This window comes from Cryptomeria japonica, chromosome 2, assembly GCF_030272615.1.
Source record: "Cryptomeria japonica chromosome 2, Sugi_1.0, whole genome shotgun sequence".
Taxonomy (NCBI): Eukaryota; Viridiplantae; Streptophyta; class Pinopsida; order Cupressales; family Cupressaceae; genus Cryptomeria; species Cryptomeria japonica.
The window spans coordinates 652,454,065-652,526,153 of NC_081406.1; the positions used below are offsets into that span (position 1 = coordinate 652,454,065).

At 36.8% G+C, this 72,089-nt stretch overlaps 1 protein-coding gene across 1 annotated transcript; it reads right to left on the bottom strand.

Annotated features, from left to right (window-relative positions):
• Positions 1-19,253: 19,253 nt before the first annotated feature.
• Positions 19,254-20,244, bottom strand: LOC131038397 (uncharacterized). Its single transcript, XM_057970822.2, has one exon. The coding sequence runs from the start codon at positions 19,851-19,853 to the stop codon at positions 19,449-19,451; it is 405 nt and encodes a 134-aa protein (XP_057826805.1). The 5' UTR covers positions 19,854-20,244; the 3' UTR covers positions 19,254-19,448.
• Between the last annotated feature and the right edge of the window lie 51,845 nt (positions 20,245-72,089).

The window sequence follows — 72,089 nt, forward strand, 5'->3', positions numbered from 1 at the left end:
ATTCAAATTTATATGACAATTTCAACCATTTTTTGTTAGACTTTAATACTACCTATTTTTAATAACAAAATAATATAAAATATAATCCATAACTTATCTTTATTAAGATGCTTTAAAAAAAAACAAAGAAAGATATATTTAAAAAGATTACTTGACTTTTATTTGTTACAAAGGTTTCTTTTACTTTACAAGTACAACACTTTTTTATATAAAAGGTCTAACAGAAATCTAACCTCCATGTCTGCTCTGTGTGTGCTAGATGTCTCAAAATGTGGAATTTTGAGTGCATGGCATTTGTATTTTCAGTGTTAGAGGTATGATACGTGGGTTTATCTCAATGGCATACTCCAATGTTTTACTCCAATGTTTTGACATGTGGTTTTTTTATTTTACAAGGACCTTAGTCTACAGACCTAAAAGCTTACCTAAAGCTTTGGCAATCCATAATGTGAAGAATTATAGCATGCCTAACGGAAATAATGGAGTCTATACCTTCTGCCTTGTATAGTCGGGGCGTTCTTAAACTAGAGGTCACGGGCCTGAATTTCCGCAGTCCTCCTAATCCTTTGATCTACCTTGCACTACCATATCAAAAAGATCTCTGAACCAGGAAGAGTGGGCTATGAAATGTAGAGCTAAGTGTTGCCTTTTTAAAATTTATTGTGACAATTTAAACAATTTGTAAATGCCTTAAAGCCGAGTTAATGAGATATTTGATGAAAGTTAGGAAATTCAGTATGTCATAATGTTGATCATTGATTTTCCATGATACACATACCTCAATTCATTTTCTAATAGCAATGTACCAGATAATTTGGGACATTTCAAGAAATTCATTTCTGTCACAAATCCTTTAAACAATGTTGTTAATATAAAACAAACCTAACAAAGAATGAATAAGACACAACCTTTAAAGTTTAAACCATTTGCCTATTTTGTGTTGTACACTGTATGCATTTATCTAAACTTTAATGATAACTCATGCATTTTTAACTTGACTCTCACCGCAAATACAAAAGAATCATTACAACAAGATTTCAGGTATGCAGATTCGTCATTGCCTAACAAACACCAATGGAAAATGTACAAGGTTGCAGTAAAAATCCAAACAAAGTGAGTTTTAACAATCTAGAATATTATCTTCCCAACAACGTCAAGTCTGCTATAAATTTGTCCAAAATCATGCCTACTGAGTTTGCTAGCATTGGATATTTTTTCTTCCAGTTTAAACGGAATCAATAGAGCCTTAAGGTTGTTACAACTTTATTTTAAAGATTGTCCACTAGGTTTCAACATTTAGGTATTCTCATATTCAAGATGTAAATTGAATATTGTACAGCCTTAAAATTGTTATGGTTTTATTCAAAAGAATGGTTGCTGGATTTTAAGCGTAGGGTATCTTCTAAATTGCATGTACACCCAACAACACAATAACACCGAAACTGCTTGAACAACCCTTCAGCAGGGTATACCATATTATAGAACCACTAAACTACTCATAAACTTTATATGAGTAAACTAGTAACCAACCAATCCAACCATTAAAACATAGTAGCTACAAGATCATATTGCAAGAAAAGAACAACATGAAAAAGCGCTTTAGGGCATCTCTGAAACTGCCAATCATTTTCATCTCTGAAGCAGGTGGAGCTGTCAACCAATGATCATAGGCCCTATTATATACTCCAAGCAAATGCCAACACAAGGCAGACATGCCAAATAAGATAAATTTGCCAACAAGGATGATGAAAGTGATTGAGAACCAAGAGAAGAATATTAGTAAAAGTTGAGCATGTTGCAGAGGAGGAGATGTGATTTATAGTACTAAAAGAATGGTAGAGAATCCAACCCATTAAGATTAAAGCACACAAGACAGTCAAGATAACCAACAACAAAAACAATGAAAATTCATTATAGATGTGCCTCTTCCAGATAAAGTAAGTTTATGAGATGCTACTAGCTTAAAACCACTTTCAAAGCGTACCTCTTTTCTGTCTATTTGTGCAGAACTCCACTTCAAACAATAAATAGGCTCTTCAATAAGTCTGCCAAAATAAGAGTATTGTTTTACCACACCAAAGAAATATGAATCGAACACACAAACTAAGAGATCAATAAGAACTGGTTTCAAAAAGCTTGTCAGTAGAAACAATATGTCTCTATCTACTTCAAAACTCCACTAAGACAAAAATGCTCTTCAAGTCCAAAAAAAAAAGGGTTACAGGTTTACAAGAAAGTCGTTTTACCAAAATATGCAACCAGACTGCAAACTGTGTTCCACGCCTCTTGCAACTTCTAGTCAATCCTCTCTCACATGACAAGAGAATAAGAACTATCTGCAACACTGCTAAAATACATTCGTCACAATAGATAAATACATATGAACATTCTAGACTGGGGAAATTAATACCGCCAACCACTGGACAGAAATGAATATGCATGCATTACTAAAAATAATAATATTCATTTTGTCCTTTCTAATAATGGGACCTACACTTTAATAGAAGACACTAGTGCGAGAGGCTATTTTCTGTATAATGTCCCGTATTAATAGTAAAATGCATTCAACAAATACAGAAATGTCAATAATCAAAATGAATATGAGAGTTGTATGTGGACATTCTCTGTACATTGTCCTCTATAAACAATTCAATGCATTGAAGAAATACATAAATGTCAAAAACAAAAATAAATATGCATTGAATGAAATAAGATTTTTCAGGGATACATATCTTATGCCATAATACTTTATTCAGATTTAAGAATAATTTATTTAGATTTTGGTACATTTCACTGAAGAATATAAGATTTTCTTAGATTCTTATCATTTAATGTGATTTTGGATTGTTCTAAATGAATTAAATATTTGATCATTTAACAAAAATAAAAACACATTTTTCCCAATGACTGTTTGCAAAATAGACCAATAAGAAAAAAGATAAATAGTGTTTTCCAGATTTCAATAAAATGTACCTAAAACAAAACTATACAAATAAATATAAATGTTTCAAAATACTACAATATGATTGGCTAGCCTCAGGGAACTAATGCATTAGTAATCCTGCCTACCGGCATGAACTAATAATCCCATATATTTATTGCCTTTTTCAAATCTAATTTATATTTTTCCATAAAAAGTCCACTAACCAGATTTCACAAACATCAGACCAAATTCGATTTGACGTTTACAAATTCATATACACCACGAGACAGGTACTGCTTAATACATTACAAAAAAATTCCTTCCACACAACATTACACCAGCCTTAGATATGCCTAAAAAGCTATCCGTTTTAATTGTAAGTTAAAAGATTTAATTATAATAATATTAACATATGATACATTAATATATATTGTTAATTCAATATTAAATTAAAGAATAAATAAATATGTTATATATATATATATATATATATATATATATGTATTGTTAATTTTTCAATGATTGTCAATGGAAATGTGTGTGGCTTCTTTGGAGCCACTAATAGCCTGCCTGAGGGAGACCCTTTATCTCCTGCCTTTTTTGTGGTAATGGCTGAAGTTCTTGGGAAATTGATTCAAAAAAGACATGCAGACAACAAATGGAAAGGGATGAAGTGCACAACCAATTCCGATGCTATTACTCATTCCCAATTTGTTGATGACACAATAATCTTTGGGGAGGCCTCGTTGGTCGAAGCTAAGAACATTATGAGCACATTGAATTTATACTCTGAAGAATTCGGGTAGGTGATGAATAAAGGCAAGTCGCAACTATTCTTCTTCAACACCAACATGTAGGTTCAACAAAGGATCTCAAACCTTTTGGGAATAAAAGTTTCTGAACTTCCAATCAAATATTTGGGGGTTCAAATTGAGAAAAGATGTAGGCAGTCTCAGATTTGGGAAGATGTTTTGAAATATTGTTTGGCCAAAACAAAGCTTTGGAAGAATAGATGGCTAACACAAGCTGGCAGATTGATAATGGTCAAGTCTGTCCTATTGGCCATTCCTATTTACTGTATGTCATGCTTCAAGATACCCTTTGCTACTGGTAAGAATATTGATAACGTGCTCAGGAAATTTGTTTGGGAGGGTGCAAAAGACACAAAAAAGATACCGCTCATTAATTGGGATACCATGTGTTTACTGAAAGAGGATGGCGGAGCCGGGCTAAGGAAAATGGAACTACAGAATATTGTGTTGGGAGCCAAGTTATCTTGGAAGATGTACACAGAACCGCATAAATTATAGTGCAAAATATTCAGGAAGAAATATTTGGACTCCGAGAACCCTTGCCAAATTCTCACTGTGGAAAACGCAGAGTGGGGATCTGCCACTTGAAAATTTCTTTGGGATTGCAGATTCATTATAACTGATCACATTTCATGGCACATTGGTAATGGCAAATCTGCAAAATTTTGGAGGGACTCATGGGATGGTGCACCTGCACTATCATATATTTTTAATCAGAACTGGATTGATCTTGTTGAGTCTACTTATGGTGTGTTTGTTGAGGATTACTTCGAGCAGAATATGGAACAGGATGGGAAGAGGGTATGGAAATAGATATCCATTGGCAATCTAATTCTATGCGAATCTCTGAAAGATGTACTGAAAAGTAGATGTATCCTGATGTCTAATGATGAGCATAGGATATTCTAGTGTGTTTCCAAATCAGGAGAATACATTGTCAAATTGGGGTATGAGGTACAAAGATAAAGGGGTACGTTCACGGATTGGTCACATAAGCTATGTTGGAGTAATAAGATTCTCCCTAAAGAGTGGGCATTTCTTTGGTTGACCCTTTATAATATAATCCTCACTGGGGACAGACTAAAGTCAATTGGTATCTCCAGACCCAACATGTGTGTTATGTGCAGAGCAGATGAAGAATCTGCCAATCATTTACTCTTCAATTGTCCCATAGCGGAGGCTTGCTGGAATTGGTTCTTTGAAAATATCAATCTTAAAATCGTCAGATGTGAGTTACTCAAGGACTTCCTCATTTCATGGCCGAGGATCTATAATTCAAGATGGAGCGACCTTTGGCTGGTGGGACCTTCATTAATTATTTGGCACATTTGGAAAGAAAGAAACAAGAGGATCTTCAAAGAAACCACGCTCCCGGTTAATAAAGTCATTGAAAACATCAAAAGTTTTGTAGAGGAAATGATAAATGGGAAATCAGTCACGAGGAGAATCAGAACCTATAACCATTGGGACCGTAGAATGGAAAAGATCTGGCTCTTCAAACACCCTTTAATCATAAACACCAAAAACAGAGTTAACAGGATGGACATCAGATGGATGGCCCCATCGAAGGATTGGATGAAATTAAATTTTGATGGAGATAGCAAGGGTAACCTGAGAGATGCTGGATTTGGTGCCATAATTAGGAACAATGCCAGTAAGATAGTACAAGGGGTATATGGTGGACTGGGCATGGCTACTAACAACGAGGCTGAAATCAGAGCATTAGAGGCTAGATTAAATCTTTGCGTACAAAAGGGTATCTCCAAGGTGCTCATTGAGGGAGATTCTCAAATAATTATAAATGGCATTATCAAATCGAATTTCCAATGTTGGAAGTTAAGAAAATGGCTCCCCCGTATAAACCATCTATTGGAATTGATCGACACTTTTGAGATTAAGCATGTGTACTGTGAAGGGAACCGTATGGCCGATTACCTTGCAAACTTGGGAGTGGTATGTAATGACAACAAGATTAGCTTTGATCAGCACTATGCAAGTAATGACATAATTAATCACATCAAATTGTATTCTTCACGCGATGAAATTGACTGAGATCTGTACGCTCGATGGATGACTATCTGAGCCCTGGATAGAGGTGGCACTAGATAAGATTCTGGCTCAATCCCATTGTACAGTGGCAGGATTTTACTGCCTTCCATACCCCAAAAAGCTGATACTAGTATGATTTTTATGCAATAGTGGCGACACAATCACATTATTATCTCTAAGCAAATCTGGTAACATTATCAAAACACTATTTTTTGGGGAATTTGGAATGGAAACTTCCAGAGGCATCCAGCTCTATAAAGATTAATGCTTCATAAAATGATGTTGCCTGTATTAACAAGCTATGATAATGGCACACTTTGGGGACATTAGCTGTGTCAACTGTGAAAAGCATGTGAGCGCTCAAATTCGAAATCTATTTGAAACATAGGAGTAGGTGTATGAGGCAATTCAGGGGTTGATGGGGATTACTCTGAATTTCAAGATGCATTGGTGTGATGCCCTCATTTATGAAGCAGTTGTTCTTCCCTTAGTTGACATCATTGACTCAAGGGAGCGATCTGTCGAATTGATGTGCGACTTTGTGAAGCCATCCGTTGGTAATATTGTTGCCAATGATATTCTCGACCTAGATGAAAATTTAAAGGTTAGCATCTTAAAAACTATTTCTAGCCCGAGTACTATTTGCCCTCTGATTCCAGTGAGGATGCAAACAATTCCGAGGAGGAAGATAGCTCGGACTCTGAGAACAGGGATAAGCGCAGTGCCAAGAGAAGAAGAATGGAGAAGACTGGGGAAAGGGAGCGAATAAAGACTTTTGTGGAAAATGCTTGGGAGATATTCATGTGCACGGTTTTGAATGGAAACATAGACCCCTTTAGCCATGTTAGTAATTCAGATGAATGGTGGTTCCCAGTTGCTTCCACTGCAAATGTCATTAGTCTTGGTGAGTATGTTGCTCTTATTCTCCAAGCTCTTTGGGGAGATGAATAACTGCCCTGCACTTGGTCACTGCTCTAATCACATAGGGAATCGATTGGTCTATGACACTTCGATATACTTGTGTCGACTGTACTGTCCTTTGTCTTTGTTTGGTCTTTTTGTGTTGTTACTAGTTGTAATATTGGATCATAGGGATGTTTGGATGATTCGACTCACCCACTTTTTGTCATATGTGGGTGGCGTAACTGTTTGTATTTCTTCATAAATTTAATAGAGGGCGCTATCCCCATACTAGATAGCACTTACCTTAAAAAACAAATGTTATATGTACAATATTTACTTAATTAAAATTTTAATTATTAAATATTAAAACAGTGGAACAGATCCAGATGTTGACTCAGCCGCATGAGGGAAGGAAGACAGTCTGGATGGAAGGCCCTTTGGGGTGGACAACTTGGATGGAGCCCTGTCAGGATTGTCTTCGCGAGTGTTGAGATGTTGTTTGGTTCTTTTTGTTCGAACATGAACATTATCTATGTGTACTCTTTTTGCTTGGACACATCATAGAATAGGTTATGTATAGGATTATGTTGTTTATAATGTACATGCAAAACTGTTAGTAGTCATTGATCGGATCTATGTAAGTCAGGATTGTTGGTTTTGAGGCATGATCTCACGTTACTGCTGAAGATATGCTTTTTTGTAAGTTTACTCTCTATATTTAATATAATTTATTTTTATTAAATATTAAATATTGTTGTAGAAAACATTTGTTCTTTTATAATATTCACTTAGTTTTAATTTGATATATTAAATATATATAGATATTAAATACATATAAATATTATATAATAAATATATAATTAAATTTATTAATTTTGTCTAAAATATAATAAATCTTACATGTATATTAATATGTCATATTAAATGTAAATATGTATTAATATATATTATATATAAAATATTATTTTGGCAAATACCTTTCATCTAGTCTATCCCTCATTACAACAAAGTGAACACATTATAATCTTCAACAAGAATTATAGAGACTTGTTAAATTAAGGTTGTTTATATGTAAGTCAAGGGTAGAAGATTGTTGGACACCCATAAAATTTTTGACCATACGAAAAAAAGAAGAATGCAATCACATCTCACGGAGTACGCTTATTATTGAAGTGTACATGCCATATATGGAGTCACTATTTCTAAGACTCGTGATAAGTACTAGTGAAATTGATTAATTAAAAATATATAAAATTTGAAAAGCTAATTTATCTTTTTTTATTTTTTAAAGAAAATATTTATAGAAAATGTTAAATTTTTTTTCAAAAATTCTTATTAAAATTTTCATTAGTGTGAGATTTTTTATTTAAAATCATATAATAAAACAAATTATATCCCTCTCTTCATCTCTCCCTTCTCCCCCTCTCTTTCCCATTATATCTCTTTTTATAGCTCCCTCTTTGTTAGAGTTATCTTGTATTAGCTAATAATTATTTATTTAATTATTAGTCTATTATACTCTACGCTTAAGCTAAACTTAGACATTTAATAATATTGTAAGTATTTAATAATTATTCTAATTATTAAATACTCTTTATCCCTTTAGGGTTTTTTTAGGGTTGCACATCTTTAGGGTTTCTATTCTCTTGTCATAAGGATTGCATTGTAACTTTTCTTTTTCAATTCCCTCTCTGAAATGATAAACTTTTCTTCAAAACCTTTTTTGTGTTTTGTCTTCAATCTTCTCTTGTGACATGTATTTTGCTTGCAGATGCTCTTGGGATCTCAAAAGTTGTACTTTCTCAACTTCTTCATGGTATCAGAGCCATCATCTACTGCTGCTTGTTCCTAATTTCTTTTCAGAAGATTTTCTTTGGAGGCAAGGGTTTCAATTCTTTTTAAGAGTTTTTAGTTTGGATCTGGGGTGTCTTTTTTGTTTCTGGACATTTTGAGCTCAAAAGGACATCACCATTGAGCGCAAAACACCCAAAAACCCTCATTTTCATATAAAATTTGTTCAGTTTGGACAACTTTAGCTCTGAGAATTTTTTTTTGAGTTTGGCCCTTACAGGTATGTTTTTCGAGATTTTTTTATTTTTTACCCTCTTTATGCCCTACAAGAGGGTTTTTTCTTTCTTTTTGCCATAACTTGGGCAAACGGAGTTGGATTTTCGAAAACGAATAGGCGTCGGAAAGCTCTTTTCGAGCCCTACTCAGATTTGGTGGTGAGATTTGCTGATTTTTTCATTTGGTACCTATTTTTTGTCGTCCAAGTCAGCACTCTTTTCTGCACTCCGGGAGCCATAAATTGGGCAAACGGACTCCGTTTTCGAAAAACGAATAGGAGTCGGAAAGGTCTTGGAGAGTTCTTCTCAGATTTGGAGTTTTTTTGTTTTTTTTTTCCAGAAAAATTACCAGGTACACAAGATAGTGTCTGTCGCATTTTCTTTGCTCTTGTCTTCTTTTCTGGCTATCAGATTGTACTGGGTTTTTTTTAACATATTGTGGGGGGGTGTTATTTTTTACTATTTTCTGTAATTTACTTCAGAAAATCAGAACACCTAAACTCAAAACAAACAAACAAAAAACCCCTTCTGCATCTTTTGTCTAGTCTAAAAGATCACTTAATTAAAAAAACCAAGAGAAGGTTTAGGTGCCCATGGTAGATTCTTCAGTTGAGCTTCTTACATCCCAGAACTATCACCTCTGGAAAGATCATATGACGAGGCTTCTCAGATCAAGTGGGTTGTGGTTCTGTTTGGATGCGGATCAGCCGCTGTTGTAGCGTCTTTTTGAGATTCTTCAGCATCAGAATAAGATGGATGAGGCTATGGGTGTCATCTCCTTACATGTTTCAGACAACTTGCTTTTTCACCTTGATGGTTTTCTCACTCCTTAGGCTATGTGGTCCAAATTTGAAACTCTCTTTGGTATTGTCAATGAGTTCAGAGCATTACAGATTGAGGCCGATCTCTCTTCCTTGTTACCTGAGTCTTTTCCTCACATTGAGGACTTTCTGAACAAGTTCAAAACCACCAGATCTATCTTACACAGCTGTGGTAAGAATAAGATAGACCCAGAGTGTATCTACCTAACTCTCTCTAAGCTTCGAGGTCCCTATCAGATATTTGCTTCCACATTTTATTTTACGATGGATGTGTTGGGTACACGCTTCACCATGCCTACTTTTGATGTATTCTGTGATCGCTTGACTCGTGAGCAGGCTCACTTATCTCAATTGGACACTCTCATAGGATCACAGCCAAAAGCATTGGCTGCTCAGACATCTAAAGAGAACAAGAAGCAGAAGTCGAAGCCTAAGAAGGATACAATTGGCAGTGAGTGTTCCTCCAAGCCACCACCTAAGTCTGATTACAAACCGAAGTCCTATCCCAAACAAGAGCACTCTTCTAAGTCTGGCAAGTCTTCCTCCAAGACTAAGAAGAAGTCTGATGAACTTTGTAGTTTATGTGGCAAAGAAGGTCATTCAGTTTCTCGTTGTTGGAAATGATTAGAGGCTTTGGAGGCAGCCATGTAGTAGCATCATATTTCTACTCCTCAACCTCCATCTTCCTCTTCTACTGGGAAAGGACATGCTCTTTTTGCACGAGCCATTCCTTTTGCCTCCACTTGGATTATTGATTTTGGGGCTTCTCACCACATGACACACTCACCGCAGCTTGTTACCTCACTTGCTCTCAGTAATACTTTATAGATTGCAGTTGGTGACTCAACACAACTTTCAGTTTCAGGTTCAGGTTTTGTTTCGTTGACAGGTGGTTATTTTCAGGATGTTCTTTTGGTTCTTGACATTTCTATGAACCTCCTCTCTGTTTATCAGATTTGTCATTCTGGCTCTGGTAAGACGGTTGATTTCTCACCACATGATGTGCTTATTCGAGAGCTCCATGATCTTGATTTGGTTGTGGCTACTGGCAGTGTTGAACTTGATTCTCGGTTATATCGGTTTGATGGCTTTGAGAGTCCAGATGGTTCAGGTGTTTCTCTTGTAGCACATGCAAATTCCGTGAGCAGACTATAGCATGAGCATTTTGGCCATGTCAACTATAGATACTTACAACAGATGAGCACACAGTCACTTATTATTGGGCTCCCTCAAATATCCTGTACTAATGGTGTATGTTGAGGTTGTGCACTTGGCAGACATCACCGTGATCCTTTTCCTACAGGCAGAGTCACCCGTGCTAAGGCACCCTTGGATTTGATCCACAGTGATCTTATGTCATTTCTGACTCCCTCCTTTTCAGGGTCCAAGTATGTGCTCACTTTCATTGATGACTTTTCCTGATGCACATGGGTGTACTTTCTTAAGTACAAGTCTGATGTCTTTGATTCATTTCGAGTCTTTAAGACATTTGTAGAGAAGTAGTCTAGTATTTCTATAAAGAGGATACACACAAATAATGGGAGAGAATATGCGAATCAGGCTTTTACATATGCCTGCACAGAGCATGGTTTGCAGCATCAGTTATCTGTTCCTCACACCCCTTAGTAGAATGATGTTGCTGAGAGAAAGAATAGAACACTAAGGGAGATGGCCATTTGTATGCTTCAGTCATGTTTTATGCAGCCTGCCTTTTGGGTTGAGGCAGTTAATTGTACCACTTATATTCAGAATCCGATGCCTCATAAGGCATTGCACTAGTTGACTCCTGATGAGGCTTGGTCCCATGTCAAGCCTGATGTTCCTTCATTCCAAGTTTTTGGTAGTGAGGCTTGGGCATTTATTCTAGATGCTTAGAGGAAAGCCATGGAGAGGAAGAGCCGACCACTCATTTTTGTTGGCAACTGTGAGGATGTTAAGGCGTACGAGTTGTTTGATCCTGATTCCCGAGAGGTCTTGTTTAGGTAGGATGTCCAGTTTGATGAGCGCCTTCCTCAAATGGATTCTCCGTCAGCAGCTTCTCCCTCACCGCCTCCTCCTCCCTCTTCATCTTTTGAGGATTCCTTCTTCCTTGAGGATGATGCAGATGGTGGTCCACCTTCACCACCACTTGCTGCTCAGCCTTTGCCCAAGTAGGCCTGTTTTACAGTTGATGTTGTTGGTTCTCTGGCAGGTGATCCTACTGACACTCATTGTACTCGTGCACAAACATCTGGTTCTAGTCTTCTGAGTCATGCCATTTTGGATGATCCTCAAAAATTTTCAGAGGCGACAGGTCACCCAGAGTGGGATACGACCATGGATGAGGAGTATTCTTCTTTGATGAAGAATCATACTTGGGATATTTGTTCTCTTCCGAAGGGCAGGAAGTTGGTTCGGTGCAAGTGGGTGTATCATACCAAGCATACTGCAGATGGTTCTATTAATAAGTATAAGACTCATCTTGTTGCGAAGGGGTTTTCTTAGGTGGAGGGTATTGATTACTCTGAGACCTTTGCTCATGTCGCCAAGATGAATTCTATTCGCTTTGTACTTTCTCTGGAAGCTTCACAAGGATGGACCATTTTTTCAGATGGATGTGAAGAGTGCTTTCTTGCATGGAGACCTTCGTGAGAAGATCTATATGGAGCAGCCTTAGGGATTTGTGCAGGATTCCTCTTTGGTTTGCAGACTTTGATGTTCATTGTATGGTCTCAAACAGGCTCCTCAGGCTTGGTATGAGAAGATGGACTCTTTCTTGCTTTCCACAATCTTTACACATTGTCATTTTGATCCTACAATTTACATTCAACGTCAGGGGGTTGATATAGTTATTCTTGTGCTCTATGTTGATGATCTTATCATTATCAGTAGCTCGTCCTCCTTGATTCAGGATATTCAGCGAGCCTTGATGGAGCAGTTTGAGATGACAGATCTTGGCCTTCTGCACTATTTTTTGGGTCTCTAGGTTATTCAGTCTTCCGATGGAATTTCCATACTTCAGCAGAAGTATGCTCTTGATATGCTTCACAGATTTGACATGCTTACTTGAAAGCCTGCACCCACACCATTTCAGTCAGGTGTTTTTTTGTCTCCCACTTGTTCTACACCTTCCGTGGATTCTACCTTATATCGACAGTTGGTTGACAGTTTGTTGTACTTGACACATACGTGCCCAGATCTTTCTTTTGCGGTTGGTCTTATCTCTCAGTTCTCCCATGATCCTCATGAGAGCCATTGGCAAGGAGCCAAACGTATTTTGCGGTACATTCAGGGCACCACTCAGTTTGGCATTCACTATACTTCAGGATCCCCTCACATTGTTGGCTTCACTGACTTAGATTGGGGTGGTGATGCTCAAGATCGAAAGTCTACTTCTGGCTTTTCTTTTTGCCTTTGTTCTGGTCCTATCACATGGTCTTGCAAGAAGTAGTCTACTATTGCATTATCATCTACAGAGGCTAAGTACCGAGCAGTGGTGTTAGCTAGTCAGGAGGTTTTATGGCTTCAACGGTTGATGACTGAGTTTGGGTTCCCTCCTGATAGTCCCACTATTATTTGGTGTGACAATTAGAGTGCCATTCACCTTTCTCGCAACCTAGTGGAGCACCAGAGGTCTAAACACATTGAGATTCACATGCACTTCATCAGACAGTTGATTCAGGACGACTTTCTCATCTTGGAGTACATTCCTACATAGGAGCAGGTTGCTGACATCTTCACTAAACCTTTTGCATCTCCGTGCTATCTTTAGTTGCGCTTTATGCCTGGGGTGAAGGAAGTTGTCCTTGGGGGGTCTCATTGAGGCCTTCCTTCCTTCATGTTCTTTTTTGTATGCTTTTCCCATCTCTTTTTGGAGTAGAGTTTTTTCCCATGTGGTTTTCTCTATTTCTCCATTTCATAGAGATTTGGTTGTGATTAGGTACCTCATCAAGCCTTATTGCCGGGACCCAAATTTGCCATCTTGTAGTTGCATTTTTCTTTCCTGCATTTAGTGTTTTTAGCTACTCCCTAAGTTCATCTTAAGGGGGGGTGTTAGAGTTATCTTGTATTAGCTAATAGTGATTTATTTAATTATTAGTCTATTATACTCTACGCTTAAGCTAAACTTAGGCATTTAATAATATTGTAGGTATTTAATAAATACTCTTTATCCCTTTAGGGTTTCTTTAGGGTTGCACATCTTTAGGGTTTCTATTCTCCTGTCATAAGGATTGTATTGTAACTTTTCTTTTTCAATTCCCTCTGTGAAATGATAATCTTTTCTTCAGAGCCTTTTTTGTGTTCTGTCTCCAATCTTCTCTTGTGATAGGTATTTTGCTTGCAAATGCTCTTGGGATCTCAGAAGTTGTACTTTCTCAACTTCTTCACTCTTTCTATCTTGATCTTTCACTCTCTCTTTATGACTCCATATTTATATATCTTTGTACTTTTCCTACTCTCTCTCTGTGACTCCCTCTTTCTATATCTTTGCACTTTTCCTACTCTCTCTCTCTCTCTCAATATCTCCTTATATCTATCTTTTTATCACTCGGTCTTAGCATTTAAATCTTTCTCCATTTCTCCTTCTCCCTCTTCCTTTATATCTATCTCTACATCTTCCTCTCTATCTCCCTATTTCTTCTTGTCTATATTTCGCCCCCTACCTCTCTCTATCTCTCTATTTATTTATCTCAATCTTCCTCTCTTGTTATATCTTCATCTCTACCTTTATCTTCCTCTCCCCCCTCTATCTCTAGACATGTCCCCCCCTCTCTGACCATCCATCTCTTTCCATCTCCATCTCCCTAGACCTCTATATCTATATCTCTTTGTCTTTTTATCTCTATCCCTCCATTCCCCCCCCCCATCTCTCTCTCTCTCTCTCTCTCTCTCTCTCTCTCTCTCTCTCTCTCTCTCTCTCTCCCTATTACAAACATAATATGAGAGTGTTGATAATGGACGCTAATTATCTTCCTAATTCAAAGGTTTTTCTCTCATATTTAGAACCCTATAAATGGATGCATAATTATTTTCAAGCTATCACTTCTTCATTGAGACATTTTTTGAACAAACAAAATCATTTGCTAGATGGGCTACAAATTGATCCCATGAATTATAATTATACAAAAAAAAAATAATTACTTCTTTTTATTCTACTAGACAACCAATGATGGAGTTTCTAAACTATAGATAAAGAAATAATATAGACTATTTATATTAATATAACTCTTGCATACATGTTTATACATGTATTTTTATTTTTAAGGTTTACTCATTATTATATTATAGTATATAATTGATAATAAATATCATTAAAAATTTATTTAATATTACATCATAATTTATAGATTTATTTAATATTATTATTATTTTGCTCGGTAGATTAATTTAATATTATTATGTAAGTAGAGAAATAATCTTTATTTTAGTTAGAGTGATCCAATTACGTGGGAACAAATTGTTTAGTAGAATTTCCTATAGACATCTTGTCATGGCTTTCTATGATCGTAAAATATGCACAAAATATATATGCAATTGTCCTTGGAAATTGTCAAGCTAATGAAAAATTAACATGTAGATAGAGTCGGTACTAGAAAACATTGCACAATTCTCTCTCTGAGCTTGTTAGTAATGGAGCCTGATTATCTTCCTCATTCAGAGGTTTTGCTTTAATTGTATTTCAATCCCTATAAGAGGATGCATAGTTGATTTGAAGCTATCACTTCTCCATCGATACCTTTTTCACAAAAAACATCATTTGCTAAATGGCCTACCAATTGATATCATGTATTGCATAAATGTATCCAAGAAATGGAACCTTTTTTTTTTAATTGACCCATTGCACAGTGAAGTGCAATTGCTAGTTACATCTACAATAATTCATTTATCTATCCACAATCTGACAAAAGATCATTTTTTAAATTTAAATCCTATATATAAACCCTATCATTCCAATCCTAACTTTTAAAATCTATGCCACTTGCTAATTGTTTAATTTATTTGGTAAAAAGCCTAATGTTTAAGTGGTTATTTTTTGTTACAATAATGAAAAATGTATGTCGGCACACATTCCATGAAGAAATAGGATAAGAGCAGTTGACTAGTTAAAGGTGAAATTGATTGCAGCAAGATAAGGGCATCGTTTCGATTCTCCTCCATTATTGCTTCAATTAAATATTATGCATGTGCCCCAATCTGAGGCACAGAATTAGAATCACCTGCTTCATCTGTCAGCAACATATCCACTACCAAACTTTCTTCTCTATAAAATAATTTTTTTTTGAATGAACAAAGATTTTCATTCTTCACTTTGTGACAGCGGCTCAGTCAAGTGCTGGGTCTAATCTATATATAGAGTGTACCTTAAACTATATATAGCTACTACTGAAAATCAATCTGAGATTTTTAGAGTCTTATTGTACAGAATTTATTTGTATTAACGTTTCCGATCACATTTGATCGGAAAATTTATTTACTTTGTTCCACGTCTAAATTCTGAATTATAAATTTATGAGAGGTAATAGGATCATGCAATGCCTGATTGTTTGCAGTGATTGCAGTTTGAATTGTGTTTCTCCTACATTTTATTATTGTATTTGCAGATTTAACCATTTTATTGTTGGATTTGGATTTGCAGATTTATCCAGAGGCATATTTACCCTGCATTTTTATTATTTGAATTAGCAGATTTATCCATTCCCCTTCCCCTGCATTTTTATTATTTGAATTAGCAAATTTATCCAGAGGCATGATTGTTTGCAGTGATTGCAGTTTGAATTGTGTTTCTCCTACATTTTATTATTATATTTGCAGATTTAACCATTTTATTGTTGGATTTGGATTTGCAGATTTATCCAGAGGCATATTTACCCTGCATTTTTATAATTTGAATTAGCAGATTTATCCATTCCCCTGCATTTTTATTATTTGAATTAGCAGATTTATCCAGAGGCGTGTTTCCCCTGCATTTTTATTATTTGAATTTGCAGATTTATCTAGAGGCGTGTCATCATTGCAATTTATTATTGGATTTGCGGATTTATCTGGACGCATCTTTCCTCTCCATTTAATTATCATATTTGCAGATTTATGCAAGTTTCCCCTGCATTTTATTAGTGAATTTGTAGATTTATCCAGAGGCAAGTTTCCCCTGCATTTTATTATTGGATTTGCAGATTTATCGAGAGGCCTGTTTCACCTGCATTTTACTATTATATTTGCAGATTTATCCAGAGGTCCTATTTCGCCTGCATTTTATAATCGGATTTGCAGATTTATCCGGAGGTACGTTTCCTCTCCAATTTATTATTGGATTTGAAGGTATATCCAGAGGCCGGTATCCCCCTGCATTTTACTATTGGATTTGCAGATTTATCCAAAAACATGTTGCAGCACCCTCGCTGCAATTTAAATTTTTGTTTGATGAAACAAGGTTTACCCCAGGGGAAATTTTTCTGAAACAGCATGGATGGAAACAGAGAAATCTTGAGCAGATTACATTTGCGAAAGATCTTGAGCAGAATATATTTGCGAAAGATCTTGAGCAGATTATACTTGCGAAAAATCTTAAATAAATATATAACATTCCACTCCTTGTCCTTCGCAAGTGGTCAGGGAAATGAATGCCGAGGAAACTTAAGCTAGATTTGCTTCTTTTGGAAGAACATAAAAAGGTTTGAATGCTTGAAAGAAAATTAAGGGCAGAAATAAGTAAAACTAATAAAAAATTTGTTAACAACCTTTAGCAAGTGGATAGCCTAGCTAACTTCACTGAACTATCCATGCAGAAATTGTTAAGAGAGGAAAATTTTGTCAAGGAAGCCTGTTAAAACGCTTTAAAAACAAGTGTGTTCTGGAGTATCGATGCAAATAAAAATGTGAAGCCTTAATTCCAAAAGCACACTAATGAAACCTATTGATTGATCACTAGAAAGCTGATACTAAGAGAATCGATCCTTCTTAATCAAATCCACGCCTGCACCATCTTGAACAGGGAAGGTCGGCAAAGAATAGACTTTTGCCTAATTATCATGAAAGTTTCAGAAGGAAATTTTGACAAAAGATGTGGATAACAAAAGCACAAAGAATGAAATGGCAATATTTACTTCAGCTCACAAATCTAAGCTGATCTAAATTCTTACAATTATAATTTGCTATATCAATTTGCATGCTCTGCCGTGCGCTGTCGAAGAATACATCATATGTAAAATCTCTACAGTATCAATATTGTTTAAAAATTACTCATCATGCACCTAAAAAACAGGTTTTATCTATTCAATTTGCTAGCAGAAGTTACTCATCCGGGGTAGCAAGGTCTGGGAAAGCATGTTTCATGAATCATGATTTATAGTTGCAAAATCCTAGCAACAAATAAACCTGCTAAGATAATATTCATTGCATTACTAAAAGGATTAAGAAATAAGAGCCCACAGAAATGAAGAAGCTCGACGCAATATACAGGGATTATATGAAATCAAAATGATATTATAAAGATCAGTTCTTCTTTCTAATCAACAGATTTCAACTGATGAACTGGAAGCTATCAGATATAGATCATTTCACCTTTATAATAAAAAGAACAGGGGCCTCCCATTTGGATTCTTCCACCATGACTCAAGGAAAGAGAATACAATAAAATGCTGTGAAACTCTTACCATAAAATCAATTAAAATTTACCACAAACATTTCAATGAGTGAACATGGTATGTCCCATTTTTGCACAAGTAGGTGTAGACATCAATCTGAGATCCGGATGGCTAATTCCCCCTCTTCATTCATGGAAGAACCTGAATGTAAATATACCATAAAACCTGAAAGAAAAACTCCCTCTGGAAAACACAGAAATTAGAGACAATCGACAACTCATCCATGGACGAACCTGAATGTACATAAACCATAAAACCTGAAGAAGAAAAAAAATTCCTTTGGAAAACAAAAGATTAGAGACAATCGACAATTCATCCATGCACATATGAAAATAAAGCTAGCATACGCAATACTACACAAACATAACTTATAATCGCACTTCAAATCAAACAGAAGCTCTTAAATTGACAAGCTACAATTCATTTCTTACACGTCTAAACATGCAAATTGGTTTACTTCAGCAATTTCCATCTACATTCATAATATATAGCCTATGCATCCAATAATTTCTACATATAAGCTCCACCATATCAAATGGGATCCAAATCTATTAAAAATACCAGCTACATCAACCTCCTCTGCACACCTATATCAATTTCCTCTGAGCTTTTCAAATATAAGAACTGACATAATATATAAACACTTTTATCAGTTTCCTCTGGGTTCTTCCTAGATATAAACAAGCACATCTAATATACAGTCCATAGTATAATGAAAAGTTACAAACACCAAGTATAATCGGAATTATTCAACACCCAATCAGATCCACAGTTAGCCCATAAGACATTCACCAAGGCCATGATATCAATTCTGCATTTTCCAAAAGAAAATTGTCAAAACCGTCTAAACCCGCACATCAATTGCCAGAACCACACTGAACAGAACCCTCCATGGAAACCAAAAAAGAAAAAGCAACCCACACAAACAATGAAAAACTGAAACATAAGCTCACAAGCCTTGCATCTGTTTATTCAGATTAAGGACAGCAAAAACCCAACAGGCCATTGATATTTCCAAAACAGGCAGATAAAATTCAAAAGGATTAAAACAAGTGTTCAGTGAATGAAACTGATTATTTAACATCCATTCAAATTTACAAGAACAGTTTCAACTACGCTTCCAGTGTTTCGTTCCCCCCCTGGAAACTCCGAAATAACTATATATATTACTGCGGAGTTGATCTGCAAAAGAGAATAAGTATCAAGCAGATGACTTTCTTTATTTCCCTGGCAATGAATTCCCAACTTGATCATCTAGCCAATGTGGAGAAGCAGCTGTTAGAACGCGCAATACCCTTGCGGGCAACATCCTCATTAACACGAGGGCTACTCGGAGTGGATCGCAGGGCTCTGGGCGAGTCAAGACTTTTTCTCAACAGCCGCCGCATGGTACCCACAAGATGCACAGCCGGGTTAGCATTAACATCCGATCGAACCTGCTTACAAAATTTCATATGAGCCTGCAGAGCTTCTTCCATCCCAATAATCGCATTAGCCCTGCAAAGCTCATCCTTCACAGCCTCAGAACACAGCCCACAGACCCACCGCCCATAGAACCGCTCACGCACCCGAGCAATGTAAGCAGGCGTGCATTCCTCCTTCAGTCCGCAGCACTCACAGACCGCAAATTCAACCTCCAACACAGCCGTCGCCATGAAACCCCCAAAATCCTTCTCGAAGCCCTAAATAAAATCCCCAAATCAGCAGCAACTCGAAGCAGAACTACAAATTATATCTATCTTTCCTTCTCCCCCGTCGCATAGCTACCAGCAGATTCAAAATACCGTGCCACAGCCGAACACCGAATTTGTCCTGGCATTTCAAGGCGGCTTGTGACTGTATTTCCTTCTCTTTAACTCAGGCTTCCGCCCGGGATCGAACCCCTGGCCTGACAATTCTGCTTTACTACCGAGAACAATCCCAATCCCGCTAAGCCTGGTGTTGTATCGATTCTGGGGCTTCCCCTCCCCCAATTTGTAGCCCCCCTGCACTTGTCCTCCAAATTATTGAAACCCCTAATTGCGGCTCTTCCCACATGTCAAATGATGACACTCTACGCTAGCATTTTATGTTAACGTGAACTAAAATGTGGGGATCCTGCCAGCTGGAACGCCATGACTGGTCCACCGTTTGCATCTGAACCGCCGTGAGCTCAACGTGTTGTTTCGTGCCCTTGTACGCTTCTCCAATACGTCCACTCATCATGACACGTCATGCATACTCATGGGAATTTACACCCATATCATTGTCCACAATTTTTTTTTGGTTTCTGGTGTCTCTGTTTTTGTTAAGCTGCCATCTGACTGGGTCCCAGCTGGCAATCCTGGTTTGTAGGGCAAGTGTTATCTTCCATACAAAATGGTACCAGATCAGCATAATACAATTGTTTTTCATCTCATTTTTTACATTTTTACAGTATTGAAAAGATAGATTAGGAGGATTAAGAGGATTAAATCAATTGTTTTTTATCGGATTTTTAACATTTTTACAGCATTGAAAAGATAGATCTGTTGTGATTTGTAGATTTTGTGTTTTTGATAGGTACTGTTTTGTATGAAGAATAGACAAACTCAATTTGTAGCCACAGGTTTAAATTTTGCATGCCGTGTTAGATTTGGGCAAATCAAAATCATAATGTAGGAGTTTTTTTATCAGGAATAGACAACTGGATTTGTAGCTACTGATTTTACTATTAAGTTGGGCGAATCAAATTCAAAATGTAAGAATTTTTTATCAATACTATTTTGTATGGAGTATAGACAACTGAATTTGTAGCCACTGATTTTACTATTGCCCAACAGCTAAAATTTTGATTTGGACAAATCAAATTCATAATGGATGAGTTGTTGCAGGTTAGTGGGAATTGTTATTTTTGTCACATTTTTAGCGGGCAAAAGATAAAGATTACACGTTGATATTGTGCGAATCTATGGCTGGAATAAGCCTGGCTTAAAATAGGATGGGGACCTTCATTGCCTGCCACGTCATTACAGGTCAGCTTAATATAGAGCTAGTTGCGGGGTCAACATGTTGTACGCGTGGCATCAATGAGGTGGTTTGTGTAGTTAATATATTTTGTTTTGTCATTCTTATTATTGGGTATCTACAATGCTCCATACACAAGTTATACCTTTGCATGTCACATTAGTCAAAATCATATAATGGTGGTTGAACTAGAATGCAATGAACGTAAGGTCTCAACAATGATTGAGCATAGAGGTTTAAAAAATAAAAAATTAAAAATTTAAAAATTCTTAGTTTGTCCTTTCCTGAATTAATTTATTTATCTTCATTGTGGAATGACTTTAATTTGTTTTTAATGGAATGATTGTTCACATACATATAATTTCCACGGTCTATGAATTATTTTTTAATTTGTGTCGACGTTTCAAATCAAACTTCATGATATGAGTTGTGGAGTTTTCTATATCATGAAGTTTGATCTTAAACGTGGATGAAAAATCTTAGACAATCAAATCAAGAAATAATTCGTACTAAGCACGTTTGGTGTTAAGGTAAAGTGTGTTAAGTAAAGGGTTGTATGTAATTATTAATAATAGAGGTTAAATTCAATGTGTATATGACATGAAAGGGGTTTTTTGTATATATCGTAAAAGAAATTATAAGATTATTTTGGAGTGTGTGTATATTAGTATTTGAAAGGTAAGCTTGAATGGATAAGTATCATGAAAAATGTGTTTGACAATTAGGTGTCCATTATGAAATTTAGGGGGTTTGATTGGGAGGAGATGACCTACACCATGTGCTTTTGTTTAAGAATGCACAATTTGTTTTAGTTAGGTATAGGTATAGGTATAGTAAATTTAATAAGAAATTTCGATAATTTAGAAGACAACTCCATGCATCCCAACATTCCTAACAATTTAACTATGGATAAAATTTTAGTACTTTATATATTTATTTAGAATTATATTAATCAAGTGTTATATGACTTTTATTTGCTCGTTCTTCTAGGGAAGAACCCAAAGTTTTATTCATGTTTTTTAGCTTCTTACATGAGGATTTATTGTTCTTGTTTATAATTTTGGACTCATACAAATATCTTGGTAGTATCTCCCTTGTATTATTTTTTGTGGTAGGGTTACTATATGCCTTTCTTTTGCTCCTCTTTTCTTACTTCATTTTCCCTATATATATATTTTTCTCACATATTATATTCTAGTAGTCATGTCACATTTCTTTGTACCTATTATATTGAAGTTCATTTTGGCCTTTCTAGCTCACTCTCTTTTGCTTGGTCTTGTGTGTTGGGCTTCACAAATTTGGCATCATGGGAACTCCTAATGCAAATAACATAAAACAAGTATTACTACCTATTATTTATTTCTATCATTGCCACTAATATTAAAATTCTTATTTGACCTATTCTATAATGATCACTTTGATGGGTACCTAGTAAATTTAATAAGAGATTTTTTAATAAAATTGAAGGCGACTTCATGTATCCCAACATTCCTAACAATTTAAGTATGGATAAAAAATTAGTTATTTATATATTTATCTAGAATTCTATTAATTAAGTACTATATAACTTTTTATTTGCTCGATCTTTTAGGGAATGAGACATAGTTATATTTTCACATTTTTTAGTTTCTTACAAGAGGATTTGTTGTTCTTGTTTATAATTTTTGGCCTATACTAATAACTTGCTAATATCTCCCTTGTATTATTTTTTGTGGTTGGGTTATTTTACGCCTTTCTTTTGCTCCTCTTTCTTACTTCATTTTCCCCTATATATATATATATATATATATTCTCACATGTTGAATTATAGTAATCACATGTCTCACATTCCTTTGTACCTCTTCTATTGAACTTCATTTTGGGCTTTTTAGCTCACTCTCTTTTATCTTGGTCTTGTGTGTAGGGCTTCACAATTTTGGCATCATTCGAACTCCTAATGCAAATAACATAAAATGAGTGCTACTACTTATTATTTACTTCTATCCTTGCCAAAATATTAGAATTCTAATTTAAACTATTCTATAATGATCATTTTGATATGTAGAGTGGATTCTAAAATTTAGGTGGGTTGATTGGAAGGAGATGACATACACTACGTGCTTCTATTTAAGAATGTACAATTTGTTTTAATTAGGTACTTAGAGCAACTTTAATAAGATATTTCAATAAATTAGAAGACAACCTTATACATCCCAACATTCCTAACGATTTAGGTGTGGAGAAAGTATAATTATCTATAAATTTATTTAGAATTCTATTAATTAAGTATTGTATCTTTTATTTTCTCATTCTTTTTAGGGAAGAATCCATAGTTTTATTTTCATGTTTTTAAGTCTTTTACATGAGGATTTGTTGCTCTTGTTTATAATTTATGGCCTCATACAAATAACTTGGTAGTATTCCCTTGTATCTTTTTTTTTTAATGATCGGTAGTTATTTGATACCTTTCTTTTGCTCTTCTCTTTCTTACTTCCTTTTCCCCTATATACGTTTTTTCTCATGTGTTGTCATAGTAGTCATATTGCATTCTTTTGTACATCTTCTATTGAACTTTATTTTGGGCTTTCTAGCTCACTCTCTTTTGTCTTGTTCTTGTATGTAGGGCTTAACAAATTTGGCGTCATGGTACTATTAGGTCCAACAATGAAAGCTAATGAATTGAGAGGGGAGGGGTGAATCAGTACTTCAAAACTTTTCTTTAAAAACAATCTCACTCATAAACATAAACTGTATATAGTTGATCTCATAATATATAAAGCCAAAACACAATCATAGTAATTACATCCATACACATTTCACTCCATAACACAAAGATTTTGGTTACGCAGAAACTCTTGGTTAGAGAGAAAAACTGCGATGGGGATGGCACCCACAACTTCACTACTGCAATAATAAAGGTTGCTTGGTTAGAGCTATATGTTTAGCTATTTCTAATAGCTTACCTTGTTAGGAGTATCAAGATATTTAGATCTACCTTGCTAAAGGATTTTACAAACACTTTTACAAAATATTGTACCTGGTTAAAGGCTTTACATTTCATAGACCTTGTTAGAGTCTTTTACCCTGTTAAAGGTTTCTAACACAACTCAAAATAATTCAATTAGAATCTTTTACAAAATATCTGCAACTTTACATCTGAAATGTTATAGCAGGTTCTATGTGCTCAATATGAAATTACCATGCTCATAGCATACCTTGGTAATTGATAGATCAACTCGGTGACCTCTTCTGTATTCTCTGTCCTTAAACTGTTTCCTAAAAATCTTCTCGGTGACCTCTGAATACCTCTGTTCAATCATCACATCTTATCTTTTCACAAGATTTTTATCTTCAACTCACCATCTTTTTCTCTTTTTCTTTAGATACTCAAATCACTCTGTATATAGATCTCTAAGGTGGTGGTCTTGTTCATACATCAATTATACAAACATGTTTTATCGAGTGAATAAACATAGAAATTATTTCATTGGATAAACTTCCTCAAAATCATGCAAAATCCATAAGTGCAATTCCCTATGAAATAACGGTTCCCTGTTCTCGAATCTTGTAACACGTTTCCACATATGTGTCCAGGTTCATTGAATTTGGTAACACGTTTCCACTCGGTTCAGATTAACTCGGTGTACCTTCTTTGCTACTCGGTGGACATAGAAAATTTACTCGGTAGATAGCTCGGTATATATCATCTCGATGACTAGCCTTTCTTCTGTAACCGACACCCTTAGAGCTTACTGACTGAATATTTCTGTAGTATTAATCGACTAGGGTATATAGGATGACTTTGAACATAAAACTAATGACAACTTAGTAAATAGTAACAATCTCCCCTTTTGACATTAGTTTGGTATGTTTGACAAAATTCCTTTCAAAGTCATAACACAAAATCTATATACTTACAAAATGTGACTGAAATGACAGTATATACATTCGTTCAAATACATACTTCGAATACATACTCCCCTTATCAATATGCTGAACAAAACTTGATTTGCATGCCCCTGATGTTCCATGCTCCCCTTGACAATTTCATCTGTACACTCGGATACTCTGTATATACTTGGTACACTCCCCCTTTTTGACAAACATCAAAACTAGTTACCATTCGGTGGGGGCAACTGATCAAAAATAGATTTATACTTAGTACGAGCATCGTTGAGAGCGTTGGTAAGTGCACCCTTGACACTTTCCATTAAAGAATTCCGAGCATTAATATCAGCTAACAATGAAATCGAACCATCTAAAGTACTTCCCTCTGCTTGTGTGGACAGTTGGGTAGCTTGGTTGATCTGCTCTTGTATTGATGATAGATGGGGAAAAAATAAAGTTTGAAGAGTCATAATATCCATCCTTATTTTGTGCTCTTCATTCCTAAGTTCTAACTGCCGAGCCATAAAAGTTTGTAGCTTGGTATAAAAATTCTGAGTAGAATTTGGCTCGGTAGTCAGTGTATTTGAGAGATCAGTAATCTCTTTTTCAATGACTTCAGTCTTCTGCTTGATATCTTTAATAAAGAATGAAAATGTACATAATTTCTGGAATAAATAAATAATGTGCTTGAGTTGAGGGGACAACTCGACAATGAATCCAACAAGCTTGATTTTACCTATAGCAATGGTTTTCTGCACTTCTTCAATCATCTTGGCAGTTAGCTCTTTTTCTTTTAATTTGCTAAGGTATTCTGATGCCTCTACTCCCGATGTTTCCAATTGAGTGAGTAGTTCATCCAATTGCATATGGATGGTAGCATCTTTACTTACGGTAGCTTTAGGTAGCATGTCTGTCAATAATGCTTTAACCTTCTGAAGTACTCGGTTCTTCTTTTGAATAGCTATCTGTTTTTCTTGTTCTGCTCTTGCTTTGCACAGCTCACCAAATTCAATAAGTGCTTGCCCTTTTAATTTGGAAATGTCAACATTCGGCAACACAATAGGCTTTGACAGATCTATCTTGAAACTATGCTTCTTTGCTTTCTTCTCCTTTGATGATGATGCCTTCACCGGTTGAATGAGTACAATGGCTTTGGAGGCTCGATCTTCCTCGGTATGTTGCTCGATGGGAGAAACACTTTTGTTAGTTTCTATAGCCTCTGTTGTAGCCTTTGGTGATTCCTTGCTTGGGGTCTCAGTGGTAGCAGTTTCAGTGCTTGCAAGAGCTTGAGAAGTTTGCTCACCTGTGGCCTGAGAGGTAGATTCACCTTGTGTAGCCTTATGATCCTCTTTGCCTTGTTCTATGTCTTGAGGTATCTCAGTTGTCACTTGTTGAGCTATAGGAGGATAGGACTTAACCTATTCCAAGACTGATTCATTGGATACCAGTTTGGCATAGGCATTTCCTTCTATCATTTCTTCTTCCTGTGCCTTAGTGTCCATGACATCCTCATCTTGTTGAATCGTTGAAGCAGAATCTTGCTCAGTAATGTCAACTATTTCTACTTCACCTTGAGGTTCTTCAGTCTGAATTCTGAAGATTTCTTGCCATTTTTCTTTGGTTTCCTTTTCGACTTCAAGATAAAGTCCATTCATCATTTTCAAGGCTCTATGCTTCACTTGAAAATTTGTTTGGTATTTTTTCAAATGATTTTTAATATCATCTACCGACATGTCTGGAAAGAGATGTACTAAAACTCTTTCTCTTATTTGCTTCTCCGAGTCTATAGCATATTTCCATCTGTTGTCAATATGAGAGTATAATGCTTTTGGAAGAAAGTTAGTTACTTCCAATGGAACTACTCGGAATTTGAGAAGTGTACATACTACTGACTCTTCTATTTGTCTCTTTTCTTCTTCTGTCTGGAAGTCATATTTAACATATCTGAATGACCCAAATCCTCCATATTGTTTCAATTTGGCACAAAAGTTGTCAACACTGTGTAATTCAAAATGAGTCTCCTAGTCGACTTTCTATAAGTCTTTGTAACTTTAGGTAATTCAACATTTTTCTGCCTCTTACCGGGTGACATTGCAGACGATCTAGTGTTAGGTCGTTTCACTGGTGGAGCCGGTGATACCTTAGGTGTATCTTGTTTCTTCCTTTTCAATATTTTTCCCTTTGGCAACTTGGTGCTCAGAGTGATGGCTGCTTCCTGAGCTTCAGATCTTCCTCAATTGAAAGTTGATCATCTTTCCTACCTATTGGCTTAGTAGGTGTGGAGGTAGAACCTTCTCCAAATTTCTCAGTTAAGTCTTTTATCATTTTAGTGGCTTTTCTGGTAGCCTTTGGTACAACTATGCTCATTTTTACCTTCTCTTTTACCTCTTCATAGGTACCATATCTGATCTCGGTCGAGTGCCTTGGAAGTGTCAGAAAGACATCTATCTACTATTGACTAATCTCAAAATAAATCTCATAACCCATAGGAGGTAAAGATTGGGTTTTGGGTTCTACTGCATTGACATAACAGTAGTCGGTGTCCACTTCAAAACATATAGTATCCTTATATTTCTCCACTAGTTGAGGTGGGATCATGTACCTGTTATGCATCTTTTCCTAAAATTTATTGAAGTAGGCATCCATTATCTCATTGAAATTATCACCTAGCTGATTGATAAAATCATTTATCTGATGGGTGATCGGTCGGTGTAATTCCCAAACAATGTTACCGACTGATGGAAAGAACTTCTGAAAATAGAAGAACATGCACACTAAGAGAGACCCAAACTTTAGTGTGTTAGCAAAGTTATTCTTCTTAGGTTTCCTTATTGTGTTGAGATTCTCAAAAATATTCTTCAACAATACTTCACATAGATTAATTTTCATACCCTTTTTCACAATTTTATAGGCCAAATCCACAGTTGCACATGGTACACTGTTCTCTCTCGCCGACTAAAAGAAACAATAACCGATGACTCTAATTGCAAACTTTAGTTCTGCATCTATTACATTATTCATCTTAAGACCTCTACAATCAGACTCAAATCCGGTTAAGGTTATCAGTTCCTTATGTGAAATCATCTTCTGTGCTCGAGCATGGTTGTATATAGGGTATTTGGTGATTATGTGAATAATCTCCTTGGTGATCTTGAATGGCTGGTCTTCTAACCACATAAATTCATCATGCACTCTGCTCAAAACAAATTTGACCCATTGGGGTTTGAAAACTCGAGGATAGGTTACGGCCTTGGTCAATCCCTTAACCTTGATATGCTCATACTTACTATCCAGGATTTCATCGATGCAAAGTTCATCATACATGTCCTTAATTTCGGTATGACCTAGCTCTTCTACACGACACTTAGTATAAAATCTAACATCTTCAACCAAAAGAACCCTATTTGGAATAAGAGAAAATACAGTTTTCTCATCGGGTTCAGATGCCACTTTGGGAGGTAAGAAATACTTAAGTGAGGGCTTCTCAATAGTCTCAACTACAACTGGTTTCTGCATCTTGGGAGCCATTTCAAACTTTGGATTTCTACTAATAAAATAGCTTAGGGTTTCAACTAACCAGAAAACATTTTTGACTTAGTAAATATAATGCAAATATTCACAACTGATATTGATCGGTTAACTTGCTTGAAAATGCGTTTAAGATTATGTGAAAATACCTTGAATTCGCTCTGAAATGTTTGATCACCTTTGATTCGCTTAGCTCTGCTCTTTGAAAACTAGTTAGTGTAAAATGACAGCACAAAGAACTTTAAATACACCCTTTACCTTATCGGGCTTTGTGCAGTTAGGTAAGATAAGCATTAAATGCACTTGATTACACTTTGCCAACTAACTTCCTTATATGCTTTTACTGACTAAACAGGTTTACTGTATTTACCGACTTCATTGGTAAATCGTAAGACTAGATACAATTTCAGAAATGTTAATACATCTTAGCTATGTAGATTTTGGAGTTATTTCCATGATTAAAATAGGAACTGTTAAGATCTAACCTTGTGAAGATGCAGTCCCTTCATACCTTTATTGATTAATTGGAAGTAGATGCACCTAACTCGGTAGGTAAGGTGGTTTCTTCATTATTTGATCCATTTTCCTTCTTTTTCCAGATTTTCTTTAATTTGATTCTTATCTCTTCAGTATCTCCTCTGGGTTGATCTCTGTAATCTTTAGCCAAGTGTCCAACTTTATGACAATGAAAGCATGCCATTCTAGGATTTCTCCATGATCTCCAATTGTTCATTCCAAACCTTATCATACAGTTTGCACTTATATGTCCATACCTTCCACAACATTCACACCATATTCTTGTATTGTAATCCCATGGTACTGCAGTATATTGTCGATTGAGATTTGTGTGAGTTTGATAGCTTCTATCATTTGCTCGGTGTGGAGACCACATGTAGTTTTTCTTCTTAAACCAACACTTCTCGGTATTGTGTCCATATCTATTACAGTTTTTGCAAAATCCCTTGAATTTTGCCTTCTGATAATTGCTAACAGACTTTGTCCTACATTGTTTAGATGTGTGACCATACTTATTGCAATTGTAATAATAACTATCAGACCTAGTGACATTTGGTAGCTTACCTTTTCTGATTCGGCACATGTTGGTAGTATGTCCTTGTTTTCCACAGTAGTTGCAAATAGGCTTGTTATATTTCAACTTATCTTTGTTTCCAGCCTTCCTTGATGATTCTCCTTTCTCGGTGGTGTTGATTCCTTTGTTGGTAGAGTTGTTTCTTTTGTAACTGAGTCCGATAGATTTGTTGGGTGATCTTGTGTTTAGTTGCTCATCCAACATTCTTGACGCTTCATAACTTTTCTTCAGTGTTTCTTTTGACTTCTTTTTTGCTTCAAGTTCATCAGTCAATCTTGATAATTCAAGTTTCAATGCTTGGTTCTCATTTTCTTTTAGAGTTCCTTCATGATGTGCATGACCCAATTAATCAGACAGATTATGTTGAATTCCAGTCATCCTTGTGATTTCATCATTCTTTTCAGATACCAATGCTTCCAGCTGTTGTTTTTCTCTTTCTATACCTTTTATGGTATCTTCAGCTGTTCTCAATGCATCAAGATTTTCAGTCATCTGTGTGCTAAAATACTCATGTTCCCTTCTCATTGCTTTAAGTTGATCATTTAGTGCTTTGTTCTTTTCTTTCAATTCTATAATCATTTCTTCAGACTCTTATGATATGCTGTTCTCAGATGATGTCTCAATTTGTTCCACCAACTCTTGTGAGTCCTGTAAATCATCAGACAATCTTCTTCTTACTTTCAGTGATTTTTGCATTTGTCTCTGCATGTCTGCAATCACTTGATTAGCATGATCCAATTCTTCTTGGAGATTCACAATTCTGCGTGATTGTTTATAGCCTTCCATTGATGGGATCTTTCTCTTTAGGCTGCAAAACCTTTTTCCAAGAGTATAGCTCTGATACCAATTGTTAGGTCCAACAATGAAAGCTAATTTACTGAGAGGGGAGGGGTGAATCAGTACTTCAAAACTTTTCTTTAAAAACAATCTCACTGATAAACATAAACTGTATATAGTTGATCTCATAATATATAAAGCCAAAACACAATCATAGTAATTACATCCATACACATTTCACTCCATAACACAAAGATTTTGGTTGCGCAGAAACTCTTGGTTGGAGAGAAACTGCGGTGGGGATGGCACCCACAACTTCACTACTGCAATAATAAAGGTTGCTTAGTTAGAGCTACATGTTTAGCTATTTTTGATAGCTTACCCTGTTAGGAGTATCAAGATCTTTAGATCTACCTTGCTAAAGGATTTTACAAAAACTTTTACAAAATGTTGTACCTGGTTAAAGGCTTTACAATTTATAGATCTTGTTAGAGTCTTTTACCCTGTTAAAGGTTTCTAACACAACTCAAAATAATTCAATCAAAATCTTTTACAAAATATCTGCAACTTTACATTTGAAATATTATAGCAGACTCTATGTCCCCAATATGAAATTACCATGCTCATAGCATACCTTGGTAATTGATAGATCAACTCGGTGACCTCTTCTGTATTCTCTGTCCCTTAAACCGTTTCCTGAAAATCTTCTCGGTGACCTCTGAATACCTCTGTTCAATCATCACATCTTATCTTTTCACAAGATTTTTATCTTCAACTCACCATATTTTTCTCTTTTTCTTTAGATACTCAAATCACTTTGTATATAGAGGGCGGTGATCTTGTTCATACATTAATTATACAAACATGTTTTATCGAATGAATAAACATAGAAATTGTAGCGTCCTAAAATTGCGACACTTGCAATTTCGACTGCATTTGGGTCTTCACGATGGCGATGCAACACGGAACCTGAATGGAGACCCCGAAACTTGTTCATGACATCAAAAATTGCATTTTTCAGCACCCTGGCCTGATCCTCCTTGCACCCTGCTGCCCCTGGAGGTGGGACCATGGCGCCCAGTGCCCTGATCCTTCAAAACTAGGGCGCCCAGCGCCTTGGTCCCCCAGGACCATGGCGCCCAGCACCCTAGTCCCTGGCCCTATTTTGGGCCCGGTCTCTTGTGGGCATCGGGTCTTTAAGTTTGCAAATTGGAAAATAATGTTTCCTGGTCGGCCTAAGGTCGGGAAAATCAGTCTATCAACCCTAATTGGCAAGTATATAAACTACATTTCCTCTCCCATTTTGGTAGATAGAAAAAGGCGGAAACAATATTCAAACATTCAAGCATTCAAGCATTCAAGCATTCCTTCAAGCAATTGAGCATTCTAAGTCTCCATTCAAGGCTAAGTGTTGCATTCAAGACAAGGATTCAACCATTGAAGAGGAGATCACATACAACATACAACATACTACATACATTACACCTTCGCATGTAAGAATATAAACATTCTTACAACAAGGTATCAGTACTTGTTTACATTACAAACATTTACATTTACAGCATTCTCATTTCTTGGTTAATTCCAAAACCGGGGTTTGACCTAAAGGCAAACCCCTCATCCCTAACCCCCCAATCGTCCTCTCTTTTCTGTATGTAGGTTGCAAGTACGCGGCTGTAATTGAAGATCTGGAATCCTTGTGCAGAGACGAACAGATCCCCCTTCATTTCGCGGATTTTTCGGAGGACCGTGTGCACGCCGGGCGCCATCGTCCCGTCAACTTTCGCTCAAATTTGCAGAACAGCACCATCTCGACATTTTACTGCTAATTCCAGGTCCGCAGCTTCATACCATATCCCTATCTCTGTTTATAAGCGAATCTTTCCTACTTTACATGTATTCCTAGTTCAATCTTTCTATCTACATTCTTTACAAAAGAGGGTATCCTTGATGTCTTAACCCTTGAAACTCATATAGAATCCAATCTTGCATTGCGTGGGATTGGATCTTGTGGGTTTCAACCCCTCTTTTGAATTTAAAGTCCCTCCTAAGTGAAAACCATCAACCCTAGTGACTCTCCCTTCTCTCTCCTTGGAGTTGGGGAGGGGAGAACAACTAGGGTTCGATTTTTCCGCTTTACAGAAATTATTTCATTGGATAAACTTCCTCAAAATCATACAAAATCCATAAGTGCAATTCCCTATGAAATAACGGTTCCCTATTCTTGAATCTTGTAACACGTTTCCACATATGTGTCCAGGTTCATTGAATCTGGTAACATGTTTCCACTCGGTTCAGATTAACTCGGTGTACCTTCTTTGCTACTCGGTGGACATAGGAAATTTACTCAGTAAACAGCTCGGTATATATCATCTTGGTGACTAGCCTTTCTTCTGTAACCGACACCCTTAGAGCTTACCGACTGAATATTTAGTATTAACCGACTAGGGTATATAGGATGACTTTGAACATAAAACTAATGACAACTTAGTAAATAGTAACAGGTACTCCTAATGCAAATAACATAAACAAGTAGTTTTGCCTATTATATACTTCTATCCTTTCCACCAATGTTAGCAATCTATTTTGAGCTATTGTATAATAATCAGAGTTAATCTCTTCCTTTCAAAGCATGGTCCTCACAACAGTTTCTAGATTTATAAAACAAGCCTACCAAAAATTTTGAACAATTTAAACATGGAAATTTGTTGAGGTTAAATACACATTTATTGTGAATTATTCTCCTATTTTTTTAAAAGTCTAAACATATTGGCTATTTTTTTTTTGGAAAACTTCACAATTCACAAGAAATGCAACTAGATGTGGTGATGACAATTAGACCATTGATCAAATGTCAAGTGAAGACTATAAATGGGTAATGGAATTGATTGGAAATGTGCAAAATGACTGGATATGGAAGGTTATGCAAATAGAAGGATACTTGCACTTTGGTTATGCTAAACAATGTGAAGAGCAATCCTATTTTGATATAGAAAGAGGATATTATGCACTAAGGTATAAGGAACTAGGATGACTTTTGTATCCATTGCATTGAATATGACTACAAATAAAAATGCTATACTTGATCATATTAAACACCACAAAGCCTTGTCAAAATATGTGAGGAAGATAGACTTAGAGCATGATAGTCCTAGTACACATAAGGTATTGAATGACCTAGTACATAAAGGATGAGTTTCCATGCTAGAAGCTATTCCAACACACACAAGGTAAGCAGTAGCTAGGTCGTGTTACAAGAACATCCCATAATCATGACATACAAAAGAAATGACAATGCCCCATACATGATTCATTAAACATGCCAAGATATGTAAGATCTAGGCGGTCTTGAGTAAGCATAAGAAATGGAATAAAAAGATCAAAAGATAAAGGATAATTCAACAAGAAAAAGACCAAATGACAAGCAAGTCAATAGCCACCATATCTCTTGCCAAAAGATAAGCTCAATGTAGATAGATAGTGCCTAATATATGAAAGATATATCTATCAAGGAAAATATACTTTGGATAAAGATATATACAAGATAGATTAAGCGATAAGGTATGTAGGCAGTCAACTTAGTTTGGAATCAATCTCTTGCTCGTGAATTTTGTAAGAGCTCAATGCCTTACAGTGTAATGTGACATTTGATTTTATTTGAGTGTCAATTTTATGTTCTTGATATTTATTTTCTCAAGATAGTGACAATCAAAGATTCAACCTAAAAAATAGGTCAGAAAAGTGCCTGCGTGTAGTTACAAGATCATTTATTATAGAATGGGAAGTATGGATACTAGATTTTATTATGATAGGTGAACCATAGATACTGATAATCAAGTTGATGCTCTGCAAAAAGGATTAAAAAATTTGTTTGATGGCAACACACATAAGAACACAAGAAGCAAAACGTTAGTGTTAACAACCAAAGATTATTCTAAACAGGCATATCAAGAGAGATATCGAGCATGAAATAAAAAGCATACAAACATAGAATAGATAAACTATGCTCCTCCAAATGCTAACCAAGATGCTCATAGTTGCTCCTCCCTTGTTCCTCTCCTCTCCAAGTTCCCAAATGAGTGTAGCTCTTAGTAGCTTTTTGCACTATTTTTTGGATGTCTTATGGAGATTCAAGAGTATAAATTGAATGATCATAAAAATGCAAATGTGAACAAGCTAAAATGATATATTGGGTAATCTAGTGTTGATTTTAGTCCAAAGAGTAAATGTAAATGCTTATGCTAAGTGCTCTCTAAAATTCACTATAAGTTAGATGCATACAAGTTTTCAGGATCTAGATTGTGAAGAAATGAGCTCTATTATAGGTAAAATGGAGCAATGGAGGGTTGAGATTGAGTAATCTCAACAAGGGTCGGGATTGAAGGGTTTAAGATCCATGTGAGGACTTTCAACCCAATCCCAGGATGACAAATTCCAACAAGAGATGGGTTGAGAGGAGAGGAAATCAGCATTAAATGCTTGACATGACTTGAGGGTTAACTTGGGAGGTAAGGTTAATGTTGAGTTGAAAGAATAAAGCCATTATCCAATAAATAATATCTTTATTCAATGGAGAAACTCTTGTGCAAGAGTTAGCGAGGATAACCATGGTCAAAGCAATAAATGCTTGAGAAGACACATGGGTCAAATGAGGGTTGAGTTAGAGGTAAAGTCTCTAACCATGGGAGCAAGTGGATTTAACCATAAATGGTTATGTAAGAGCCATTAATGGTCATGTAAAAGCCATTAGTGGTTTGGAAGACTTTAGAGGTTAGCTTGTTGAACACATAAAGCATTAAATGTTTTTCAAAGACTTTGAAGGCTTTGAGAAGTGACTCCAAGTTGCTTAGGAATGTGATAATAATTAGGAGATGGATTAGGCTAATTAGGAATGATTAGAAAGTGGTTAGAAGGGTCTAGAAGGGGATTTAGGATTGCAAGTGGATTTGGTGGGTGAGGGAAAATAAGATTTAAATTAAAATAAAATTAATTTATTTCAACTTGTGGTTGCAACTTACATTTGTAGGAGAATGCAAGTGGGGGGGGATTTAAATTATTTAAATACATATTTTAATTATTTATTTAAAAGAGGAAAGGGAATTAAATTAAATAAATAGGATTTATTCATTTAATTGATTGTGAATTTGGTTTAATGAATTAATTAAAATAAATTGAATAATTTATTTTATTAATAGGAGAATGTTTGAGGATGAATTAATTAAATGTTAATTTAATTAACTAATTGGCTAGTGGATTTTTAATCAAATAAATAGTAAATATTCATTTAATTAAAATGGACAAATTTATATTTGCTCCTCTTTGAGACGGTGCGACTTATCACATCGTTTAAAAGAAAGAAAAATAGGTGTGAAGAAATATGCCCCATAAATGTTAATTTAATGGGTGGTATCCCCCCTCGAGAGATGGGCCAAAAAATGTCAAAAAAATCGGGCAATCTCTCGAAAAAGAAAGAGAATTGGCGAGGAGGTAGAAGAGAAGAAATTAGCAACAACGGTGAAAGAATAGAAGAAATCGGAGATAAAATGGAGAAATGGGAGACGTTGGAAGTTCACGAGGACCACGATAGTGAGTGGGGTAACATTAGGGTTAGGGCAAAGGGTATATATGGGGGTGAAGGGGTAAAAATAGGGTCATTTGCATCCATCTCCACAGCGATTCAGAGCGCTGATAGTGACTTCTTGGAAAGAGCGAGCAACAGTCAGGATGCCAGTACCTATAGTAGATCATCGGCTAGAGCGAGTCCGTTGATTCCAGTGGCCAGATGACTATGAACTAGTGGTACGCAAATTTGAATTTTTGCTTTTCACGCATTTTTGATGTCTTTTTTCAAGCATCCAAGTTGAGTCAAGACAATAGCGCTAAAACTATATTTTAGCGTTGTTGTCACTTAAACTAGCGCTTTTGTACTGCTATAGCGCTATTGCATAGTGGTTTTAGCACTATTGCAAGGTTTAGCATAGTCGAGTAGTTGTTTTAGCGCTAATGTAGTTTTAGCGCGATCGAGTCCTTCTTGTAATGCTATTGCCCTGAAATGACGTTGTTGTGTAGTTGTTCTCGCTCTATTGGTTTTTTAGCACTAGTGTGTAGTTGTTGTAGCATAATTGTTAGCAAAGTAGCGCTATTGTTTGAAAAATAGATGCCCCAATGTTTAGACAAAGAATCTCCTGATGCCGTTGCTGGGTGGATGGATGGATTAGTTGTTTTGAATCATAGCAGCCCCGATGAGACTAGGTCATTAGGAGAAATGTATGTTGTAGTCTAGGTTTGCCATGATCGCTTACCTGTTGAGATCGGAAGATAATAGATCAAAGTATCTGTTGATAGTCTAGGTTTAAACTTAAGAAAGTTTGAAACAAAACAACTGATGATGATGGTTGATGTGCATGTGTAGGAGGATCTTCCCATCTTACAGATGTGGGAGAGGCATCCAGCTACGCAGTAGTTGAGAGATTGGTTGATGGAAGCCGAGATTGATTGCATTGTAGCGACAGGCTTGTATGATGTGATGTATATGCCAGTGATTCAAACGAATCATGGCTTGATGATAGCACTGGTGGAGCGGTGGCATGGCGAGACTTGCACGTTCCACTTGGCTATGGGTGAGATGACTGTGACACTGGAGGATGTGTGGCAGATCTTACACATCCCTATCTGAGGGTATCTTGTGACATATGACCGAGCATGGGGGACAACAGTTGTGCAATGAATTTTTGATAAGGATGTGTTTATTCACGATGGCTCACTAGCATGGGAGGATATAGCTGCATTATATGAGCCACTTCTAGCTGTACTATCAGGGATTGTTGGGGGCCTACTATTCCCAAATCGATGATCACATGGACTGGCCGTGGGTTGGGGCTAGGTTATAGAGTAGATGGTGACTGAGGGGACCCGCTTTGTATGGGGACCGTGCCTTCTGTCACATTTATATTGGGATCTGCATGAGGTGGTGTACCAAGAGACGAGCTTGCTGGGAGTTGGGATCACTCTACTACATATCTGGGCATGGGAGCACCTACCTGTGACACGACCTGTAAGTATGAGATTTAGGGCAGTGGATCAGCCCTATGTGTATATGTATAGAGGTATGATGATTTAACCCCACCTGAGGAAGTTAGAGTGGTGGCGACGAGCATTAAATGATCTAGATATAGTGATCTAGAGGCCATATATTGAGTGTGAGCCTTGGGATGATGATGCAGAGGCCTTGCCTTATGTATTTATGACACGATACTTGATTGGTAGGACATCCTACAATGTGGAGAGATAGGTACCTAGCAGAGTGATGAGGCAGTTCGGTCGGAGGTAGGGATTGCCAAGTGGATCATGAGAGTATGCACAGGCGATATGTGAGAGATTCCAGTGGGGCCAGTGTTCTTGTATTATTAGGCCTTAGCAGAGTTTCGGACTTTATAGGTGAGACCATGGTAGATGAGATCGGGGATTGTAGATGCAAGGGTGATAGAGGAGTACATAGTACATTACTGCACATCTTATTCCACGTATATTAGATCTGGTAGGGCCGATTCTAGATTTTGAGGATGATAGGAGACAAAGATGACGAATGAGAGGAGGTCGAGGATTTGTAGTAGATGGACGAGGTAGAGGTGACAGAGGAGGAGGTGATGGAGGAGGAGGTGATGGAGGAGGAGGTGGAGGTGGTGGATTTGGAGGTGGTGGTGGGTTTGGAGGTCGAGGTGGTGGAGGAGGATGGTTACAATGGAGAGGGAGAGGTGGGCAGCTGTTGCGACTATCACAGGGGCCTTTAATGCAGGGAGGAGTCAGATTAGGTGGCAAGGATATGGGGGAGGGAGAGACACCTATGGATATGGGAGATGGAGCTACAGGTGGAGGAGAGGATCTGATGGGAATGGGAGGAGGAGATCTGTGGGATCAGATGATAGCATTTTTGTAGACTCGGTTGGAGGCTATGGAGGCAGAGGTTGCAGTTAGAGATGTTCAGCTATTTGCACGAGAGTTAGAGTTGATTATAGTGCTGTGGGAGAGAGATGATGTGGTGGAGAGATTGATGGAGTTGCAAGAAAAGAGTACGAGTTGGGGTAGGAGCACAGGGTCCTATTGGGGAGGTGATGAGACAGTTCGGACGGGCTCAGGTAGAGATAGAGTATTGGTGGGGTTTATATGAGCAGGCGGTGCCAACTAGTCAACGGGCATTGAGCTATTCACAGATGCGTCAAGCGAGATCAAAGCGGTCTTAGAGGATGCAGAGCAATGGTGGTGTGATGGGTCCTCCATGGCAAGATAGTGCAGGTGGTACAATGGGTAGTGAGGGAGCAGGTGGTGATGGTGGTGCAACATTTGGCTAGAGTGCCATTTGAGAGAGCTTTATGTATTTTATTACATTGTCATTTTGGACTCTGACTTGGATGGCTCTTGGTAGTTGATATTTTTGACATCACTGTACTCTGATACATGTATGTTTTTGCGAGATGATATATGATGTGATATATGAGGAGATCCCATATTTTGTGATGATATGCATGTTGATGATATGTATGGGTTTATGCAGGATGATGATTTATGATTTATGCTTAGATGGATGTTTTTACTTGCTAGATGCATGTGTTTATGAGATGATTTCTATATGCATGTTATGATGATTTTATGAGGTCTATATGCATTTTTATGAATGTGATGCTAACATGTGGATGCAGGTTAATAGACATATGATTCATTGTTGTAATGCTTTTTGTATGGAATGCCATGATGATGATGTATGCATAATGAAATTATGCTAACTATGAAATAGATAGCACTTGTGTTTACGTTGATGAAATAAGGATATGTAGTTGTGTTTGATATGATGAAATGCAATGAATCTAATGGTTTATATAAAGGTTTATAGATGGTAAAAAATGAATGTAAAATGGATAAACAAATGTAAAATACAAATGTTTATGTGATGATTTCTAAATGAATGCACATGTAAAATGTATAAACAAATGTCGAGACAAATGCTTATTTTTATGATTCTAAATGACTTAAAATATGACCAAGTGAAATGATAATGCAACTAAGGGGTAATGAATAACTGCACCTGAATGCAATTAAAAGGATAATGAATGCATCTTAATGAATCCTAAATGAAATCTTTTTAAGATAAAATGAATGAGTATAAGAATATACTGGATGGATAGATGAATGCACTTAACTAATGGATAGATAAATAAATGCATGCAACTAAAGGAATCTAGATGAATAAAATGTAAACAAACTTAAATGATGATGAATGATTTTGAATGATTTTAAGGATACTAATCTAAGTACATGATAATGAATGCAACTAAATGATATTAAATGCATTTTAATGAATATTTGAAAATGAATGTAATGAACCTATATGTAAGTAAATGATAATGAACTAGATGCATTTAAATGCAACTAAATGTAATGAAATGATGATGCCATGTTTTCATGATAGATGAATGCAAGGTTGGTGAGAATTTGCATGATGCACTGATGATGTATCAGAGAACTGCGTCATGATTGTATCCAAGACCAAATCGTTTTTAAATAATTTCCCATATTTAAACTTGTTCACACTTGCATCAAAAAGCATAATATGAATAATGAATGATCAAATGGATGGGTGATATGCAACAGAATGCAATATAAACAAATGAGATGAAATGACGATCCATAGTGCTTTTAGTTTTCATCATTGAGCAATGGTAGTATCAATCTTAGATGAGGTAGTAGGAACCAAGTTTGGAGCATTGTACCTATAAACAAGCAACATAGATAAAGATTATGGACCCTCCATAATGGTTCATGCTCATATGGTCAAGGTATACGTTGTATTCAGAAAGCCATAGTGATCCATGACTATATTTTGCATATGATCACATAGTTTAGTGAACTTCCCACGTAGACACCATTAGTACATGCCCCATAACTTCATTGGAATAATTCGCAGACAACAAACAAAATGATACTTAGGAAAAATCCTGGCTACTCTAATCACTTGTGGATATCCTGGAGTAGCGTAGGAACCTGATATAAATGCATAAATAACTTTATGAAATTGACCAAGTACTTGATAGCTTAAACAAAATTTTCTTGTCAAAGAAAAGGTTATCATGTCTTTGTCTTGGTGAGGAAAGATTCATCTTTGTTTAAGACAGTTGTGTGTACCTGCATTGGTTGTTTGGTCGATGTGATGAGTGGTCATCGTTTGAGTATTTTAAAATGGTTGTTTGGTGTCTGTTTCGACGAGTATGTACAATGGATTTTTTTATGCATTGCCATGTTTTTGGTTGATTTTTTATGTTTTATGATATTTTTGGATTTTGTCAATGTTTTGGGATGTTTTTGGTATTTTGTGAGACAATTTTGAATGTTTTTGGATTTTGTGAGACAGTTTTGAATGAAGAACTCAATGAATCACAAGTAATGGAAAAATCCACTTCCATCAATAGGTTAAGGGCATTGCCTCCAGTTTTAGACATGACTATGAAAAAGCAGGATGCAAGATGCATGAAGTACTATCTTTGATTGCAGATCAATAACAAGCCATGGTTTGACTGATGGATGAGTGGATGCAATGAATATGATCACAAAAAGTCTAAAAGACAATGGAGCCATAGCCTTTATGAGTGGCGCCTGTTTGCCAGGTTTTCACCATCACACTTACCCAAGGTGCCACCAGAGTGGTTGTTCATCGTTTGGATGTATGAGCTTTTCTCTACTTTTTTTATTTTTGTGTATTTTCTTCAGGACATCTATCTGAATGTTTTTGGTGGTTTTCTGGTATGCATTGGAGCCTGATGCTTTGTATAACTTATGTATGAAACTATTTGAGGTGCATGTTGTTGATCAGATTTGCTAGCGGTTCTCCTTCTGAAGTAGTCAACTGATATGCTCCGGATACAAATACAACAGTGATAACATATGGACCCAAACAATTTGATTCAAACTTTCCTTGATGTTCTCTGTTTGGTTGGTTATGAGGATTCTCTCTGAGAACAAGATCACCTACCTCAAATGTATGAGGTCTAACTCAATGATTATAGCTCCTACTCATGAGTTGTTGATAGGCTTTGAGATGGTTTTATGCAGCTTGTCGCCTTTCATCAAGTAGCTCTAAATATTGGAGACTTGATACTCTGTATGCTTCATCATCTATGAGATTATGCAAGGAAACCCGTAGAGATGGCATCTCAACCTCAATAGGAAGGATGGCTTCTGCGCCATAGACCAGTGAGTAGGGAGTTGCGCATGTAGGGGTTCGAATGCTATTTCGATACGCCCCTAGTGCTGGATTTAGTTGAACGTGCCAATCATGACCGACATCATTAACTGTCTTCTTGAGGATTCTCAATATGTTTTTGTTCGATGCTTCGTCCTGACCATTGCCTTGTGGGTAATAGGGAGTGGAAAAGTGGTGTTGGATGTGAAACTTCTCATAGAGCTCACGGACATCCTGATAAATAGAATGCCTACCCTTGAGCCATGCCTAGTATATGAACCATCAAAGTATAATTTCCATGGTTGTGCTGCTGTGATCATGAATATCTCTTCATCTGGAAAATTGGAAATAAGAGGATGATCGCCTATGAGGGGTGCATCGGCCAATTGATCTGCAATAACTTGCCCCTTGATAGCCTTACAGTCCACATACTTGATGTCAAATTCACTCAGAATCATCACCCATTTGGCCAAGTGGCCTATCAATGTTGCTTTGTTGAGTAAGTACTTTAGTGGATCGATCTTTGCAATGAGTTATACTTTATGTTTTAATAGGTAATGCCTTAGTTTAGTGGTTGCCAAGATTAATGCTAGGCAAGCTCGCTCAATAGGTGTGTAATTGAGTTCATAGCCGACCAGTGTGCGAGAGATATAGTATACATCACACTCTTTCCCTTCTGCATTATGTTGTGCTAGTAGTATGCCCAATGCTATATTAGTTGCTAAAATATAGAGCAATAGAGGCCTACTTGGATCTGGTGGGATCAACAATGGTGTATTCATGAGATAATCCTTAAGCATCTGGAATTCTTTTTGGCATCTGACATCCCATTGAAAGTGGATGATTTTGTGTAACGGGCGCGTAAAGGGGTGACACTTATCTTCTAGTTGTGCAATGAATCTTTGAATGGATTGTAGCCACCCTTGTAATGTCCTTAGTTGACTGATGTTCCTTGGAGGTGGCATGTCCATGATTGCTTTAACCTTTGCTGGGTCGACCTCAATACTTTTGCTTGAGACAATGTATCATAGAAGCTTCCCTAAGGTTACTCCAAAGACACATTTCTTTGGGTTGAGTCAAAAATGATATTGTTCCAGTCTGTCAATGATTTTCTCTAATATTTCTAGATGACCTTCTCTTGTTAATGATTTTCCCAATAAGTCATCGACATAATCCTCCATTATGGTATGCATCATATCATGAAAGATGGTGGTCATTTCTCTTTGATAGGTCGCCCCTGCATTCTTTAGACCAAAAGGCATTACATTCCAACAGTATGTTCCCCATGGACATGTGAAGGCTGTCTTATGTTGATCCTCTGGTGCGATCTTTATCTGGTTGTAACCTAAAAATCCATCCATAAGAGAAAGCATGGCATGTCCTGCTGTTAGGTCCATGATCATGTCAATGTTTGGTAGGGGGAAGTCATCTTTAGGCCATGCCTTGTTTAGATCTCTGAAGTCAGTATAGATACAGATGCCCCCATTTGGTTTGCCGACAAGTACAATGTTGGATATCCAATCTGCATAATCAATTGGTCTAATGAAACCAACATCTAGGAGTTTCTTAAGTTCTTCTTTGACTAGTACCACAATCTAAGGGTGCATCTTGCGAAGCTTCTATTTGACAGGCTTAGCTCCTTTGGCTACAGTGAGATGATGCATGACCAAATCAGGATCAAGACTAGGCATGTCGGCATATGACCATGCAAAGTTGATCTGACTCTTTTGGAATAATTCTACAAATTTAGGTTGTTCTTCTGGAGTCAAAAGAGATGCCGGATGTATGTGGTGAGGAGTCTCAGGGGTCCCCACATTGAATTCTTTTGTTTCCTTGATGAGGATTGTTGATCGATCCTGATTTGTACTAGAAGGGAGGATGGCAAACCTTTCATCCTCAGGCGCCTCAGAGAGGTTTTCACCATTGAATGTGCTCTTTCTTTTTACTTTTTTGGGATCAAATAGTGCCACGGTGTGGTTTTCACTGGAAGATCCATGTTTTATTGTTATATTTTTGCAACTGAAAGGTTTGGCATCCACCCCAAAGTATGTTGCGCTATTAAGTTCAATGGTGAATCCAACTTTATGATCCCCGCTTGGTATGTTATCCCATAGTTCCAAAAAGTCAATGATCACCTCATCGTTTTGGAAGTGGTCAAGGCATGGGGGATTTGGTTGGTTCCATTCGATGAGTTCAGGATGGATAATGGGCATTACCTCATCGATCAGGTTAAGTTCATAATATATGTCAATGAGAGTTAAGACGTTGTGGTGAAGGTCATTGATGGTACTTTCCCTGTCAGAATCAGGCGTAGGATGTGACGTAGGGTCAGTGGAAGGTGTTTCCAGTTCAGGAACCTAAGAGGTTTTTATCTGTGCTTCTCCGTAAATAGGGATTTCTTTGCGAGGTGGAGGTAGTGATGCATCTTTCTCATCTAAAGTATAGAGACGTACAAAATCAAATTCCCAATCATGTGAGTCAGTCTCTGAGTCACTTTCCAATATCCGATTACTATACCAAACTGGGATATGAGTTAAACACTGCAAGTGTAATCGACTGATGTACCTTTGGAGATGGAATGGTTGGTGCTGCGAGGAGGATTATTGGGATCAGTGAATCTGATACTGGGAGTATTGACAGTGTTGAATCCGCTGCTTTTGATGGAATTATCAGTGTTGTCAATACTGCTGGGGGTTCTGATACTGCTAATGGTGATGTTGATGCGGTTGTTGCTGTTGACGGAGTTGTTGGTTTGATTGGTGGGATGATTGGTACTGTGGATGATATTGCTGGGATTTTTAGCCTTATTGGGGTAGTTGGTTCGGTTCTTGGTTGGTGGCCTCTTTAGAGTTTTAGGCTGATATAGAGGTTTGTTGGGTTTTCCTTTGAATCAGAGCTTAGGAAGAGTCTCCTTTTGAAAGCCTAATCCAATGTTATCTTTAGGCTTTAATTCAGGCTGCAACGACTCGTGTCATCCTTTCTTGCAAGGTCCCAAAGCACTCTGACCATCATAGCCCATTCTTTTCATAATGAGAAGGCCTTTGCCATATTGATCTGTGGGAAGCTTAGCTTGTGGGATTTCCATGGTGATAGGGTCTTTATAGATCCATTCTGTTAAGTCCTCATCTCTGGTCTCCTCTTCTTGACTCTTTCCAAGGAAAAAAGGCACCAAAGTGCATGTCGGCTTGGTCAATGGTGCTTGAAGTAACCTTTGAGGCTTGCCATGAGTTCTAGGGGAATTAGATAATTTCCCAACACAAAAGAGTTGGCTTAGATTGTATTCCCTAGGACCTTCCTCTTCCATTTTCATTTTTAGCTTTTCTTGCTTTGGCATAGTGGTGTTAGAACTGGAAAGAGAGTCTGGACTTACATATGATGTGGATGGGATAGATTCTCTATTGTTGGGAACAGTAATCTCTGGCTAATGGTTGATATTATTACAATATGCAAATGGATTTGCATCGCCCAGGATTGTAATTTCTACATCGTTATACAGGAACTTGATACACTGGTGATAGGTGGATGGAATGGCTTGCATGGCGTGTATCCAAGGTCTTCCTAACATCAAATTATATGATGGAGAAAGGTCCAAAACTTGACATGTGATATGCTCCACCACTAGACCTACTCAGATTGGTAACACAACTGCTCCTTTTGATGAATGCTCCGCATCATCATAGGCTTTTATTGTTATCTTTTTGTGGGGGTCCACTGATTCAACTGCATATCCCAATGTTGTGACCAATTATAAGGTACAAATATTTAGGCTTGATCCATTGTCGATCAAGACTCGCTTGATCCTGTGTTGGTTGATAAAGACTTCAATATGGAGTGAGGCATTATGAGGTTGTTGGAAGGATGTATTGTCACTTTCAGAGGAAGTGAGACATGGTGATGACCTCATAATACCAACCATAGTGTGAAATTGATCTATATTTAGATTGGCAGGGACTAACACCTCTTGGAGAGCTTGATCCAAGATTGTTTTATGAGATGGGGATAGGCCCAACAACTCTAAAATAGATATAAGTGCAAGCTTTTTATCTAATTGTTCCACAAGGTTGTACTACTTTGAGATGGAGGTGGTGCCTTGTGGAGTTGCTTTAATGGTGATCTTGCTATGCCGCGTAACAACATTGCACGTATGGTTTGGATCTTTGAAGGTAATGGTTGCAATTTGTTCATCGACATCATATCGGTGATTCACAGTGTAATTATAGGCAGCTCGTGTATAATCAGTTGTATCTGTGTTTCGTCCTGAAGTGGAAGAACCCCTTTGATCTTGTGATGGAAGTAGATTCTTGAACATGAGATGATCATTATTTGAGGTTTTTGGGTCGTGTCCTTCAATTTCAATCTCTCCTTAGTCAATAAGATCCTGAACAAGATCTTTCAGTCTATGATAGTTACTTGTTTTATGCCCTTTCCCTTGATGGAATTCACAATGTTCAGTATCCCTCCACCATGGAGGTTTGACTTGAGGTTTGTAATTAGATGTCTTTGGTAAGGTCACCAGATTTGAAGAGACCAATTGACGTAACACTATTTCAATAGGTTCCCCTAAGGGAGTGTATGTACATTTTGGTTTATGATTTTGTTGTCTTTGCCCTAGTTCCTCTTGCGGTGCATTGCGTCCTTGATTTGGTGGGGGAGCAACCGTGTTGTTCTTAGGGGGGGGGGGTTTTCTCTACAAATTGGACCACAGGTTGTGCACTCTTGATAGTCCTTGCATCTACAACCCCGTCATTGACGATGTTTTTGTTTTTATTCCAGAAGTTGGGTTTATCACTGTTGAAGCATGGACGAGGGCCATCTTTTGGTTCATTGTATATCTTGATAAGCCCCTTTTTGATGAGGGCCCGTTCACATTTTAAACCCTGTGTGATCATGTCATTAAAGGACTTTGTTCCTTTCATGTCTAGATGGAATTCCATTTCTTCGTTCAAGTTGGAAATAAATATTTCCACTAGCTCTCATTCAGGTAACTAAAGAGAACGTCTACTAGACATTTGTTGCCATCGTTGCAGGAAAGCTGAAAATAGCTCCCCTGGTTTTTGCTTGGTATTACACAGATCGGACATTGTGACATCACGTTCTATGTTGTGTGAATAATGTGCAATGAATTTTTGGACCAGTTCTTTGAATGTCCTAATACCGCCTATTAATCAGGAAAACCATTGTGTGGTTGTCCCTCCCAAACTTAGAGGAAAGAGGCACATTAGATATGTGTCTTCATATGCCACTTCTAGGCAAGCTGAGTGAAATTCCCTGACATGATCTCGAGGGTCTCATTTTCCCTGATACTTTTCAAACTTAGGTGTTTCAAACCCTCATGGAAAAGGTGGCATATGTAGATTCCTATCAAAGGGATATGGACAAATATCATTAAGTGAAAACGAGGTCGTTTTCACACCACTGTGGAGTTGTTGGGCTAAATTCTCGATTTGTTGCCTCAACATGTCAATTTCATTAGGAGGAGGAGGAGGTGGGGGATTCCCTTGATGAAGGTCATATCTGAAGTGATCTTGACCTCTTCCACCCTCATTATGACTATGGTGTTTTGATGCTTGCCTTAATTGTGCAGTATCAAAATCAGACGGTAGTTTGGCTCCCTCTTGGCCAAGTCTTAAAAAGTGAGCATCAACATTGTTCTTGAGGATTTCATTGAAAAGTCGATTGAAGAGAGGGTTGTGTTGTGCCCTTTCTATTGCTTCAGGAGTGGGAGTACTAGGATTTTCCTCATTTTCATTTCCTCCAAGGGCTTCTTGGAATTCATTGAGATTTTCCTACTCTTCCTCTTTGATTTCTAGTTGTCTAGACCTTGATCTGGTTTGAGCCATTTTGTTTGAAAGTTGTTGTTGAAGTTTGGTGAAGATAATGATGAGTTGATGGTGGAATGAGAGATAAATGTTTGGTGAAGTGTTTTGCATATGGATCTCTAGCACTAAAGGTTGATGTTACCAAAGTCCTTCTAAGAATTGCTTGTTGTGTTTGTTGACAATGTTCTGAGATGATAAGGTATAGCAAAGTCTGAGATGTGTTACAAACCAAGCTACCTAGTAATAAGAGGATGCACTCATATACTAGTTTTAACCTGCATAGAAATGCCTCTTAGGATGAGTTTATCCTAGATGTAGAGATGCCCTCAAAAGTGATGTGTTTGTTTTGATTCAAGCAATATCTGAAAAGAACTTTAGGACAAGACCTTTTTATGTTTCGAGAGTTGGAATGGATTGATGGTGCAGGAGCACCTAGGACTTAAGCAAATTAGATTCACAATTTTGGCTTGTACTGACCCTAGCCAAGTTAGTATTAGTGAATAAGGACTCCAAGAGGGTCCAAGAGTTAGTTTTTGTGTCAATGTAGGCCTAGGTTGAGTTCATTCTTCTTAGGTTTGCATTTTTGTGTAAATAGTGGGTTTGAGTAGCCAATTGACCTTTTTGATGGTCAAAAGTGTAAAAAATTGGTATAAGAATTAGGGAGGGATAAATTGGTATTAGGAAAGTTTTAAAAGTCATTTTTGATGACTTGGAATAGGTCTTGTAGGTTGGAAAGACCAAAAGTGCAAAAGTTGCAAAGTTGCAAAAAGTTGTCATGACAACTTTTGTCCTAAATTGGTTAGCGTTGGAGTTAGGGATTGTTTAAAGCCCTAGGAGGACTCCACACATGGGAAACCTATATATACCCTCTCTTGCATGTTTACCAAGTTTGGAGAAGTGTGTAATGTAAGTTCAACAACTAAACTACTCATTTTCAGTCTTGTTGGCAGCATTTTGGCTTGATTTTACTTATTTTGCAATTGAATATGGATTGAATCCATTGATCCAGAAATGGATTGAGTTACTCCTATCTGTTATTATGTTGTTGGCTCAATTTGGAGTCTTGTAAATACTGTTCATTGGTATTTTCTTGTTCAAGTTTGCAAACAACCAGTTTTGGCTTGTAAATGGCAATTTTCTTGTAAATATGGTTATCCCATGAGTTCCAAATGTGCTGCCATCACGACTTGTTGGGACATGATGGGAAACCATCTGTATAGTGTACATATCCATGTTAAAATTATGGAGAGGAGTTTAAGTATGACTATCACCTTATTCTAGGCGAGTCCAGGAGCAACCCGACTAGAGGAGAAAAGGTGAAAATTAAGTGCTAAGTGCAGAGGTGTGTGCCAAAACACCATTTCAGAGTTTGGAAGGGTTCATGGGGTTGGGGAAGACTTTTCCATGAAGGGAGAAGCTTTGAAAAAGCCTTTTGATACCAAAAACCCAATTTGTTCATTCACTGCCAGTTAAAGGCCTTGTATACCCTTCAAAACCCTCATTTTGGGGTTCATACATTGTACGGTGAAACCAGGGGCCAAAACCAAAAAAATATTTTAGGGATAGGTTTATATTTGAATAAAATGCAAACTTGTTTGGGGGTCCTTTGAATCGTTTTCACCCAAGCCCTAGAAAACCAGATTTGGAGGCCTAATTAGGGCTAATTCCTTGTAGCCTTTTTCTAGGCAAGATTTTGAAATCGGTAAGGAACCTAATGATTGCAAGCCACTAATGGATCCCAAATGCATACAAAAAATGTTAGCAGACACCTCCACACCTCTGCAACATCTTATAATGATAGGAGGTCATTTTGACAACTTGAAGCCAAGAAGCCATAATTGAGCACCTGAGAAGCATTGTGAATTGGTAGGGTTCCTAGCCAAAACACTTGGAGAAAACACCCTAGAAAGAAAAAGAATCATTCTCTAGAAGAGATTGAGAAGGACTTGAAGGTCTAGAGAGAAACTAGGCCTGGTGAGTTGGTGCAATTGAGCAACACCAACTAGGTGAAGTTTTGAGCAAACTAGGTGAACCCCATCAAATTGGTATCAGAGCCTATAATATTTGGGCTAAGTGAGTAGATGTCCTCAGTGGAATCTATAGGAGACAACAACATGGTGACCAATGCAGAGTTGGCAAAGAAAGTGGATGATCAGGAGGAAGAGAATAGACTTCTAAAGGAGAAGTTGCTAGAATTGGAGAGGTAGAAACCAAGGCAAATGAAGTGTTGGTAAAGGTGGAAGGAGCAGATGGGAAGGGTAAAGAAGTGGCAGAGATAGACAAGATACCTGAATCTGATCCTATCCTAGAGCAAGAACCTTTCTTGAAGGAATTGAAGGCCTTGAGTGGAAAATCACTGGAAGGATTGCCATTGTTCACTGGTAAGATGGAGGCACAAGTAGTCCTAGAATGGATAAAAGGCATGGAGAATCATTTTGAATGTGAAGGCATAATTGAAGCCCAGAGAGTCAAGGTAGCCAAGTCAAGGATGAGAGGAGCTGCTCTCACATGATAGAAATTTGTGCAAGATGAAAGGAAGAAAATGGGCAAAGCACCCATCTCTTCTTGGAAAGGGATGTTAATCAAAATCAAAGAAGTCTACCTCCCTGATGACTATGAAGTGCAAATTCATAGGAAGAGGCAAAAATTAAGACAAAAAGATCTTGATGTCAGTAGCTATACGGAGGAGTTTCACAAACTTAGCCTTAGATCTCATGCAGTGGAAGAAGAGAGTCTCAAGGTTGCTAGGTACCTAAATGGTCTACGGTGGAACATCCAAAAAGAAATTAGTTTAATGAGCCCAAAAATAGTCCATCAAACCTATCAACTTGCCATTAAGGTGTAGGAAAAATTGAAAAGAAGACACGACCCAAGCAACAATAGGGGCAGGGGTAGAGGAAAAGACAATAAAGGCCATAGAGGAGGCTTTGGAGGAAGAAGTTCTAAACAAAGAACACAAGGGGAGTCTAAACTGACTGAGCAGCAAGATAGTGGCAGCAGTAAAGGAGGATTCAATAGAGGAAGGGGATCCAATAGTGGTTTCAGAGGAAGATCTAGTGGCCAAGGTTGAGGTTCCTCATACTTTGCAACAATGAAGTGTTACCATTGTAACCAACTTGGTCATCCAACATATAGGTGTCCAGAGAAGGGATCATCATCACATGGTGGTGAAAGAAGAGTGAGTTATCTCCAATAAGAGTCTTCAAGGAACAAGACTTCAGAATTTTCCTTAGAGTCAGAGGTAGGTGACAACTTGATGATAAGGAGAACATTGATCAAAGAATCGGTCAGAGAAGAGCCAAGCCAAAGAAGGTCCTTATTTAGGATCAAATGCAAGATTATGGACAAAGTGTGCAAGGCAATTATTGATTCAGGGTCTACAGACAACATTGTGTCAGAAGAGGCAATGAGCAAGCTCAAATTGCAAAGGATACCTCACAACAATCCCTATAGAGTCACTTGGTTGAACAAAGGCCACATGTCCTAGTTAATGAGCAAGCATGGGTGGATTTTACCATTAGATGGTATAAGGACAAGGTGTTATGTGATGTCCTACCCATGGACGCATGTCATCTTCTATTGGGAAGACCATGGAAATTTGATAGACAAGCTATCCATGATGGAGCCAAGAATGCATACTCATTCAAGAAAGATGGAGTCACATTCAAGATTCAGTCTATCCTTGAGGAAGGAGAAAAGAGGGCAGTAGGTCCTAATGTTCTTTTGGTGAGTGAAAAACAGTTCTTAAAGACACTTGAGGAAGGTGAAGGTATAGGGTTTGCACTTGTGATGAAGCACAAAGAAGAAGACAAGAAAGAGCAGAAATATTTTCCATTAGAGGTGCAAGATTTGTTAAAAAAATTCAAAGGCATAGTAAGTGAAGGACAACCAGCCACCTTACCTCCTACAAGAACCATAAGCCATCAAATAGACTTCATTCTCAGAGCATCCTTGCCTAATAAGGCAGCCTATAAAATGACTCCTCAACAAAACGCTGAAATTTCCAAGCAAATCCAAGAGCTCTTAGACCAAGGCCTAATTAGGAAAAGTATTAGGCCTTGTGCTGTCCCTACCGTGTTAGCACAGAAAAAAGGTGGTACTTGGAGATTGTGTACTGATTCTAGAGCCATAAATAGGATCACCATCAGATATAGGTTCACTATTCCTAGAATAGAAGACCTAATGGATTGCTTAGGGGAAGCCAAGTACTTTACCAAGATTGACCTTAAGAGTGGCTATCATCAAATTAGGATTAAGGAGGGCGATGAATGGAAAACTGCATTTAAGACTACTAAGGGTCTTTATGAGTGGCTTGCAATGCCATTTGGCTTATCCAATGCTCCAAGCACCTTCATGAGACACATGAATGAGGTGATGAAGGACTTGATAGGTAAATTTTTGGTAGTATATCTTGATGATATTCTCATTTTCAGTAAAGATAGGGCAAATCACATTAATCATTTGCAAGATGTATTACAAAGATTGTATGATGAAAAGCTAACCATGAATTTGGATAAGTATGAGTTTGTCAAGAAAGAGTTGGTTTACCTTGGATTTGTGTTGTCTCAAGAAAACCTCAAGATGGATCCAAGAAAGGTTGAAGCCATTGTAAATTGGCCTACTCATAAGACAACAACAGAGGTGAGAAGCTTCCATGTACATTAGGCAGTTCAGTGCTATATGTGCACCAATGCTAGACACCATTAGAGGTGGAGTAAAGGCAAAGTTTTAGTGGGGTGAAGGAGAAAACAAAGGTTTTTAAACCTTGAAGGAGAAGATAGCTACCCAACCAGTGCTAGTGTTGCCTAGTTTTGAGAAACTTTTCATTGTAGAATGTGATGCAAGAAATGTTGCAGTAGGTGCTGTCCTAAGCCAAGAAGAAAGACCAGTAGCTTTCCATAGTGAGAAGCTAAGTGATGCCAAGAGGAAGTACTCCTCTAATGATCTTGAGTTGTATGCTTTAGTGCAGGCATTGAGGAAGTGGAGACACTATCTCCTCCCTAAGAATTTGTGGTCCATATGGACAACCAAGCCTTGAGTTTCCTAAACTCACAAGATAAAATCAATCATAAACATATGAAATGGGTGGAGTATATGAAGGCATATACATTCACCATTAAGCACATGAAATGGTAGTTAAACTGGGTAGTTGATGCATTGAGTAGAAGACTTTTGACAGTCCAAGAAATCCAATTGAGAAGCATAGGTGTGGACAATTTTAGAGACTTGTACCTGGAGGATGAAGACTTATCAAGTGCCTAAAAGGTGTCTAAGGAGTACCAAAATCACTTCCATAGTGAGTATTCTAAGTTTACCTTGCAAAATGAACTATTGTTCAAAGGTGGGCAACTTTGTGTGCCTAGAGGCTCAATGAAAGAAAATCTTATTCAAGAGAAGCATAATGGCAGCCTTAGTGAATATTTTGGAGTCAATAAGACTCAAGAGTTGGTTCAAAGATACTATTATTGGCCAAGGATGAACCGAGATGTGAATAAATATGTGGAGACTTGCATAGTTTTCCAAAAGGCCAAGAGTACTTCTACAAATGTCGGTTTATACCAACCTCTTCCCATACCAAATAGACCTTGGGAATGCATTAGCATGGACTTTGTAGTAGGTTTACCAAGGACAAAGCAGGGATATGACAACATTTATGTCATTGTGGACAGATTTAGCAAAATGGCTCACTTGTTGCCTTGCAAGACTACTCATGATGCTTGCCAAATTGCTCAATTTTTTTTCAAAGAAGTGGTGAGGATACATGGTTTACCCATGAGCATTGTTTCAGATAGGGACTCAAAGTTCATGAGTCATTTTTGGAAGACACTATGGAAAAAGCTTGGCACTAACCTCTCTTTTGGATCAGCCTACCATCCTCAAACAGATGGGTAGAACGAAGTGGTGAATAGAAGCTTGGGAAACTTGTTAAGGTGCCTTACTAAGGAATATGGTCAAACATGGGATCAAGTACTCTCACAAGGTGAATATGCATACAATGACACCCTAAATAGGACTACTGGCAAAAGCCCTTTTGAAGTGGTCTATGGTGTGCACCCAAGAGGCATTTTGGAGTTTAGAGACTTAGGAAGTGCAACAACAAGAAGTGGATATGCAGAGAACTTTGCTTAATTAATGAAGGAGGTCCATGATTCAGTTAAACAAGCATTGATGGAGAACACAAGCAAACTCAAACAAAAAGTTGATGAAAAGAGGAAGAACCAACAATTTCAAGTGGGGGATCTTGTCATGGTGTACTTGAACAAAGCAAGGCTATAGCAAGGAGTGCCAAACAAGTTGCAAATGAGAAGGATAGGTCCATGTGCCATTCTAGGCAAGCATGGAGAAAATGCCTACAAGGTGGATCTACCTAGTGACATAGGCTTGTCATCAGTTTTCAATATAGAAGACTTAGTTGCATACAAGGGGCTAGTTCAAGGTTCAGATTGCAGTCACTCAGAGGTTTTAGTTGATGTAAACAACCTTCAGTTACCAACCAAACCAAATCCAAAGGCCGAGAAGGTGTTGAGTTCAAGGATCACCAAGAAGACAAGGCATCAAGCCTATTGGGAGAACCTAATCAAATGGCAGGGTATGGATGATGCTAAAGCTACATGGGTGATGGAGAGAGAGTTTCAGAAGCTTGGAATTGATCAGAATCTGATTCCCAAAGAGGTGACATGATCTTCTTTTGTTTGGGAGAATGGTGTAGGAGCACCTAGGACTTAGGCAAATTAGCTTTCACAATTTTGGCTTGTACTGACCCTAGCCAAGTCAGTAGTGAATAAGGAATCCAAGAGGGTCCAAGAGTTAGTTTTTGTGTCAATGTAGGCCTAGGTTGAGTTCATTCTTTGTAGGTTTGCATTTTTGTGTAAATAGTGGGTTTGAGTAGCCAATTGACCTTTTTGATGGTCAAAAGTGTCAAAACTTGGTATAAGAATTAGGGAGGGATAAATTGGTATTAGGAAAGTTTTAAAAGTCATTTGTGATGACTTGGAATAGGTCTTGTAGGTTGGAAAGACCAAAAGTGCAAAATTTGCAAAAGTTGTCATGACAACTTTTGTCCTGAAATGGTTAGCGTTAGAGTTAGGGATTGTTTAATGCCCTAGGAGGACTCCAAATGTGGGAAAACTATATATACCCTCTCTTTCATGTTTACCAAGGTTGGAGGAGTGTGTGATGTAAGTTCAACAACTGAAACTACTCATTTTTAGTCTTGTTAGCAACATTTTGGCTTGATTTTACTTATTTTGCAATTGAATATGGATTGAATCCATTGATCCAGCAATGGATTGAGTTACTCCTATGTGTTATTGTTTTTCTCACTCAATTTGTAGTCTTCTAAATACTGTTCATTGGTGTTTTCTTGTTCAAGTTTGCAAACGACAAGTTTTGGCTTGTAAATAGCAATTCTCTTGTAAATATGGTTGCCCCATGAGTTCCACACATACTCCCATCATGGCTTATTGGGACATGATGGGAAACCTTCTATATAGTGTACATATGCAGGTTCAAATTATGGAGAGGAGTTTAAGTATGACTGTCACCTTATTCTAGGCAAGTCCAGGAGCAACCCGACTAGAGGAGAAAAGGTGAAAATTAAGTGCTAAGTGCAGGGGTGTGTGCCAAAACACCATTTCAGAGGTTGGAGGGGTTCATGGGGTTGGGGAAGACTTTTCAATGTAGGGAGAAGATTTGACAAATCCTTTTGATACCAAAAACCCAATTTGTTCATTCATTGCCGGTTAAAGGCCTTGTAAACCCTTCAAAACCCTCATTTTGGGGTTCATAAATTGTACGGTGAAACCAGGGGCCAAAACCAAAAAAATATTTTAGGGATAGGTTTATCTTTGAATAAAATTCAAAATTGTTTGGGGGTCCTTTGAATCGTTTTCACCCAAGCCCTAGAAAATCGGATTTGGAGGCCTAATTAGGGCTAATTCCTTGTAGCCCTTTTCTAGGCAAGATTTTGAAATCGGTAAGAAACCTAATGATTGCAAGCCACTAATGGATCCCAAATGCATACCAAACATGTTAGTATACACATCCACACCTCTGAAACATCTTATAATGATAGGAGGTCATTTTGACAACTTGAAGCCAAGAAGCCATAATTGAGCACCTGAGAAGCACTGTGAATTGGTAGGGTTCCTAGCCAAAACACTTGGAGAAAACACCTTAGAAAGAACAAGAATCAAGCCCTAGAAGGACTTGAAGGTCTAGAGATCAACTAGGCCTAGTGAGTTGGTGCAATTGAGCAACACCAGCTAGGTGAATTGTTGAGCAAACTAGGTGAACCCCATCAATTGATGATGTATGAATGTGAGAATGGATGGAATGTTTAAACTTCAATAAAAACTCTGTGTTACATATGGGACAAATTGTTTCTCTTCTCTCTCGGGGGTTGGTGGTTCTTCCTGCACTATGTTATATGTGATGCAAATGTCTAGAAAGTAGGCAGGATTGATTTTGCCTCCCTTGTTTTTATGATAACTCAAAGCTCTATATTGAGTAAAAGCTCTGCGGTTCAAAGACTCTTGATCAAACTCGTTGGATATTCCTTGAAGATATAGACACATGTGACGTAAGAAGGCTCTATGTGAGACTAAGATTTGTCTATTGAGATAAAAAAATTTCGTTCTTTTGATGAAAGCCTTTGAGCTTAATGATCTTTTCTTCAAATTGATATGTTGATGAAGATTCTTCCTTCTCAAAATGTGGAGGAGGGTCATATAGTTTTAATACCTTGTTTTTCACTTTGTTTTGATTTTTGCCAAAATGTTGGTTTTGAAATTTTTGTGTTGGATGAATACTTGTTTTTTGAATTGGTTTTTGATTTTCTTTGACAAGAAAACAGAGCAAGCACACAAACACAATAATGTTGCCTCAAAAGGCACAAATAGGTGTGGGTCTAAATCAACCCAATCTTTGAACTTTTTGACCCTTTTTAAAAATAATGTTTTTGAGTATGTTTTTCCAAAAAGCCCGAAGTCGGCTCAGTTTATCACTGGTCTTGACACAAATCAAAGACACTTCAAACACACTTTATCTTTAAGTTCAAATGGCCAGTTATGTAATTTTAGCCCACATCTTGATATTTCTTCAACTTTGGTACTATATACCTTATGAATCCCGCTGTAGCAGGTAAGGATGTGATATACTAAGTCTTGCGCAAGCATAACAAATAGATGATCCCTATGATGGGGGAGTCACCACTTTCATCAAGCTACAAGGAGCTTTTCAAAAAGTTATGTTTCTACTCAAGGAAATATGTATGGTGAGTATCTTGGGAGAAAAACCATCTATGTTCTTGCACTGAATTTATCACAAATATCCTCAATCAATAGAATGGGTGGGCTTCTACATAAAAATGTGTTTAGTAATTTTTGATGTTTTTGGATGTAAGTTCATTCTACATTGACTCACTTAAGAGCCTTGTAACTTGTGGTAGGGCCCATTTGTCCTTTCGGCAAGTTACACTGTAGGAACAACTATACCTAAGGCTACAACTTTCGCTCACACTTGATTTCTATAGCGGCTCAAAGGATTTATGGCGTGAGGTCATTCCCAAGAGTGATGTGTCTCTTGGCAAGCCTCTCTTAAAAAAGATAAAATTTGAGTGTTACTAACACTTTTCTTTTTCACCTAGGACCATGAAAGCCAAGGGAGAGGATAGTGTGTGTTAGAAGTAGGACCACTCGACAAACTTTGCACAAGTGTGCCAATCACCAAAAACACTTGTTCTTTTTAATTGATTTTCATTGCAATGTGATCTAACTTTTTGGAGATGTTGCTCCAACAATCATGGTGTTCTTTTTAACTTCAAAAGCAAAATGTGTTGTAAACTAGGAACTTTGAAATCCTGGTCAACTAAATTAAAAACACGTTTTGCTTGAAGTAAATTGATTTGAGAACAACTTTGACAAATTGGGGATTCTTTTTAACTTGCACAAAATGAAGTGTTGATTGTGAATTTAGTTTGATGCAAGAAAATAAAATTTGCCTTGTTGATTTTAAGCACCAAAAGAATTTGTTCCTAACTTTGCAAAAAAAAAAATTGTGTGTTTGTTTTTGTGATTCTTTTTAACTTTGAACAAGTGTGATTCTTTTTTAGAGCTCCAAACGAAAGATGCGGTTCTTTTTAAAACTCCAAATGAAAGTGTAGTTGATTTTAACCCAAAAGGAAAATGAATTTATTTTATCCTAACTTGAAAGACAAAGTTAGCAATATGAACAAATTTACTTCCTAAGCTAAAATTGCTAAAAATCCTATTGTAGGGGTTATTTAAAACCTGCACAAAAGATAATTAGTTAGAAAAATCTGCATGTTTGGTGGGCTTCTACAAGCATAAAATGTTTGGTTTTTCGGTTACAAGGAATTTTCTTACAAGTCTCTATTACAATAGTGCTACTCTGTGTGAAAACAAAAGCGCTATTTAACATGAAAGCGCAATAGTATATACAATAGCGCTAAAAGAAATGTGAGTGTGCTGAATAAAGAGACAATAACGCTAAAAGAATCATTGTCAAACAAAGTTAACTCTACCAACAGAGAGTCAAAATAGCTAATACTAGGAACGATAGCGCTATTTTAGGGTCAATAGTGCTAGAAGATGGATGATAGCGCCAATTTGGGAACAATAGCGCTATTAGTGGGAACAATAGCACTATTAGTGGGAACAATAGCGCTAAAGTATCAATTTGCGAAGGCGCTAAAGCGAGAACAAAAGTGTAAGAGCTCGACCTGTGTGTCAATTAAAACATTCAAAAAGTTAATAGTTTTCAAAATGGTTGCTCTTGGATTCACATTGGGTTCACCAAATGATGCTCTGCAAAAAGGATTAGAAAATTTGTTTGATGGCAACACACACAAGAACACAAGAAGAAAAAAATTAGTGTTAACAACCAAAGATTATTCTAAACAGGCATATCAAGAGAGATATTGAGAATGAAATAAAAAACATACAAACATAGAATAGATAAACTATGCTCCTCCAAATGCTAACCAAGATGCCCATAGTTGCTCCTCCCTTGTTCCTCTCTTCTCCAAGTTCCCAAATGAGTGTAGCTCTCAGTAACTTTTTGCACTATTTTTTGGATGTCTTATGGAGATTCAAGAGTATAAACTGAATGATCATAAAAATGAAAATGTGAACAAGCTAAAATGATATAATAGGCAATCTAGTGTTTATTTTAGTCCAAAAGAGTAAATGTAAATGCTTATGCTAAGCGCTCTCTAAAATTCACTATAAGTTAGATGCATACAAGTTTTCAAGATCTAGATTATGAAGAAATGAGCTCTATTTATAGGTAAAATGGAGCAATGGAGGGTTGAGATTGAGTAATCTCAATAAGGGTCAGGATTGAAGGGTTTAAGGTCCATGTGAGGACTTTCAACCCAATCCCAGGATGACAAATGTCAATAAGAGATGGGTTCAGAGGAGAGGTAATAAGCATTAAATGCTTGACATGACTTGAGGGTTAACTTGGGAGGTAAGGTTAATGTTGAGTTGAAAGATTAAAGCCATTATCCAATAAATAATGTCTTTATTCAATGGATAAACTCTTGTGCAAGAGTTAGTGAGGATAACCATGGTCAAAGCAATAAATGCTTGAGAAGACACATGGGTCAAATGAGGGTTGAGTTAGAGGTAAAGTCTCTAACCATGGGAGCAAGTGGATTTAACTATAAATGGTTATGTAAGAGCCATTAATGGTCATGTAAGAGCCATTAGTGGTTTGGAAGACTTTAGAGGTTAGCTTGTTGAACACATAAAGCATTAAATGCTTTTCAAAGACTTTGAAGGCTTTGAGAAGTGACCCCAAGTTGCTTAGGAATGTGACAATAATTAGGAGATGGATTAGGCTAATTAGGAATTATTAGAAAGTGGTTAGAAGGGTCTAGAAGGGGATTTAGGATTGCAAGTGGATTTGGTGGGTGAGGGAAAATAGGATTTAAATTAAAATTAAATTAATTTATTTCAACTTGTAGTTGCAACTTGCACTTGTAGGAGAATGCAAGTGGGGGGGATTTAAATGATTTAAATAAATATTTTAATTATTTATTTAAAAGAGGAAAGGGGATTAAATTAAATAAATAGGATTTATTCATTTAATTGATTGTGAATTTGGTTTAATGAATTAATTAAAATAAATTGAATAATTTATTTAATTAATAGGAGAATGTTTGAGGATGAATTAATTAAATGTTAATTTAATTAATTGATTGGCTAGTGGATTTTTAATCAAATAAATAGTAAATATTTATTTAATTAAAATGGACAGATTTATGTGACTACACAAGCCATTATAGGTGGTTAGGTGGAATGTTGTAGGTTTAGGAGGAGGTATTTCCAAGGACTATGTTGTAAAGGAACAAGATTCCTCATAGTAGAGGTAGTGCAACTATGGATAGCAGGTGATAAGGAAGCTTGAGATGGAAGTATAGTGCATAAAGGATATGGATCATGTAGAAGAAGTTATTTTTGAATTGTTGAAAGAATGAAAGGATTTTTACCCCTAATTAAATTAATCAAAGATCAAATATGAGAGAGAAAAAATTAAATGGGATGAGGAATATATGATGGAAGAAATGGATAAGATAATCAAGATCAAAGGTGGAAGAGGAAAATTTGGATAGGATGAGGGACATATGATGGAAGATATGGCTAGGAAAATCAAGATCAAGGGAAGGAAATAAAAATGAGAAATATGTAATGGAGGTTTTGAAAAATTAAGAAATGATGAAGCTTTTAGATGAGAAAGTTTGGATGCTAATTAAGCTTGTTCTTTGGGATGCATTGCTTGGATAGAGATTATTGGATTAGTATTATGAAGGGGATTAAGAGGGATCAATCATGATCTTGAGATGGAGATGTATGAACACTTTGATCTTGAAATGGGGAGGGATCATGGGATGACATGGAAGTGAAAAGGATGCTATACTTTTAATGTAGCATGTAAGAAATACTTAGGTCTTGAGATGGAGTGGTATTATGAAAGAGAAGAAGGAATAAATCTTGATCTTGAGAAGGAAAGGGGTAATTGGAAAGGATAATTTAATCTTGATTAAGAATGGGATCATCACATGGCATATGATAGATACTTTGATATTGATTTAGAAGGGGATCATTGGTTGGTCTTGAAGGGATTCTAGGTTCTTCATTTGGAAGGGGACACCCTTATGTGTTGCAATTGTACACTTAAGGGTTGCATTTTTTTATTATCAAAATAAATCCTTTTGTTCAAGCTTTGGTGTATTCATATGGAATGAAAGAATAATTGGAATTCTTGATATTGCTACCCTTGTTAGAGTCATCTTCTTTTCCATGTTTAGGGAATGGATCCTTGAATTTTTTGATATAATTGGTTGAGGAGGAATGAGTGTCATCAATAGTAATATCACCCTTATATAATAGGTCTTGGATAAGATGTTTTAGTTTGATGCAATCTGAAGTTTTATCCCCTTTTATCCTATGGTAGTCACAAAGCTCATTATATTTATACCATGAGGGCTTCACTAGAGGCTCATAGTTTCTAAATTTTAGTAATGTGATCATCTCAACTTGGACCAATTTTGATAAAACAGTTTAACGGTTTCCCCAAGAGGAGTAAATTTTCTTCTTGGATTATTGTTTTGTCTAGGAGTATTATTTTATTTAAAACAGGTGGCAACTTGAGTGCTTTGTTGTGTTCTTGTTGATATTATTGAACACACATTGCATACTGAGGGGGGGGGGTGAATCAACATAGACTAAAATATTAGAATTCAATATTATATCAACAAGCTTATTCCAAGCATTCACATTAAGAAGTATTAAGTGATAACATCATAAAACATTCACACATGAACACCAATATTTTATATGTAGAAAACACAAATTGGAAAAAACCACAGTGAGCTCCAACTCATAGAGTCAATCCACTATATAGAAATCATTTACAAAAAGGGAGCTCGCTACTTTGAACTTGTAGACCAAGGCTGGAGAAAGATAAAAAAAGGGGACTTGCACACTAAAGCTAACTGCAATAGGGAAATAAACAATCTACAATTTACAGAAAATGAATTGCATGAACAAAAACATCTTTGTATGCTGATCAAAGTCTCAATTATAGCACAAATTCTGACCTTACTCAAATATATGGACTACCAGATCTTTGGATCCTTTCTTCTATATCAACTAACATCTCTGTACCGCAAACCCTTCTGATACAGTAACTCTAATCACATCAACATCCTTACATCAAGTTGCCACACTCATTACCGAATTCCACACTAGCATATCATATCCTTAAATTATTTTCAACAAGTCATCACATATATACCAAAAAAAAAAAACATCCTTAACAAGTTGGCCAAAAGAAATATTGTAACATGTAAGTACATTTTCGACCCAAGATATACAACTGAACCAAAATGTGAAATGCATAGAACATAATCTAGACCAAACCAAATCAAACATGCAAGACTAGACTAAAATAATACTTCACACACAATCATTGGATCAAGAAATATATGTTACATTTAACTTCAATATCATATCTCGAACACATGTACCAATCACATCATTTCATAAATTTTGCAAAAGTCTGGACCAAAACAAACAACACCCAGACCACAAATATCAAGCTTCCAATAGTCCTCAATATAAAAAACAAGACGAGATCAATCAGATCAAATGCCAACGCAACCTGTCCACTCCCAAACCAATAAACCAATCAAATTGACCTCGAGTCCAAAAACATAACTGCAAATACTTCAATATTGTAGGTCAACTCTGCTGATGTCTAGACATGCACAACTCAGATAACTCAATTGTTTTCACAACTCAAACAATTCCCCCTAACTGTAACAATCTTCTAAAGAAGATATCATTTTTTTTTCAACATCTTCTCCTCCTTTGCCATCAAAGACACAAGCCAAATCACATTTATGCTCATCATAAACATAAAAATTATTCAAAATTAAATGACCAAATATCATTGAGCTATTTTTTCAATCTGACCATTGAGGTATTCCAGGTATGCGCAACAACAACTAGAATCCTACTCTAACTTTCATGATCAATACATTTGTTCATCTCATCATCCAAAGAATCTATATTTTTAGCAGCCAAAATCCCACTCTAACTTTCATAGTTAATGAAGGTAGAAAAGGATGGAGTAATATACCTAGAGAGGGGAGAGATAGAGAGGTGAGGAGAGAGAGAGATAAGAGAAGAAGTTCAAAAAGAGAGAGATGGGTAAGGAGGGAATAGAGAAAGGATTAGAGGGAGGGAGATAACTAGATAGGGTAGAGATAGAGAGGTGAGAGACCTATAGGGGGAGATAGGGGTGAGAGACATAGAGGGGAGAGAGAGGTGAGAGAGATAGAGAGGGAGAAAGAGAGGAAGAAAGAGAGGTGGGTAATGATATAAGGAGGGAGAGGTAGACTAGAGGTAAAGAGTAAGGGAGAGACATAGAGAGGGGAGAGAGAGGTTGGGGGGAGAGGTAATGACCTAGATAATGGAGAGAGAATAAGAGAGGGAGAGAGAAGGAGAGAGGAAGGGAGGGACATAGGGAGGGAGACAAAGACGGGGGTAAGGAGGGAGGGGGAGGTAAGGAGGGAGAGAGGGAGGGAGGGAGAGACCTAGACAAGTGAGAGAGAGAGGTGAAAGAGAAGAGAGTCAAAGGAAGAAGGACATAGATAGAAGTATCAACACCTAATACCCTTAGTACCTTAAACCCTACAACCTCAACCCTATACCCTATACCCTAAACCTTATACCATCAAATCTATACCTTATACCAATAACCTCAACCCTATACCCTAAACCATTTACAAGAGAGAGAGAACCTTAACGACCTAGAGGGGAAAGGAGATAAACAAGGAGAGAGAGAAGAACAAGGAGATATAGGGGTAAGGAAGGAGGAAGGGAGAGATAGATAGAGAGGGAGTGAGAGACCTAGAGAGGGGAGAGATAGAGAGGTGAGGGAAGGGAGAAGAGGAGAGAGAGAAGAGAAGGAGAGATAAGTTAATAAAGAGAGAGGGGCAATGAGGAAATGAGAGTTGTGGAGAGGGAGAGAGAGAGCTAAAATGAGGAGAGATGGAGATGTGAGAGACCTAGAGGGGGAGAGAAAGGTGATAGATTTAGATGGGGAGAGTGATAGAGGTGATACATATATATATGAGAGAGAGAGAGAGAGAGAGAGAGAGAGAGAGAGAGAGAGAGAGAGAGAGAGAGAGAGAGAGAGAGAGAGAGAGAGAGAGAGAGAGGAGAGAGAGAGAGAGAGAGAGAGAGAGGTGGGTAATGAGTCAGGGACGGAGAAGTAGAGAGGTAAAGAGGGAGGGAGGGAGGGAGAGACCTAGAGAGGGGAGAGATAAAGAGTGGGAGGAAGAGGTAATTACTTAGAGAAAGGAGAGAGAGGAGAGAGAGAGGGAGAGAGGGAGAGAGGAAGGAACAAAATCAAGAGAGAAGATATGGAGGGGAAGTATCAATAAAGAGGGAAGGAGGGATGGGTAAAACCTCAATTCTCTATTGTCAATTATAAACCATAAAATATAAGCCCTAATCCCTAAAATCTAAGTCCTAAAAACTAAACCATGCATAATATAGAGAGATAAAGAGAATGAGATGGAGGGAGGGATGGGAAGAGAGGGATTAATAAGGGATGGAGGAAGATGTAGAAAGGGAAGGAGGGAGAAGGGAGAGACCTAACAATCTAAAGAGGAAGGGTGGGAGGGAGAGGTAACAACTTAGAGAGGGGAGTGAGAGAGAACATAGAGAGAGGGGTATGAAAATAGGGATGAAGAGACATAGAGAGGGGAGAAAAAGAGGTGAAAGAGTGGGAGATAGAGAAAGTGAGGGAGGGATATTTTCTATTCACGATAATCTGAGCATGATATAAGGTGCCCAAATTATGTAAATGCATTCACATAACATGAGTGAACCATAATATTCTTGCGTTTGTATTTGCATTGGAAATTTCTAACCCTTTGGGTTGGATTACCTTAGGAATATGTCCATTTCAATACCCAAAGGCATGTTTTTTCAAATTGTAAAAAAAAGTTCACATATTTTTTAGCATTCTCTCCATCAAGTTTGTACGTGTTTCAATGAAAAACAAAAAATCACAATGACATTAAGTTCTCTCTTAGTTTTCCAACCATGTAATTTTTTCACATTTCGAGTATTTTAAGGTTTTCATCTTTATTTTTTATTGTAAAAGTAAAAAGTTAAATTTTTTGGAGGCCACACTAGACATTATGCTATGTTTTTTATAAAAATAAGACCAGTTTGTGTGGCCCTCCCTTTTAACCTCTTAATCTTCACCATTTAAAAAAAATAGTAGTTTACAAAGTAGATTCAAATCTCTACAACTCTTTTTTTGTTGCATCCTCAAATTTTGAGTGTAACTATCTTCAATTTCTCATCCAAGATCAGACTTTTCTTATTTAAGAAAAATTTGTCTGCTTAAGACCTCCTTTTGGTCCCCCATATTTGTGCACTTACCCCTTACCCTAACAAAGGAAGGTCAGAAAATCATTAATAAGTGATGGGTGCCACAATTTTCCTTTACTCTAACTTAGAAAAGGATTTAAGATCTCATTACAGATTTGGTCAGGAATTTATAGTACTTTAGAATGGGTAGGTGAATTAAATCATGCCAATGTTGGAGTGTCAATGCTTCATACATAACTTTTGGTCGATTTTCTCATCCACTAGAAGAAAGTCATTAAATGGTTGTTTTCTCAAGAATGTTAAAATATTTTGGCCATCAACCTTTGACCTTGCCACATGTCTCATGGAAGGTAACATTGATGGCAATAAGAAGAGAAAAGGGACAAAATGTATCAACCTATCAACCATCGACCTTGGGCATACCCTCTAACTCATGCCAAGTGAGTAGAGAAATAAAAGAAATGGTGAAGGGGCTACCTATGAAAGACCAATAAAGTCTCTTCATTTTTTTGTGTTGTAGGGTTTGAAATTGATGTCTACCTTATGATGAAAGAGAAAATTGGCATTAGCCTTAACAAAGCACTAAAAAATCTTCAATACATAAGGCCATAGGGTTTGGGATTGATGTCTACTTCATGTCAACCTAGAAAATGAGTAAGAATGAATCTTAAAGTCGACATGGGGGCTTCACTTAGTGAACTTGGGTTATATCATGTGTGTTCATGGCATACTAAAGAATCCCCCCATTTTCAAAAAATATTTCCCTAAACTCCTTTTTTGTCACCCCCTCCCAATACACAACATGAATTAAAAGCCCCCTATTTTCATCGAATATTGCATTTTTTCTTAGCTTGAATTAAAACCCCCCCATATTTTCAATGATAGGCAATATATTGTACCCTCATTTTTGGGTTATTAAACCCCCCAATATGAATGAACGCGAACGTAATATTGCATAGTCAGTGAAGCCCCCGTGAAAGTTGGTGATCATTTGTCTCAAAAAAAATTACTTCTTTCTCTAATCACATTTTCTATATTGTCCCAAATCAAATAATTTTTTAAAATAGCCACTGCATGAATTTAATCCTTAAATTGCCTAGAAATATTTAGTAATTAGATAGCTAGATTATATCATAAAACTTTGAAATATTATCAAAATCTTCTTCAATAATTCATTATCAATCTTCAATGTATTATTAAAATTTTGGGATTGATTTCACTAAAATATCTTCACTATAGATCACAAAAACTAAATTAGAAAAATGCATAGTCTATACAAAAATAACAAGCCAACATTGATTTGGATACTCACTCACGAATCGGCTTAATTATATGGGCATGATATTAAATTTCATCATCGGTTTCATTTGCTTGAGATATACATGTCATCCTCTTCTTGGTTCAAATTATTTTTACATCACATGTGTAAACGGTCCTATGCTTACATATGGGGTGTTGGTATATTTGTTTCGTGCAGAAGGATGGGGTGTATATCCCAGGCGCTACGGGATAATTGGTTTTTTGTGGCTTATGGAAGTTGGCTCTAATATTTTCAAATGATTTTATATTTTCAGGTCGGGGAGAGATTTCCTTAAGTTTGGTTTTCCGATATTGATTTGACCTTGTGTCTTGTCAGTAATATCGTCATTTATTATGTGTTTTGGTGGTGGCATGTGTGTTTGGTGCAGTCCTTATCTCTAGCCCTTTATTATTTTTTTGCATGCTTTCATCTCCTCAAGCCGTCAGCACATTTTCTAAAGTTTTATTTTTTGATGCAAATATCATTGTGCTGGCTGCCTTGTGTTTGTCCGGGTCTGACAGGTTTGGCTTACAAATTATTTATTTTTAGATTGATGGTATCCTTACTTGCGAGATAATCACTTATGGGTTTTAGTGGAAGGCTTTTGTATTCGTGCGAATTATTTCAAGCATGCTTCAAATGGATTTTTTCATTATTTTTATGGGAAATTCAGGACATTTTCTCTTTCAAATACATTTCTCTGTCATTTCCAAAAATCAGTTCCTTGTTTATTTTTGGTTTTCGGTGCTCTTCATTCTACAAATACCTTCCTCTCTACTTGTTGGAATTTATAGAGTGGTTTTAGAAGCTCGTTAATTGGGGGAAGAAGATGCAATTGAGGAGAATTCTGTTAAACTTGGCAAGGTTTTCAATCTGTTTACTCCGGCAGTGGACTTTGAGTTTCATAGGCTTTTGGGATGTCGGCGGTTATAGGTTGGTCGTCAAGTTTCTTATGATGAGCTTCTCTCTCATTTTCTTACTATTTGTTTTGATGTTCTTCTCGATATGGATTTGGTTTGCCTCTTGGTATCCACATTTGTCTTCCCGTCAGTGTGCAATTGGGAGTTGGTCTCTCTTGCATTGGCTAGTTATCGGTTTGATATGGGTTCTTTTTATTATGAGGGTTTTCTTCCTCGCCATGAGCTTTTGGCTAATGGCTGGTCTAGTCATTTGCTTCATCAGTTACGTATGGGATTGATATGCGATGGGATTGATATGCGATTCCTTGGAAAATACTAGAGCCTCTATGGATTTTTTGTTGTACTTGGCTCCTGACCATTATGTGGATAAAGCATGGGTTGTTTTTTAGGCTTTACATTCATTAATCTCTTTGGGATTTTTATGCTCTGCTCCTGCTTGCGTGGCGTTTTGGCTAAGGGTGATTCCACCTCCGTTCTCTTCTCATGAGCCACCGGATGAGAGCTCTAGTACCTAGTTTTTGGACAACTAACATATTTTCTCTTTTGTAGCTGGTAGTATGGTTTTTTGCAGGAATGAAGGCTACATGGCTTCTTTTTGGTTCGAAATGGTTAGCTATGGTCCTGACAGAGAATTTTCTCTTATTCATCTACCTTGTAGTTCTTCATGTTCATCTCTTCTTCGGTTGGAGTAATTCTGGTTTGAAGTTGTCCTATGGGACTTTTGTAAAAAGTATCAGAAATAGGAGGGTGGGGGTTCATCAGTATTTATATTGTAAAGGGTACTATATATGTCTGTTAAGTCTTAATATGGCTACAACCGGAGGTTTTCTTGTGGGTTCTTTCCTGCCGGTATGCCATGTTTGAACCCGATGTAAACTCTTTATCATTAATATATAGTTCAGTGGATTTTCCACTTTTATTTAAAAAAAAAAAAACAAGCCAACATTGAGCAAGAATATACTACAATCATATTTTATTTGATTTTCTAGGATAACCAAATGAAATTAGATTTGAAACAAGGATTTACATAACAACAAAATTTTGAAAATGATAAACTTCCACACACATAAAGGAAGAAACACAAACCCAATAACAAAACTGATTAATGCTCCAAGAAATAACACTTCAAGAATAATAATCTAGGAACAACACTTCTAGATAATACTCCAACAACAACATTTGTAGATATTACCTATAGAATAACACAATTGTGCACACAAAATTGTAACCAAAATGACGTAATATCCTTTGCAAAAACACACCAAAACCGACAAAAAAACTGATATCAAATTGAAGATCATACTTGGAATCCAAAAACACACCAAATTAGCTACCATTGTTGATGATTTAATCTCTATTGCACTTTGGATGAGAGTGGCCTCCACAATTAAAGGCGTTTTGTCCTTTGACCCTTACAACCAATGGGGTTTCATTCACAAGCTGAAATATTCCTTGGGTTTTCATCCAAAGAAGATATTGTAGATCACAAGTTTTCATACAGTGTGAAAGAAGAGATAAATCGCCACTAGAAGATCCCAAGTGAAACCTCCATATGACAATATGTAGCAAATCTTTGGCAATTTGGGCACCAAAAAGAGCCCACACCATATTTGGAGGGAAAACCAATTTTTAATCTGCATGTAACTCTCACCAATGTTAGAAATTAATTAATTTAATATTTAATTATTAGAAATTTTAAATTATGTCCAAGCAAAATATTATATTAAACAAAGATACTCTACCTATTTGCTTTAATTAACCCATGAGAAAATAGTCTTGATGAGTTGATATTGATCTTGAATTTACTATTTTAAGAAAGGGGACATGGCATTTTCACCTCGGGATTAATTATGCCCTTCCTTTATTTTTTTGTTTTTTTCTTAAGTCAACAAACAACACCCAATGAGAAACTAAGAACTTGGTCAACGGTTCTAGTGGTTCTTGCAATTACCAAAATTGCCAATGCACCATAAATTGCACAAAACTTCTCACCATTTCACCCAAAAAAAATGGAGACAACCATTAAGATAATATTATAGATAGCCATCTCAAAAATATCATACCTTACCTATTTTGCCAAAAAATTGGCAGTCAAAGGTTCATGAGGAATTCGGAGCAATGAATAATTCCAATGGTTCTTAGAACCACCAAAATATTTGACTGTGCATGATGTAACCGAGTTAGAAACAAACATTCACCATTAACAATAAGAAAGAAGAAACCAAAAAAAAACCCAGAGATGAAATCATTGTTCTTCATTAAATCCTCCAACCACTCTGCTGTTGAAATAGCAAAATATCCTATTTAATTACAAACTGAAAATTTCCTTTTTTGGTAGATTTTTACAAAATCCAAAATTTGCCATTTTAGGTAATTTTCAAATCTATCTGAAAAATCACCAAAAATTCTAAGAATATAAGAAACATAAATATGACACAAATTGCCAACTTTCTAAGCTGATAACCATTATGAGTTCGAAAAAAACTAAAAAATCAACTTTCTAAACACTTGAAAAAAAATAAAAAAAACTTGTTTTTGAGGCCCAAGATGAAGGAATTAGGCCCTAAAAAGCTAATCGAGTTGAGGTCCAACTGAACTAAGTTCATTCGGCAATCCAAATAACTCCTCAGGATATGCCCCACATCAAATTTCAACCCAAACAGACAACCGAGACAAAAGTTATGACCTCTAGAAGTCCCTGCACTAGTGCATGACTTCAATTTTTTTCACAACTTCACCATAATAAAACTAGGGGTATTCATTGGGCCCCTTTATAATTTGGCCTTGGAAAATTACAGGTGTGTTGCTCATAAATGGCCCTATCAGTGGTTTGGTTCCCATCAAAAATAAAATCAATAACAGAGAGAGTTCTAGGAACCACGTTAGAGGTTGACCATGGTTTCAAAACCACGAGAAAAGTATTAAAAAAAACCCTCTAAAAAATACACTCATGCATGGAGTAATTGGTAATTAGTGGAGAAGAAGAAACTAAGAACTCACCAGTGGTTCCTAGAATAGTTGTTGACATTTATGGAGGTTTTGGGAGCTAGGGAAACCTTCAAATGACCATAACTTGGCGACTTTAAGTTTAGTTTTATCCAAATTTAAATTAAAAATACCTATTTTGATGTTTTACAATATTCAAAACTTAGATAAAACCCTTGACACCCATTTTTTGGAATTTTAACTTTTAAGGGTTTATGTAAGGAAGAGGAAAGGGAACACTTAGCCAACAACCCATTCAACATGAGCTATTTTTAACTATCTTAGACTAGTTATCATAATAGAAAACACAACATATGGGTATGGAAAGAAAAAATACACATTGAAAAATGAGGTGCCAACATAGGTACTAAAAAAATTCACCAAATTACTTTGATGGAATTTTTTTGCTTTGCTGAAATTAGATTTTCCCCAAACGCCCAAGTTGGTCTAAAATAGATGAATAAAGCTCTACATTTTTACTAATGATAAGAGGAACAAATTTAAATATAGTCACCTCATGAATTGCTAAAACATGTGTACTAAAATCCACGTATAAACTATGCTAAAAAGTAACTTGGTTTTATTAAGGAGCACTAACTATTTTGATTTTTCTAAGGTTCATTATTTGCTATATTTTGAGTAAATGTTAAAGGTAAATAATATTACACTAGGTGATTATTTAATTAATATGATTCAAGATTAGTTAGCTATGCATGATAGAGGACAAAATTATGGTTTGTTTTATCATTCATTAGAAAGTGCCCAAAACCATACCCTTGACAAGTGAATTATCGATCCACTAATATGGTCTCTTTTAAACAATCATCCCAAATAAAAATTATTGAGGTTCGTCTTATGAATATTACATATAAAAGGATCAAATATACATAAGTACTTCTCTAGAATAGTGGCATAATTCACAACGTAAGTAGAAGTAATCCTATTAAGCATCTTATGAAATTTAAAATCAAAATCTTGAATGGTCTAATTAGGTTTATACTTCTAGTACTTCAAAACTATATATATGCCTCTAGCATACCTATATTTGATTTAAATTCAAAAAAGACCTCATATTTGATCAAAGAGTGTACAAAGTTAATTGTAGGGTAGATATACTAATCATGTGTAACCTTCCAATGTGGATATAAGAAGTCTATAAGTAACATCCTAATGAATGATCTTGTTCCACACAAATAATAAGATCTAAATTGGTTTATATCATCTAATGGATTTCACTTGTCATAGGGAGAACTAAAAGAGAGCCAATTATAAGTACCCTTATTAAAATTATGGACATTCGCATCTAACCAACTAGAGCATCCTAAAATTGCACCCCTCACAATTTTTGATCACATTTGGGTCTTTTCCTTAGTGTTTGTGCCCCTCGACTTGATCAGAGACCTGATTGTGCTCACACATGTAAAAAACACCATACAACTCAAAGGTGCACCCCATTGCCACCTTGATCCTGCCCCAAAATAGGACAGGACCAAGGCGTGGTGCCACGGTCCTCCCTAAAGGGGACCTAAATTGGACCCCTTGACCCATCTCAAATTTGAGCGGGAAACACCCCTCTATGTCGGCTCATGTCGGAAAATTAATTAATTCATCCTACTGGCAAGTATATAAGAGGGATTTCCCCTCTCATTTGATAGAGGAGGAAAATTCAAGAGGTCTTCAAGCATTCAAGATCTCAAGCATTCAAGCATTCAAGAGCAATTGAACATTTTCAGTCTTCCTTCAAGCTTTGGAGCAGTAAAAGAGTCAAGATTTCAAGCATTGAAGAGGAGATCATCATTCTAATTCATGAAGTCATAATTCTATGTGGAGACAAACAAAACTTCACAAGGAGGTATAAGCATTTCATTTTCAGTCAATTCAACATCCCCTTAAAGAGGAGGATTTCTACTTTCAATCATTTCAATTACAGTATTTCAACCACTTTGTTAATT

Coding starts and splice junctions, on each gene's coding strand:
- LOC131038397 (XM_057970822.2), bottom strand. CDS start 19,853: ATGGCGACGGCTGTGTTGGAGGTTGAATTTGCGGTCTGTGAGTGCTGC.